The sequence below is a fragment of the Cottoperca gobio genome, unplaced genomic scaffold (assembly GCF_900634415.1).
Source record: "Cottoperca gobio unplaced genomic scaffold, fCotGob3.1 fCotGob3_290arrow_ctg1, whole genome shotgun sequence".
Lineage (NCBI taxonomy): Eukaryota > Metazoa > Chordata > Actinopteri > Perciformes > Bovichtidae > Cottoperca > Cottoperca gobio.
Window position 1 is genome coordinate 33,901 of NW_021166900.1, and position 72,089 is coordinate 105,989.

The window sequence follows — 72,089 nt, forward strand, 5'->3', positions numbered from 1 at the left end:
GCACACACACACACACACACACACACACACACACACACACACACACACACACACACACACACACACACACACACACACAATATCCCATTAGATTTAATAGCAGGTTGTATGAACGTAACTGCCTGTTGATCATTGTCACCCAAAAACACTGCAGCCTCTCTCACCGTGTGACCTCCTGTAATAAGGCGACTAGTTACCCATGATGCACCAGGGGTCGTTCAGTCTTATTTTCTTCTCCTTCAGGTAGAAAGGTCTCTGAACTCAAAGGTTTGAAGGGTTCATGTTATCAATATTCACTTATTATACATATATTAGAAAAATAAGGTTTTAAATGAAAGAGTTTCTTAGTAGATGTTAAAATTGCTTTTTTTAACACTTTAAGGACTTCAGTGGTGGAAAGTTGCATTAATGTGTGTAACTAAGTACAGTATATATATATATATATATATATATATATATATATATATATATATATATATATATATATATATATATACAGTATTGTACTTAAGTACAAATGTGAGGTACTTGTTATTTATTTCTTAATTATTTAATACTTAAATATTTAATACTTGCTATAGTATTTCTATTTTATGCTAATTTATACTTCTACATTTCAGAGGAAAATATTGTATTTTTTACTTTTTTTATTGTAAAGTTTTAGTTACTTTGCAGATTCAGATTATAAAAACTAAATATAACCAATAAAACCAACTTGATACCTGAAATTCACAAGCTGCGCCACATTTACCAGCTGCAACATTAAAGTGATGAACACATTAATGCATCAATAATTAGAATCCAATAATATGATTCTGAAATATCGAGTAATTCTACTTTTGGTACTTTAAGTATATTTTGATGCTGATACTTTTGAATGTAAGTGAAAAGTAATTTATTAGTTGTTATCAAACAAATAGAAGGAAATAGTGCGTTTGTTGGGGACTACTTTCTGCTGCGGATTTGGTGCTCTGGTGAGTGTTTGAGTCAGCAGGACGGTGTGTGTGTGTGGTTGAGTCAAAATAAACTACTGTGTGTGTGTGTGTGTGTGTGTGTGTGTGTGTGTGTGTGTGTGTGTGTGTGTGTGTGTGTGTGTGTGTGTGTGGCTCAGAGGAAGAAGAAGAAACGTATGTTATCGTATCACCAGATTATTATTTGAACCAACATTGACGAGGACATTTTGGGGATCTCCACCGGCTGAGAGATCCTGTGATGTAACTAACAGCAGCTGTTGAACGCACCTCGAGGTGAGATGGCTTTTGATTCACAATATATCAGACATGTTTATTAATGTTTTAAATTCTCTGCTGGGATTCTTCTCAAGACTTGAAACCAAAACGTTCAACAGTTCTAGAGATGTTGGATCCTCCAGCAGAAGTTCTTCACTAACTAACTTATTTTCTCTTTGCCAACAAACCGGTCTTGATTTGGACGTTTTGGAGCGACGAGGTTTCCCCTGGTGTGAAGCCGTCTCCAGGCAGCGGGACAGACAGATGGACCCCGGCAGCTTCATCCAATCACGTCCGATAATGACCTGGGGATCGAGAGATGAGAGGGGGGGGGGGGGGGGAATCAAAGAGCAGGTTTTTCATTTCGTGCTGAGAGCCCGCCGACTCATTTCTCTTTCAGACGAGAGAATTAAGTCCAACGGCCTCTTCAGGAAATCATCTCTCCTTTATTAATAATCTCCAGCGCCACGTGGCTTCTCAGCACGCCGAGGTGACGAAAGGTCGAGGCCTGGCTTCATGATCCACGGCGGCGTCGAGAGGAGGGGGGGGGGGTCGGCTGATTTTCATTAAGATGGACTCTGGAGCACTTGTCTTATTAGCGGGTCATTAGGCTCTCGGAGGCCGACAGATTGGCTGAACAGGAAGCAGGGGAGCGGGCAGAAGGTAATTGCGCTCGGAGTGACCACACAGGTGCCTGCTGGCCACGCGCTCCTTGATTGGTTAATTAGCGTGTTGTCAATCAGCCCCCTCCAGCAGCTCCCTCTCACAGCAGCTGAAAGGTGAGAGAGTGAAACTTCTTCTCTTCCAGCTCGTTACGGCTGCAATTAAAACAACGAGGAGGAACACACACACACACCACTGCACACACAAGCACTCATCTACTTATTCATTTACTAACTTACTGTTGTGTCTGCATACTTTATATTTATGTGTCCAGCTGACCCGGAGGTCGGTTCATTGGCTCTGAGAACTCTCAGAAGAGGAGTGAGGTCGAATAGTTAGGAACCTTCCTCTCTATAAAGACAGAGTGAACTGACCTGGAAGTGTCTAAGTGGCGGCCATGATGAGAGCTGGGGGAATCCTCTGAATGCTAAGAAAAGGAGCTTCCATGCTTCCTTCCTGATCTCCTAGGGAACACTGGACCATCCTGTATGAAAGGAAAGGAGATGAGACCCTCCCTCTTGCAGCTGCGACATTTAAAAGCACCATTCAGTCGTCAATCACATCTTCCATCGCCGTTTAACTTTACACTGTGGATCAATTAAAAACATCCTTCTTGTGTCGCGTGATCATCGCCTGTTGCACCTACAGAGCCGCAGACGTGCTGTAGACGCTCAGCGACTGGACTTCATCGCTCTCTTGTGCAGAAGAAGAAGACAGAGTGGTGGCGGACTTGGATGCTCAGCCGTATTTATTCGAGCTAAAGTATTCGGCCGCAGAGATGCTGACTGCGCTGGAGCAGAAGAACTTCCTGGGCTGAATGCAGCTTCACTGAGATTCACCATCAGCACTGATTGGACTGCCACATACAATGTGGTGAATACGAATATTAATTACTTAAACTTATCTGTATTTCGATCCTTTTTCTTCTTTTGTTATTAATTCATTATTAATACACGACATTAAAATCAACAGGGATGAGGGTTAATGTATTCGTTACACTTCCTGTATACGTCACCTCTGTGAGTCCAGCGTTAGAGAACACGATGCTGTTCCTGCTCTCACGCCTGAAACCTTTTTGTTTCCTCAAAACGATTAACGGGAGCTGAACGAGGCCCGAGGACGCGCTTCTCTTCTCTCTAACCCTAACCCTCTTCTTCTAAAGACGGAATCTGTGTAATTACTTCATGAGCGCTCCTGCTAACAGCATCAAAACTTCAAAGGTGTGAATCCGCTGCTTTGTCTTCAGCGAGTCAAGAGGACGTTCTCACAGACAGACAGAGAGACAGACAGAGAGACAGACAGACAGAGAGACAGACAGACAGACAGACAGACAGAGAGAGACAGACAGACAGACAGAGAGACAGAGAGAGACAGACAGACAGACAGAGAGACAGACAGACAGACAGACAGACAGACAGAGAGACAGAGAGAGACAGACAGACAGACAGACAGACAGAGAGACAGACAGAGAGACAGACAGAGAGAGACAGACAGACAGACAGACAGAGAGACAGACAGACAGAGAGAGACAGACAGACAGACAGACAGACAGACAGACAGAGAGAGACAGACAGACAGACAGACAGACAGACAGACAGAGAGACAGACAGACAGAGAGAGACAGACAGACAGACAGACAGACAGACAGAGAGAGACAGACAGAGACAGAGAGACAGAGAGAGAGAGAGACAGACAGACAGACAGACCGTGTCACGCGTGTGCGAGGACTTGTTCATCGCTGCTTGCATCTTTAATTGTATTTGAGTCTCTTCAGAATATATTTGTTGTCAGTATTATATTAGTGGCTAAACGTCAGTTGTTTAAGTGACGTGTAGTTCTTCTGATTCGTCTGTAGTGAGTCTGTAGTGAGTCTGTAGTGAGTAATGATCAGTCTGATACAACAGTCCTGCTTCATGAAGGTCATAAAGGGTTAAAGCTGTCCACCTCGGAGGACGTACTTTGTTCTGTATTACTTTATACAGAGAGGCGTTTCTGCTCTTCAGCCTCCTTCATTGGTATAAATAGGGTGGACAAAATAATAGAAACGCCTCTTTTGCACGCGATTAAACCGAGCTAGAGCGATCCGAACTGATCCGAACTGATCCGAACTCTCCAGCTGGATTGTGAGCTTCACGTTGTTGTTGCAGAAGACAGACTCTGTTCCGGAGGTGTTTGCTGCATAAATGGTGTGTGCAAAAGGGAAATGTGTTTATTTATGAGCTGGACACTGTTAATTACCGCTGCATGCTGGGATAATTATCTGCAACTTCAAAGACATTTTAACCCCCAGAGCCCCAGAGAGTGCGCGCGTGCGGCTGAGCCGGACCATAAACTCAGCGCGCCCGAAATATCTGCAGCTAATTAGAAGAACATGTTGAGTCATCAGCCAAATATTCACAAGATTAAAAGTGCAGGAAGCAGCTTTAAACGTTCCTCAGAGGCACAAATACAATCGTTATATATGTTTCATATTAATGACCTGATGTGTCACTAAAGATATTATATATCATACACACATACACAACACGCACACACGCATGAGTGTAATTCATTTGCCAGAAAAAGAGACAAAATGCACAATAAACAAAGTTTAAGATTCATTTGACTGACTTTTCTTTATAGATTTAGCGATATCATTATCAATTATTTTCACCAAGATGATCGTGTAGTGAACAGCTGATATCGTGACAACTTTCCTACTTCAGCAAAGCGTAAAAACTGTTTTGCGATTTGGATTTTTAGGGTTTCCTCTCAAGTTTCTCATATAGTGTTCTGCAGCCGGCTCCTGGTCTGTGGCCACAACACTCCAGACTCAGTGTCATGTTGGAAAACAGCTGATTCGGTCAAATTAGGTTCTTTTGTAGAGATCTGCACATTTAAAGAACTTGGAGCATGTCCTCGAGTTTAAAGTGTTGTGACTCTGCAGGGTTTTCATTGCTGCATCACCAGCTGTTTCACAGACGGAACAACAGCGACACCTCGTGGTCAGCTGGAGAACACACGTTCAGCGTTAATGTGGGGATTAGTTTTTGCAAGTAGTTTATTTATAGTTTATTTATAGTTTATTTATTGCTGTATCTTCTTCTGGAGCTCCTTGTTGTTGTTGTTGTTGGGTTTCCTTTCTTTTTCCAGCACTTCTTTTACCATTTATACGACAAAATTAATGTAAAACCTTAATTAAAAAAAAGACCATGATAATAATATTAAATTAAAACTAGAATATTACAAAATCTATAAATTAAAATATTTAAAAAAGGATACTAAAAAAAATGTTTTTAAAAATAACAAATTAAATGAGTTAACGAAGATAATAGACACATTTATAAAAATGATAATGAAAACAGGACACGTAGAATCAGTGATTCAATAACATATTTTAATTTTTCAGTGTTTTAGTATAAAAATCCCACCGGCCTACTCTCGGCTGGTTTCCGCTCCCGTTGGCTATAACTGTGGTTTTTCCCAGAGAATCAGCTAAAGTACCAAATCTATTTACACACAACATCCACATCCAGAGGGGCCAAACAACACAGGAAGTCTACCCATCGCTACCCTGCCAAAATAAAACATCAAACACTATCACCTCACCTCTCAGATTTAATGCTATTAATCCCAAAAGAAAACAGAAGAAGAGGAGGGGCCTCTACATGTGGCGCCTTGTGTGCCCGTAGTATTTTCTTACAATACTCTCTCTATAAAGTAATGCATATACATTTTCTGTTTTACAATAAATTAGTACAGGCACGTTCTCTTCGCTCCTACAGCCGACTGTAGTTCAGTTCAGGTGGAGAAGATGGTTCTGTGATGTACAGAAGACTTGAACTCATCACAGCACACAAACAAAAAGGCTGAAAACCTGAAAATCAACTTAACTGTAAAAAAAGAAAAGGAAAAGGAAACACCTTAGTGCGAAACTTGTGGGCAGCAGATTTTTTTGGTTTCGGTGTGAATGATGCACTTTAGGCATTTTAAACTTTGAGAGCATCTATATAGATTTTATATAAATATGTACAAACGAAAAAGAAAAAAAGTAGTCCAGTAAAAACATTCAGGTAAAAAAAAAGAAAAAGATGCAAACACACAAAACAATTAATGCCAAAGACGAGAAAACTTGAAGCTTGAGAACTCAATAACTTACAAAAACCGTAAAAAAGGAGCCGAGAAAGAAGAAGTTCATTACAGTATGCATGTTTGTTTTTCTCTGTGTAGAGATAGCACCAGCAGAAACACCGTCAGCGGATCATCGCCTCCGACTGTATAAATATCTGAACACCAAATGTACCAAAACAAACTGAGGGAGTGAATAAATTAGTGTCAGGCCTTGAACAGGGTATTTACAGGAGCTGCTGCAGTCACACACACACTGATGGACATGTTCATGGCAGTGAGATTGTTGCAGCAGTCTTGCAGCACATTTAAGGAGGTCAGAGGTCAAATCTGACACATTCAACAGGCGTACACCCGTGATTCGGTCCTCACAGCCCAGGTTTGACTCTTTTTCAACTTGTTGCACCCGCTAACCGAGTCGTTTCCTTGCATAGCTCTTTGACAAAACAAGATGGACGTCACAAGCTACAGTTTTCCGGACAGGGGGAGGGGGATAGATGTGCGGGGAGACATGAAAAGATTTGGTTCCAGTTTGCAGGAAATGGTAAACAAGTGTGTGTTTGTGCGTATGAGACAGAAACTGAGCGTCTCTGCTGTGAACGTGTTCAAAACTAAAAGCTGAAAGAGGAGAGATGGGTGATGGGAGGAGTTCAGGGGTGGGGGTGGGGCAGGGGGGGGGGGTTCAGTCCGTGATGGCGAGGCCGGTGCTCAGCTCCAGCTCGCCGCTGACACGGTTCAGGTGGTTCATAGCTCGGTCGAAAGCGAGCCGCACAGCTTTTCGGATACCGGAGGAGCGAGCCTCCCTCAGCTTGAGTGTGTCGAGCGCCTGGTTGACCCCGAAGGGAGCCATCTTGGATCTAGGAAGCCATTGCCTGCCGAGAGCGAAGACAAGACGTCAGTGACATCACAGTTTATGTTCCCGTCGCTGCGTTCAGGTCACACCACGCCTCACTGAGCAGACGATGTGCGTCTCACACGCTTTATATTTTAACCTCCTGCAGCGTCTCATTTATTTCATTTGTTTTGAACCTTTTTATATAAAAGTGTGGAACATACATTAAGACGTCTGAGCTTTGCACAAAGTACTAATGTCAGTTCACATGTTCCCGTGAAAGATATCTTTAAATGTAACATTACCAGGCGTAAAGTCTCCCCAGCTGACTGAACCCCCCCGATCTGTGACATGAAGACAAACTGATGATCGTCTTCGGTCGCTCGTATAAACTACTCAAATAAATTCTTTGTTAATGAAAATGTGTCACAAATGCAGCTGCCAGACTTTTAATAAAGACTTTTATTTTGGCGAGTTCCTCACCAGCTGCGCTTGCTGTCGAAGAAGTGGACGAGGAAGAGTTTCTCTGCGGACCTGAACTGCATCCGCTCTCCGGCTCTGAGGACGACCTGCGGCGGCGGGGGAAGCTCCGCCCCGTTGTGCCGACACCCCGTCCTCCGCGCTCTGGGGTCCGTGATCTGTGACGGCCAAGAAACAAAAAACAACAGAGCGGGGTGGAGACTGAGTGAAGCAACAGTAACAGGGTGGAGTACTTCCTGGCAGCCGCACAGAAGAAGCCCGCACTCAGAGACACAAGCATGCACGGCCGAGCCGGGCCGGAGACGCTCTGAGCGAAGCGGCCGGCTCCACACACAACAAGCAGTCCATGATCTGCCAGCTGGAAGCTCCAGCGTGGCCGTGAGCACAAATCACGAGCTACAGCACGCACAATGGCAGGGGGGGCTGATGGGTAATGAGACACAGAGGGGACAAGCACTCACTCACCAGGGCGGGGTAGGACGGGTATCCACTACATTTAGCCCAAACTAGTTTAAGAGGCTCCAGAACAAATGGAGAAGCAGGGGGGGGCTTCCACACTTCTACAGGAACAACGATAAGCAAGTTATGAAGTATTCAATGCAACAGACACAGAGCACCGTGTGAACACAGCCAAACACAAACACACATTTTTTAAAGAGTACCTTTAAAAAATGGTTTAAAAAGCATTGACTTGGAGAGAACGATGTGATCGGAGCGGAACACAGAGACAAACATCATCGCACACACGCTTTTATTTTGAAATACCAAAGGCAGGTGTGTGTCCCTCCGTAACAGTTATTAAGAACTTAAACATGAGATGTTTTGTGGAAGAGCCCAGATATTAATCAAAGCTTATTGTAGCAGCTTGTTGATGCAACAGGTGGTGAGATCTTCTCACATCGCAGCACACGTCAGAGCCAACGTTCAGCTTCATTCACTTCCCTCCACACTGCAGATGTTCTGCTGCTATATTATTTAGTATCTTAATACTCCTCCAGATGTTTAGTCTGAGAGCAGCTGCACAGCAGTCAGAGCTCGGCGGGAACAATATGAAGCTTTACACGCACAACCGAAGATAATCGGCACATCGGCTAAAAGACGGTTGGATGTCGGTTGAGCGGCCGCGATGCGAGCGTGTCATTCACACACAACGGGCTTCCTCTCACGTTCCATCTCGTCTGTCACAGGTTTCCTGTTTCTAGACTCTTTGCTCATTCACCACTTCCTGTACGGCTGAAACCTGCAGCCTTCAGTCTCTGCTGACTTCCTGCAGGACCTCAGTTTGACAACCGGCGAGGAGCCGCAGAGTCGCTGACTTATATTGTTAAATGACTTTTGCTGCTCTGCTGTTGGAGCCACACGGATGGACCGGTGACGATAAATGGAACCAATATATTCTGCACACGCAGCGTCCTGCTCCTGCAGAGGACACGGACAGACGTCGCTCTGCTCACCTGAAGAGATGTTGGCAGCTTTGGTGAACTCTCCGTTCTCGATGCAGGTCATCAGAGTGCTTTTGTCGTCCACGGTGCTCCGGCGAGCTGCCGGCGAGCGGCCTTTACCGCTTTTAGGCACAATGACGGTGCTGAAAGAGAGGAAGGTGTTCAGAAACATCTCGTGTCGTCGTTAACCGCTCGACGGGTTCGGCCGGTCCTTTTCAACTCACCTCGTGCTGCATAGAACGCTTCCGCTGGAGGAGATGCTCGACTCGGAGGCACAGCGGCGGCGAGGCTCCAGTAGACGGGGAGACACTGAGATTTCCTCTTCCTCCACCACAAAACCGTTTGCTATTCCTGCAGAAGAAGAGAAACACAGGAACCGTCAGCGTGGTGGAGAGTTATGATTCTTTCACGTCATGTTTTGTTGCTGAGTACCTGTGCCGAGGCGTTTTATCGGCGACTCCTCGTCCTCCTCCTCGCCATCGGCGCTGCTGCTGCGTCTCCTCTTCTTCGGCAGGAGGAGCGTCTCCAGTCGAGGGATAACCACTGACAAGAAAGTTTTGGCGCCCAGGGGGGACGGCGGCACAGCGGACGCCTCTTGTGTCTTGTGTGGTTTCTGGGGGCTGGTGCTCTTGGACTTGCGGAAGAGGACGTTGTTGCGTCGGTTGCAGGCGCCAGAGGCTTCGGTGTGGATGTCGCCGTTGGGGAGCAGCGGGTCTGGGACGTGCCCGTTGGGTGTGTCCGCGGGCACTGAGGTAGACGTGTCTGTGTCGCCATCGAGCTCCACGGGAGGATGGTGCATGCTGGGTATGACGCCCTTCAAAGGGGCCGGCTCCGAGTCGCTGGGCGAGGTGTCGAGCTGCGATAGTGACGTTAGCAGCTCGAACGTTGGCGGAGGTAGAGGTTTCACCTCCTTCGGCGTGCAGGGCTCTGCCGGGGGTTCAGGTAGTGGTTTCTCCTCTGACTCGACGGGGGCTGGGTCGGGCTCAGGGGCCGCTAGCCGCGGCTTTCGGAGGGACTTCTTCAGGCTCATCTCGCCGCGGACCTCCATGATGGTCTTTTTGAGCAGTTTGAGCCTCTTGCTGCGGGACGGGCTGTGCTTCATGGCCGTGCTCAGGTCCAACTTCTCCAGCAGCTCCTTCAGCTGATCCTCCAGAGGCGTCAGCTGGCGGTAGGCGGGGCTCAGCAGCCGGTCCACTGAGAGGGACAGATGGTCACATTACATTACATCACGACATGATCATCGGGCTGCAGCTCGGGATTATTTTCATTATCTATTAATCTGCACATTGTTTTCTAGATTAATGGATGGGGGGGGGTTTGGTCGATAATAAAATGATAGAAAGTCCAAAATACATTTAAAGAGTAACTTGATTATCGACATGATGGATTTGCAGTTTCTGAATGAACTCACCGTCCTCCCAGGAGAAGGGGGATGGCGTCTCCTGTTTCGGGGCTTCGGGCAGATGCAACCCGCTGGGGAAGTCGAAGCCGATCCTCTCTGCCTCTCTGCGGGCCCTGCGGAGGATGGCTCCTCCGTGGTCCTGCATCCGCTGAGCGGCCTTGTAGAAAAACGTGTCCTTGGCGTTGTACTTCATGCAGTTGAAGATGATGAGGTTGAAGTCGGCCTCAAAGTCCTCAAGGCTCCTGTAGTCGTGAGCGTCGATGCGTTTCCTCATGGTGGAGAAGTCCATGGGGTCCTTGACGTGGTCCAGGTAGTCCTGAACCTGCAGGGGAGAGAGAGGACACGTTGGAGGCTACGAAACATGTACAAGGATCTACTTTTATTACAGACATCGTTTCTCCCAGGTGACGAGTCAAGCGTTCGTCAACACTTCCTTTGGTTGTTTCACAATAAAAGTCTTGCCTCAACAGTAGCTTCCTCTTTATCTGTTAATCTGTTGGGCTCCAGACGGAGAGCGCAGACCTACACCAGGGCCACGGTGCATTCACATGCTCCTCGGAGGGTCCCGCTTCCCGAGGGGGGAAACTGCTCTTCCAACTGTGGACGCGTTAATGAGCATTAAGTCGTAACGTGGAGACAATACGCTGAGTTGTTGTTGTGGGGAACTCATTTTTCTGATTATTCCGACACCACATGAATGCAGCACAAAAGCACTATCTTGCAATGTTCACGAAAGCGAAACATAATTTGTGATTAAGTCCCACAATGCAACGGGTTCTTCCGTGGCCCGTGCTACACCAAAATGAAAATCAGGTGAGTCGTTTTCCCGTAATCCTGCTGACAGAAGGACAAACAAACCAAAAACACAACGTGCTGAGGATGAGGAGAAGTTACACACAGGCTCTCACCACATGCACGTAGAGGAACATGTGGAAACGTGAAGCTCACTCGGGGTTTTGTAGTCGAGGCATCAGCTGTGTTTTACGGTCAAATTAACGTTAACAATTTGTTGCACATTTGCTGAACACTTTGGGACATTCAGGGACTTTCCAACACTTGGATGTTGAACACATCATTCACAGGAGCATGACCTGCAGTGACCCTGGCTGCTGACGTTAAGCAGCACAGTGGGATTGTTGCACAGACTGAGAAAAGGGTGCAGACCTCCTTGATGTTGACGGGCTGAGCGAAGATACTGTACTGGTCCTTCTCCTGCAGCTGACTGAGCACGGCTCTCAGCAGGATGTTGAAGGGGGTCAGCTGGACCTCCAGCGCCGACTGCTGCAGCTTCATCTGACGGAACAATGCAACATTGTGTGAACACGTTTGTGAACACGCACAAGGTGACATTCGGTCTGAATATAACTCTAAAATACAACTCGTGAGTGAAATCTGGGAGGTTTTTGGTGAAAATGACAAACTATGGAACATGATGATGAATAAATAACATTATTGTTGATTCAAACTAAGAAGTTGGAACAACGAGCCACCTGGCTGGGTGACAGGAAACATGTTGTCATTATTTATACATAATTGGATTTCAAATTAATCTTTGAGCTCGAGAAACAAATGTGCCTGTACCTCCTCTCTCTTCAGCTTCTCTCTCTTCCTGATGAGCTCCAGCAGCAGGCGAGCTCGCTCCAGGTCGTGCCGGAGGCGGTGCCACTCCTTCAGCTGCTCCTTCAGCGCCTGGTTCGTCTCCATGCGGTCCTGCAGAAGACACACACACACACACACTTCAATTCTGCACGAAGAACGACAGATTAAAAGATAATGCTCCGCTGTGAGCGTCAGCAGCACTCACCATCTTCTTGACTTTGGGCGGCTGAGGGTTGGCCTGCAGCCGGCGGATCAACGGCACGTTGTTTCTCGACTGCCTCTTCTGCACCCAGTAGCTCAACACTCGCTCAACGAACACACGCTTCCTCTGAACAGCCACCTGGTTAAGGATGGTGTCGAAACTGACCCACGGGGAAGCAGAAGAAATATTAAATCAATAAATAGAAAAGAAACTAAACTGATCTAACCAGCTTTATACGTGTGGTCGTTACATCAGTGTCAGGATCGTACACACACACATAACTTGGTGAGAACAAAGTAATTACAAAAGTAAGACCCAAGTTGTAATAAATAAATAACAAACTCAATTCACCTTAAATTACACGTTTTCTTACCTGCTGATATTTATTGTCCAAATGTGTGGACCAGATCAGAAACAGTGGACAATCTCACAAAACTGCATAAATTACAAAAATAACTGAATAAAACTGAGTGGAGCTGTGAAGAGAACACAGCCTCCCTGTACTGCAGGAACACTGGATCGGGACACGGGGGAAACTGTTCCCAGGTTTGTGTTATATTCTGTGGATATTAAGATGAATTGCTCGTCTGGTATATTTGATCCATTCTTGACACAATTATCTCAAGTATGATTGGACTCCTGAAAGCAGACACTGTGCAGGAGCTCAGTACCTTTAGAACAACACAGACTTGAGTATTTATGTGAGAGATGCATTCTGGGAGTCCTGTTCGTCTGCCTACCTTGAAGCAGTGATACTGGGCCCAGAGTTGGTGGGGGTCTCAGGCTCCGGTTCTGGTTCGGGCTCCCCTCGTTTACTCTTCTTCTTCTGCCAGCCCTTGGCCCGGGACTTCCCCCTCTTGTCCGCCCTTTTGTGGCAGGCTCCATTCGGATGCAGCTGCTCGTAGATGTTGAGCGGCCGGCGGTCGCAGCCTTCAGGCGTGTGGCTGCAGCAGTAGGCGGTCTTTTTCACAGAGAAGGTGGAGGCACCGGACGACATCACTTCTTTCACGGGCTCCATCTTCATGTAGAGGCCGGCCTTCTGGGCGCAGCTGACATGGAAGGCGGTGTAACAGTTGATTTTGTCGCACTGAATGCACGCTCCTGTACCTTTCTCTTTACACAGGTAGCAGGTGAGCTTCCAGCGCGCTGGTGGGATATTACGAACACCGTCGATGGGCTCGATGAAAACAGTGTTAGAGAAGCCAACTTCAGGCACCCACAGGGCACACGCTACATGGCCCCAGCGGTCATCGTCAGTCTTCTTCATGGCTCCGCCTCGGTTGGGGCAGAAGACGCACTCAGTGGGCCGCAACGGACGCTGCAAGCAGTGACGGCACAACCACTGGCCCTCAGGGATGTACGGCACGCCGTAGCACTCCTGGTGCACAGCGATGTTGCAGGAGTCGCAGAAGAGGATGACGTTACTGTCTGCTCCATCTCCATCCATGCAGATGCAGCAGACAGCGTCCTCGTCCACCAGAGACTGCAGGTCGCTCTGACCCTGTGTAGCCGAGTGCGACTCCTTCTCAAAGCGGTCCATGAGGAACTCAAACAGGTTGTGCGACACCTGGCTGATGCCCTCGCTCTTCCTCTTCTCATTGAAGAGCTCCAACCAGGCGTAGTCCTCCTCATCCATGTCGTACTCTACCTCCTCGTCCAGCTCCTCTGCCGTCCTTTCCGTGTATTTGTAATACGACACCGGCCTCTTCGGCACCACTGGCAGGTTGTATTCAACAGTTCTAACCTTTGGCTCCAACAGGCCGCCGGTACTGCCTTGAGTGCCGGTGCAGCCGTGTGAGGCCATGAGCGCAGCGTTCTTCTTCTGCTGGTTGTTTTTGAGGCGCACAGAGCGCACCAGGACCTGCTGGGGCTTCTCGTTGTTCTCCTTGTTGCTGTTGCACTCCATGATCTCCTGCGCCGTGGGGTCGTCATCAGAGATGACGTCCATCTTGTCGTAGATGCTGAGCCGGTGAACGCGGCCGTCCACCTCCAGCTCCACAATCCGCTGAGCCTGTGCATACGTCAGCGTCTCCCGGTTGGGCGAAGGCTTGATGGGAGACGAATCCCTCTTCAGCACCGCAGGTCGATGATGTCGACTTTTCTTCTTCATTGTGAAGCCTTAACGACCCTGAAATACAAACAAATGTGTTTATGACTCACTTGTTTGATGTTGTGACAGCAACAGAACCTGCAGTAATCATTAACAGCCTTAACCTTCAATGAGGCATTGCATCAACTATGGTGGTCAGTTTGTGTTTACATAAGGATGTCATCACCTCTTCCAGCCTTAAATCATAAGTCATTTTACTGTTTTATACTTATTCTGCAGGCTTATTAGAATTCTAACTATCAATGTATTACTCCTGCAGTGTGTCTGCCCCATCAACCTTTATCAACATAAATTGGTAATGCTGATTACGCAAATGACCCGACTACAAAACGGCTTCTTGTTGTTTGACCAGGTTTGATATCTGTACAACTTTGCCACAAATACATGCGAGAAGGAAGTGTGGGGACTGGATAATCACCGCCCACAGCATCTTGCGTCCACTCAACTGCACCAAAAGCCATTTAAGGTGGAGCGACTGGCAGGAAGGGAGAAGAGCCGAGATGGGAACTAAGCTAACCCAGCTAGGACCCAAGGCTTTTCCACTACCCAGCCTGCTCCTGGATGATGTCTGGTCTTAGAGACTCAATGTCGGAGACGGCTGTGCCCATATCTTTACAGAGACCGGGCAGAGAGCAGGACTCCGGTGACAAGAGCAGGCGGACTCTGCGTTTACATGCACGATGCTTAAACTTCTAATTTGATGGACAATGTTTTTCTGTCATTGTTTTGTTGCTGCTGTTTACATTCCTCCTGATCAAAACAAGAAAGGCTCGACTGTTTCTGTTCAGTCACGTTTTTCTTGAGGAGCATAACTGACCTCCAGCTGCGTGTTGGTGTGTAACCCTGTGTGGCAGAATGACAATAGATGATCTTTGAATCCTTGACTGATACTCGAGTTTCTGTACTGATACCAAGAGTATTTACAATACTTCAGTTTGGGTAACAAACATTTTTGAATAATTTTCCTCGTGTGACAAAATATGTCTAAACTGCTAAATGTACAAAAACAAAAACTGATGTACGTTTTGTAGCTCACCGTAGGGTATTAAGTACATTTGAGTGTCGGAAGTATAAAATGTTTGCATTGTTAATCGATTATCGCCGCATCACATATTGTGCTAATAGCTTTACATATAGACGTGGCGGTGGTTGTTGTCCAGCTCTGTGTTTATGTTTGTGCATCTGTTTAGCTGTATTTGTGTATCCTCCTGCACATTTGTTCTCCACAATGTGTATAAGCAAATTGAGAGCTATTTAAATTGAGTCAAATTCAACGTTTGTGTCAACATTAGCACTGCAACTTACTATTATTTTCTTGACCACTTGGAGGAAACTGTCCATCACAGTTTCCCAGAGAACAAGCTGACATGTTGAAATGTCTTTGTCTGACAGACACTACAACACCTCACAATAATGGTCTGTGAACTCTTAGAGAACGAGGAAAACCAGCAACAACTGGTCCTGACAAAGAATGGAACTAAGTACATTTAATCCAGTACCATACTGAAACATAATCACCCTAAAGTGTTATGCTACTTCCTACTTCACTACATGTTTGAGGAAAATATTGTACTCTTTATTAAACTACACATATTTGATAACTTTAGTAGCTTATTATTTTGCAGATTTAGATTATTAATACAAATAAATACATTTCTAAATGATGCATTATAGACAGCTAAGTAGACTTTACCTTTACCAGCTGCAACGTTAGAAGTGCTTTTGCATGAAGGTATGTCTACGTACCTCTTCCTGTATTGTTACACGTGTTCTCTACACTGTTTGTTGAGAGCAACTGAAAACAACTTGAACTAAAAACAGTATGCAGCTGCTAACATCTCCTGAAGTCCAGCGTGAAGCTTCCCAGGAGAAGCCCCCCAGGAGAAGCCCCGTGTCTGCGCGGCTCTCATTGAAGAGCTCATGTTGAATGTACTTAAAGGGGGCGGAAACAGATTGAGACTAAGATTACATGCACCGTTTGAATGAAAGCAATGTGCCCAGAGCAACACGACTCCACACGGACTGCGGGTGGGCTCAGCTGGCCTCGCTGGAGCCGCTGAGAGCCGGTTATTGTTGGGCATCATCGGCGAACAGCAGCTGCAGCTCGTTCGGTTTCTCTCGGCTGAATGGTATGCTAGCCACCAGCTAACGTTAGCTTCTCTTTACCAAACCACAACGTTGCTCGTTTGGTATTTATCGAGTCAGCTTTAAATTGCTATACCAAACACAGGTCTGTTACAAGAACACACGACCCGGTGGTGTCCTCCCCACCAGGCAGAGGCCTCTCCGGTGGCCGTTTCAACGCATTAGGACACTCCGTCCACAAACCGGGCTAACGTTAGCCTGGTAGCAGTACACCTAACTGAAGGGGGGAGGAAATATGGCGACCAACACAACAAGAAACTGCTTCGATTGGAAAAGGAGGCTTTTCCTCAGAGCAGCGAGGCCTGGTTTCAGATTTAAACCAACCCAGACATTAGGGGGGTGATATTAAAGAGGTGAGGGCAGAGTGAAGCTGAACTTACCTCAGTATGTTCACGAATTCAGCTTATAAAAACAGCAGCAATGGCGGCGCGGCCTGCGGAGCGAAGCGGCAGTTAAATCCACATTCAGTCCGCTCATCCAACGGCGGCCGCGGCTCGCGCTGAACCGAGGTGAGATTGAGAGTGACCGACAGGTATCCAGGGCGACGGAGCCGGTTTCAAAGTGTTGTTACTGTGATCAGGGTAATTACTGATCTATAACAATGTTAGAAGCGGCAGAGCTCAGCGGCTGCCCGAGCTTCTCTTCCCCCAACAACAATGCGGTTGTGTGAGTCCTTACGTCGTGACGTCACCGCGTACACTGAACCACTACGCTGAGGGCTTTCCCAGTTTGGTCTGTGCGGCTGCTCCCAGCATGTACTCAAGTACTGAAGTACTGAAGTACACATTCAAAGTACTTGTACTCAACAAGTGTTTTCATTTGTACAACTGTATACTTATACTCCACTACATCTCCCCTTCCTGTCCAGTGAAAATCATGTATGTGTGTTGATTCTGAATGTGTGATATTTTGTTCTTAAGCTGCTCTCTGATCAGCTGTTAAAATGAGCACAGCCATAAACATCTACAGCAGTAAAATGCACATTAATAATAATCCAAAAGCATGATATATATAATGGTAAAACAGTGACGGGGAACATTTTACTGCACAATGAATACTTTTACTTTTCATACTTTTAGTACATGTTGCTGATAATACTAACATATGCTTACTTTAGCAAGGTTTTGCATGCACTGAGGACGTTTACTTGGCACAAGTACATCATTTGAATGCTTCGTCCACCACTAGCCACAAAGGCAAATGGCTGCATAATGCAAATTTCTTACAGACAAAAAAAAAAAATCGCTCTTAAAATACAATTCATGTAAACCACGATGTTGCTTCTCCTCCAAGAAAATACTTTTATTTTTAAAATATAAAATGTGTACAAGTCCTCAAGCCTGGCGGATGAAGGATCTGTCACAAAATGCTCAGACAAAAACTGTAAAAATGTTAGAAACAGTACAGCAAACCGGTCCAGAGCATGTTCGACCTAGCTTAGCACAAAGACTGCATGCAGGGAAAGGCTGGCCGTTTCCCCCGGCCTCAAGTTTGTCTGCTAACTTAGATGCACATAAATTAAACGGATTTCCATCTTCTTATAGAAAAGAGACTTTGCAATAATGCCGGACTGTTCCTTTAATGACTCGGTTTCTTTTCCCATCAGGTGTCAGACGGATCAGGTGGACTCGGCCGGTGGAGCCGTCTCATCGTGACTGGTGTTGGGACGGTTGGACAGGGCGTCTTCTCTGGACAGCAGGTTGTTTCTGCGGAGGTGGCAGGCCTGCTGGTAGGGGGGGGCGGATGGGCGGCTGGGCGGGAGGCGTGTACTCGTACCGTTTGCCAGCGTCCAGCTGAAGAAACGACAGGAGTGAGATCGAGTTTGTGTAAAGAAAAGAAATGCGACACAAACTATAAACAATTCCCTGTAAAACCCTTAATTAGAAAAGACCGTAATTAACTAATTAAGTCGATTTTATATTTATAATTAAATTACACAAATATTTGGCGAAGAAATTAATTATCTTTAATGGATTATTTGCAAAGTTTAAGTGTTTTTAGGTGTAAAAATCCCTCAAAAATAATCAAAATCGCATGAAAACTACTTCTGAATGTTCCCCTGAAGGGAAGATCTCCGGTTCTAACTAACGCTGGCTTTCATGTTATTTGTTACATTTTTTAAAAAAGGGTTAAAAAAACTTGTTATTAAGGGATAATTATATTAATTACAATAAATAAAGCAGCTATTAAAATAATAATAACTTGTGTTCAGTTTGACTGGTTAACCCCGCGTCTCCTCACCTGCAGAGGGTAGGTCCTGTCTGAGTCGAAGGCGCTGAGGTCACCGCACGCCAGGAAGGGAACGATGACGCGGTTCGGACCCTCTAACTGGTTAAAGTCCACATCTGACGGACAGACGGCAGAACAGAATGAGGAGCGGGACATGCAGGGGAACTGAACGGAGCAGAGACACATTCGTCCTCTTAGAGACGAGCCACAAACAGCTGTTTCTACGCACCTGCCCCCCCCCCTGACAAACAGAGAATTGTTCATTTATTCTAAATATATGTGGTGCTCAGATGGTGTCGTGTGTGTGGGGATTTACTGACGTACACTAATGAGATTAACTAAACGTTATTATCAGTATTATTCACAGCCAGCAGGATGTACATACAGAAACCGAGCATGTAGCATCTCGTAGAGCCCGCATGGACTCATCCTTTGTTTTATAAACAGTGTTTTACCAACAGTCGACTATTCAGAGTTAAGCAGAGCCAGCTCGACAAACAAGGTGCGTCGTCAGGATACTGCTTCTGTCTTCCAGCGCCGAGTGCAGTCACACGTTCTCCTGGTGCAGATCAGAGATCAAGAGACGCACACACGGGAACACGGGCTCGTAGTTACCGTAGGAATGATCCAGCAGAGGGTTGGACATGTTGGGGACGTAACCTTCAGGAGGAGAGTAGTTCTGGCACACAACGAAGGCCTCTACACACACACACACACACACACACACACACACAGACACACAGACACAGACACACACACACACACACACACACAGACACACACACACACAGACACACACACACACACACACACACACACACACACAGACACACACACACACAGACACACAGACACACAGACACACACACACACACACAGACACAGACAAACACACACACACACACACACACACACACTTTAATCGTTTGTCAGGATTATTTAGCAAAGTATTCTGTGCACAAAAGTCTCAGGTGTAAATACAATAACTTCATGAGCTGGGGGCGTGTCATCAGTCATTAGTGAGGGGGGAGGGGGGGATTACCGATACTGGAGTTCCTGCTGCTGCGAGGCTTGGAGCAGGTCACACCACTGAAGAAGATCTTCAGCTGAGAGTACAGCAGAGTCACATCTTTACCTCTGAAGATCTGAGACACACAGGACGATGAGCGGACATCATCCCATTGTTTCAGTTTTGCACCATCAAAACGTCCTAACCTGCACTTCCAACCTATTTTCATTTGTCAAAATCGACGTCCTGACATTTATCCCGAGCTCCATCTGAGAGTTAGCTCGCTGCAGGTTAGGAAAGGTGTGACACGATGTCCACGGCCCAGAATGTAACTCTGCATCGAACGACTTACACAGAATGGAACGCGTTAGTGAGCTTTGCAGGTGCTGGCAGGTGGACCAGGCTAGCTGCTTCCCCCCGTGTCCAGTCTCTGTGCTAAGCTAAGCTAACAGGCTGCATCTTTAACTCACCTTGGCCACAAACGTCCCTCCAGGTTTCAGGACGTGAGTTGTGATGTTCAGAGCCTGAGAGACAAACAGGTGTCAGTGTGACATCACAGACCGACAGGTGAACAAACACACCTCTGTACTCACGGCCAATAGGAGCTGAGCCTGGATGTACTCGTCCACGTCATGGAGCCCGGTTACTGTGGAAACAGAGTAGTAAATAACTCTAAAAAGGGAGATGGGGGGGCAGACAGGAAGAGAGCGGCGTCTCACCGTCTGGAGCTCCGTCACACACCACCAGGTCGGCCGGCTGACCCTCAAAGTGACGGATGATCTCCTGAGCCGTCGACACCTGAGAGGAAGATGACACAGGTCGTGTGACGCACCACCGCTCTTCTTCTTGTGTTTTACAAACTGTGACAGATTTAAGTCATTAAAAGTTATTCATCGTGGGCTCACCTTGGTGATGTCTCCCTGGATCTGAGTGACTCCTGGCAGAGGAGCCATGGCCTGCAGGTCCACCGCCACAATCTTCACCTCCTCACCCTGCTCACCCCCCTCCTCCTGCCCTCTGAGCAGAAAAACAAAAAAATTAAACAGTTATTATTAAAAAATCCATTTAATATCTCTTCAGGTGTTTATAAAAAATAATATAGTCAAACCTGAGTTTCCGACTGAGCACCTGACTCCAGCTGCCCGGAGCTGCACACAGATCAACTGCTCTGTTCACACCTGAGAGAAAAAAACATAATCAAATATTTTTTGACAAATCAGACATTTAACAAAAGACAGAAGCAGAATAAAGTCAGGGATACTGTACCAAACGAGCCCAAACCAGACACTGAACAGGCTCAGTTATGCATTGTTCAGGGGGTTGTAAAGTATGTGGGACCTGTTGGGTCTCAGTTGTCCTGCGTCTCTCACCTGTGAACAAGTTGAACTCGTGGTCGAGCTGCAGCAGCTTGAATGCGCTCCTCGCTCTCCAGCCCTCCTCTTTGGCCAGACGGTAGTAAATATCCCGCTTGTCTTTGGAGGAGCGACCCATCCTGACCTTTGACCCCTTTGATGAACACACACAGAACCAGTGAAGTCAACATTTGAACTGGTTTCTCTTGTTTCAATGAAAATCACTGCAATGAAATCATGACACATGATTAAATGCGCTGCTGGATTATTTATTTGTGTATATTTTATACCATGATTTTATTGCAATGGATGTAAGCTATGATCTCTTGTTTTTGGTCGATGCAAATAGCGTCACCTGGGTTCACTATCAGTCCTCCTCACATTGTGAACAAACTAAGAAAGGTGTTGACATTTGGTTTATTCTATGTTAGCCGAATTGAGAAGCGCTTCTTAGCGAGTCTAAAAATGTATTTGATCATCATTTACCAAACACTCTTATCGTGCTGAAGACCGGTTAACCGCGTCTAATTAACTTTTTTAACGGAGTTTGGCTTAGAGCACACAAGAAACTGCATATTTCATGGCTGGATTAGTTTATTGTGTAACGTTAGGTCAGTCTATGTTTTTGGATTACATATATACACGTTTATAATAAATAATACATGTAAAACAATAACACTATATCTAATCTAAACATACTTTATGAACCATTAACAACTGTTTTACCTACTGTTCACGTGTTGTTCCGGTGTTGACAATGGAAGGACCCCTGCTGATAGCGCTCCCACAAGCGCCTGTTCAAAATAAAGTTGAACCTGCGGAATCCACCATCTCTGCTAGAACATTGAATATCGGTATCTATCTTTTTAGATCGTATTTATATTTTAATGATGTCTTGTTTTAAATTACTGGACAGAAAGTCATTTTATTTCCTGTCTCGTGTTTCCTGGTTCCTGTATTCTCAGCATTGGCCACAGGGTGTCGCTGCAGTTACATGAAACGGCTTTGTAAAAAACAAACTGAAGGAATTTCACAGAAAATATAATTATTAATTATTAATTAATGGGTCCAAGTAAAGGGACGTTGTTATTGTTCTGTATTAAGAAGAAACACATATAAAAAAATGTAAAAGTAATATAAATACTGCATATAGAAAAATAAGTTCATATAGGAAATGGAATTGTATTTTAAGCAACAAAAGTCCAAAATGATTTGCTGGTAACATTATTACTAGTTAGGATTAGGGTTAGTTATATATTATATATATTATATATTCTACTCAAACCCTGGATTATCTGGGAACATCCCCTCATATATAACATATAATGTTTAATATAATACAGCTCCCTCTAATAGGAAGCAAACCGGTTACATTTTACAGCATGTGAGTTAATGAAGTGTTGGTTGGTGGTAAGTTGTATGTGTTTCCCTGTACCTCTACACCTGTAGGCACTGTATGGAACTACAAATGTAGTTATAATAATACCATGAAAACTGATATTACAACAAGTTACAGCATCAAACGCTCTGAATGACTCAGGTGTCTCTGCTCTGGAAAGGTGAATAACCTTTTTTATGGGTTTATTGACACAAAGATAAGAGACAAAGACCAGCCGAGACTTTTAACCAACACAACTCAATATAAATCTCACACCCAAAACAAAGGATTACCAGGGTGCAGGTTGCACTTCATGATCTGCCACCTGGTCTTCAGTCATTTTGCAAGGAATATATATATATATATATATATATACATACATACATACATACACATATATATATATACACATATATATATATATATAGATATATATAATATATATAATATATATATATATTTTATATATAGATATATATATATATACCACACATATATATATATATGTATAGTATATACATAATACATATATATCTATACATACATCTATACAGACACATATAGATATATAACACTATCGAAGAATATATGTGTGTGTATATATATATATATTATATATATATATTTATGTGTGTGTGTATACATATATATATATATGTATAACACCCCATATATATATATATATATATTGGTGTGTATGTATAAATATATATATAGGTGTATGTGTTAATACGTAGCTATAGATATACAAGCACACATACATCTATATATCATATAGGTGTGTATGTAGATATATATATCTCTCTCTATCCTCCAGACACACATATATATATATATAATATATGTATGTGTGTTATGTATATATATATATGTGTGTATGTAATGTATATTATAATATTTGTATGTATATATATAATATAAGACAAGACCCACATACATATATATATATACAGACACACCATCTCTATATATATAATATGTGTGTATGTATATTAATATATATATATCTATATCTCATCTCCACATACACACATATATATATATAGATATATGTATGTGGTTGGTATCATAATTGTGTATGTAAGGGGGGGGGGGGGGGGGGTGGGGGGGGGGGGGGGGGGGGGGGGGTGTTATATATATTGTGTGTATGTATATTAATCTATATACATACCCCCATACATATATATATAACCTACCCACCGATATATTATATCATCTGTATGTGTTTATGTATATTATGTATGTGTGTATTTATGTATATATCTATCCATTGTGTATGTACTTCTATATCTATCTGTGTTATGTCTGTATTATATATATGTGTGTCTGTCTATCTCTACTCTATCCCTACACACCTACATCTATATATCATATGTTTGTCTGTATATATAATATATATTTTATTCTATATACATACACCATCTATCTAATATATGTATGTGTATGTATATATATAGATGTTTGTATGTATGTATATATATATAATATGTGGTATATATATATTATATACACACCCAATGATATATACATACCACATATATACTTATATATATGTGTGTATATATATATATAATAGAATATGTATATATATAACTACTACATATATATATAGTACATACCCACTTATTTTATATATATTATGGATGTAGATATATATATATATATATATATAATATATGTGTATATATAATATATATCATACACACATAATAATATACCATACACACATATCTATAAATATATGTGTGTATATATATATATGGATATATATTATATATCAATATATATATACCTACACACATATTATATCATACATACACACATAGATTATAAATCATACACATATATATATATATCTCTATATATATATATCTATCTATATATTATATATATATACTATATTATATCTATTATACTATTATCTCTCTCTCTCCATCCTATATCTCTCTGCTTATTCAATCTATCCTGATCTCTCATCTCTATATCTCTCTATATCTCTTCCTCTACTCTCTCTGTCTGCTCTCTCTCTCTCTCTCTCTCTCTCTCTCTACTCTCTCTCTCTCTTTCTTCATCTCTACTCTATTACATATACATATATATACATAAATATATATATATATACACACATATATATACACACACACACACACACAAACACTGGAGCTTCTCTGAGCAACACAACAGCATTACAACTGTGTGAGTTTGATCATCCTTTGTATGTATAAACTCGGCTCCTTCTTGCAAGAATATAGATTAAAACTCTTATTTGATCTGGATCCTGACTTCGTTGTGTTATTAAGGATATTTTTCCAACATTATGGAGAACAGCTGGGAGCAGAGTTTACTTCTTCCTGCTCCTCTTCCAGCATGTAATGTGTATTAACGTTGTCTAGTTAAATTGTTTCTATGTATTTGTTGATTAAGGTTTAATGTTCATTCTATTTATTTCGTTTTTATTCTATTGTCTTAATACATTTTATGTAGAAATAAAAAAATAGAAAATAAGCTTCATCTTATTGTCTAATTATTTTTAAATTAGATTAATAGAGAAAAGTAATTTTTCACACAAAAATGAATTCTCTGGTTCTACATTATGAGGATTTGCTGCTTTGCCCGTTTTGTGCAGAAATGCTCCGACATTCATCAGATGGACACAAACACAACTGAGATGAACATGTTGCTCTGCGTCTGTTTGCTAACGCATGAATGTTGACTTGTTTACCTCAAAGTACTCTTGGCCCACAGTCTTCCCGGTGTCTCTGGTGATTTTCGGTGTCATGTAGTCGAGGGCCAGGGAGGCGATGCCGTGGGAGGCCAGCAGCGATGCACGGTACTCCACCAACTTCCCTCCACCCCCCCAAAGGTCCAGGAGGCCGGGGAAAGGTCCCGGTCCTTCAGACGAGTCAAGACAACAGAAACAGTTCAGTTTACTAATAATATAAATCACAAGGACAATGATACGATATATAATGATATCACTAAGTCTGCCACGATATGATTACATTCATGGTGGATATCATATTCCCATTTAACACAATCAGTTACATTAATATCAACTTACAAAAAGCAACTTAAATACGTCCAAAGTCACAAGTGAAAACAGTCCTGTTGTGTAAGCGCTGTTTGAAGTAGGACAGAATGGTGAAACATCGGGATTTTAAAAATAAAAGCGTGTCTTATCAATGTTTTCACTTTTCATCGATGATATTGGATCGTTGATCATTGAATCAATACATGGATGTTACGTTCACCTTCAGTTTCTGATCGCTGGCATTAAATTTGATGGAAACATTTTGGAGTGTTTCCTGCCTTCACTCTTGACTTGTTTATCAGTCACAACTAACTAATGCTGGTTAATGGTCGTCCATGTCACATGACTGCACCCCCTGAGCTCCCACCCAGCTGTCAACTCCCTCCAGACTCTGCTCTGGTCCTACCTGAGGGCAGGAAGAGGGTCGCAGTGAGTCCGCCCTCTGTAATCGGGATCCTACGGACGCCGGGCGCCATGTACCAGCGCTCCACCACCACAACGGCCAGCGCCACCTGATCCAGGAAGCCCTCAGTCTGGTGACCCTGGTACACCGAGATTGTGAACTCCATGGGGGTCTGGACGTTCATCTTCCTCAGCCTGAGGGATGAGGGGAAGAGTCTGATACTGATCCTGTATTGACTGGTATCATCTGAACAGCCCGACTCTTGTTCGCCTACCTGAGCGAAGGTTTGCTGCCTGGAACTGGTCTGAGGCTCCACAGGAGACCCATCTGTTCAACCCCAGAATATGTTCCACCCCCAGACTGGGATCCTCTACAACTGTAAAGTAAAAGGTTGTTCATTTCTTTCCAAACAAATTCCACACTTTTATAAAAAAATGTGGTTTGCTGCTAATCCCAAACTTAACGATGCCAGCAAACATTTCTATATTAATTTTCGAGATCTTACCGTTCACGGTCCCGCTGGCGTTGGCAGTGTAGTGGGCGAAGGCCTCCCAGCTGTGTCCATCTTCACACTGGTGGAGGGCGTGCACGGTCAGCTGGAAACCAGGGAAGACATTCTGGACCCAAAACAGTGAACTTCTCATCCACGAGTCCTCTGCACGGCCGGACCGACAGGTTCACACAACACTGTTTCCTGTCCATCCTGCACTGAGCAGACAGGTGAAATATTAAGGACAAAAAAATTACAATATTTCCCTGTGAAATGTAGTGGAGTAGAAGTGTAAAGAAGAAAAACTAAATGGAAATACTCACGTCAAGTACAAGAACCTAAAGGAGTTGAGTACATTTACTTAGTTACATTACACCACAGCAGATCATGAGTTTACATACAATGCATATGATCAGTATATAAAGTATGATGCATTGTTATAGATTACAGTACCCAAACATGTATGTACTTTACTTTACTTAAATGTTTTTAATTTCATGCCACTTGGTATTAGTAATTTCACTTCAGTAAGATTTAAAATGCAGAACTTTTACTTGGAGCAGAGTATGTTGATTAGAGTACTTCTCATAGTAGTAAAAATGTGTAAGATAGTAACTAAAGTTTTCAGCCAAATGTAATAAAAATACAATATTTCGTTGTAGTGGAGTGGAAGTGTAAACAGTATAAAACACAGTGCGTTATTAGTACTTTACTTTAGTAAGATTTTGATGCAGAACTTATATGTGTGGTATTATATTTGAGTACTTCTTCGCACACTGATAATCTGCAAAGTAACTACTAACTATATGCTTTTTGACTATATTTATGTACACTACAAACTCTTCGTCATACTCCGTACTGGCTTTACAATTTTGGACATTTCTGCACAATAATACCACTTTAAAACTCCACATCTCATATTGCTAAAGAAACCTAACCTAGACAGTAATACACTGACCATCTATAGGCCAATATCTAACCTTCCATTCATCAGCAAAATACTAGAAAGAATAGTCTCGGTCCAAATAAACTTCTTTCTTAAAGAAAAACAACATCCTGGAGGCTTCAGAGCATGCCACAGCACCGAAATTGCTCTGACTAAAAATAATTAGTGACCTCAGACCAAACTCTGACACAAACAAGGTCTAAATTCTTATCCTGCTAGACCTGAGCGCAGCATTGGACACGATCGACCATGACATCCTAATTAATCGTCTAGAAAAACTGGCTGGTCTTTCTGTCTGTGTATTAAACTTCTTCAGAACATATATCAAAGGGAGAAAGTATTTTGTCAGGCTTGGAGATCATGTGTCAGAGAAGCATGATGCCCACTTTGGAGTTCCACAAGGGCGCTGCCTCGGTCCATTACTGCTCTCCCTATACATGCTACCACTGGGGGACATCATTAGAGAACACAATGTGTGCTTCCATAGCCACGCGGATGACACGCAACTGTACATCTCTGCTGAACCAAATGATACTACAGCTATTAACTCCATCACCACCTGTCTGTCAGCAATAAATAAATGGATGAGCAATAATTTCTTAAAATTAAATGAGAACAAAACTGAAGTCCTACTAGTAGGTCCTATAACAAAAAGAGAGATGATGCTGAATAACATGGGGAAACTTACTCCTTTGATTAAACCTGAAGTCACAAGTCTTGGTGTTATCATAGACTCAGATCTAAGCTTTAAATCCCACATAAACAAGGTGACAAAAACTAATCCATGCTTTCATCTCAAGCCGACTCGATTACTGTAACGCACTCTTTACCGGCCTCCCAAAAAAAACAACGGAGAGACTTCAGCTCATCCAAAACGCTGCAGCGAGGCTGCTGACTAGAACCAAGAGGAGAGACCACATCAGTCCAGTGTTAGCCGCTCTACACTGGCTTCCACTAACTTTTAGACTTTAAGGTCCTTCTTGTATACAAAGCCCTAAACGGAACCGCACCAAGTTACACTGCCAACTCTCTCATCAACTATGTGCCCCCAAGAACATTACGATCATCCACTACTGGTTTATTAAATGTTCCCAGAAACATCCAAAAGAAAATTGGGGATGCAGCCTTTTGCAATTATGCACCAAAACTATGGAACACTTTACCTGCAGACATTAGTGAGCAAGCTCGCTCATAATGCAATTAAAATAAACTCTTTAGTTCTCATTTCAAGGGTTTATCATGAAGGAACATTCTTATATTAAAACACAATTTGAAATGAATTACTCTAAATTGAAAAAATTATTCAGTACTTTTAATTGTTGAATTGAATCTTTCATGTAATACACTTCAGCTAAATATATCTGGTCATTTCACACTGGGAGCTTGAGATTAGGGCAAAATGGAACTGAAAAGAGGTCGGACGGCAGCAAGAAAGAGAGAGAGGGAGAAAAGAGGAGAAGAAGAGAGGAGGCGAGAGAGAGAAAAAGAGAGAGGAGGAGAGAGAGGAAGAGAGAGAGAGAGAGAAGAGAGAGGAGGAGGAGAAGAGAAGAGAGAGAGAGAGGAGAGAGAGAGAGAGAGAGAGAGAGAGAGAGAGGAGGAAGAGAGAGAGGAGAGAGAGAGGAGGAGAGGAGAGAGAGAGAGAGAGAGAGGAGAAGAGAAGAGAGAGAGAGAGAAGAGAGAGAGAGAGAGAGAAGAGAGAGAGAGGAGAGAGAGAGAGAGAGAGAGAGAGAGAAGAGAGAGAGAGAGAGAGAGAGAGAGAGAGAGAGAGAGAGAAGAGAGAAGAGAGAGGAGAGAGAGGAGAGAGAGAGAAGAGAGAGAGAGAGAGAAGGAGGAGAGGGAGAGGAGAGAGAGAGAGAGAAGGAAGAGAAGAGAGAGAGAGGAGAGAGAAGGGAAGAGAGGAGAGAGAAGAGGAGAGAGAGGAGAGGGATAGAGAGAGAGAAAGAGAGATATATAATGAAGAGAGATAAGAGAGATATAGAGAGAGATGAGAGATATATATTATAATATATAGTATAGATATATAATATATGATATATATATATATATATTATATATAAAATATATAATATAATATATATATATAATATAGATAATATATTGAGGGGAAATACTTTACTTAACAATCTCAAAGCGTCCACTCCAACAAACCTTCTGTAAAAACAAAAGGAAGCGGCACTGCTTCCATATAAACACAAGTTAAAGATTTATTAAATACCAATACAGAGCGAGCACTCACCGTCCGACAAGGGAGCCAAAGAAAAGAACATCTCGTACAGAGACACACGATACGCAGGGAGCAAGCTGACTCTTGGCCCAGTTAAGATCATATGATTATAAATATGAAGCAAAAGGCCTTAAAACTTAAAATCAATGATTAAAATCTTTATCTCTGCTGTAATATAGTCATAACTGTTAACCAGGGCCGCAGGTTTGATTGGCTGGAGGATGAAGAGGTTTTGATTTATTTTTAAACACTGAAGAGCCACTGTTGTCCAGCTTAATTTTAATAGGTTATATACTATATATATATATATACTATATATATATATATATATATATATATATATATATATATATTATATATATATATATATATATATATATATATATATATATATATATATATGTTTAATAGGTTATATACTATATATACCTATATGTTTAATAGGTTATATACTATATATACCTATAGGTTAATTACTCATTTGTCTCAGAGAGCTCTAATAAAGAAAAACTCCACAAACTAAACTAAACTTTTTACAAGACAAAGCAACACATGAAGGGTTTCCTCCAGGACAGATGTGTGTATGCTTTGCTCAAGATTTAAATAAGACAAAGATGGTTGATTTTAAAGGGATAGTTTGGATCTTTTAAAGTGAAGTAGTAAGAGGTACTTATCCACAGTCAGTGTATTACAGAAGCAGAGTACGAGCAGGAAGTAAAGCAATGTGCTGCTGTGTGCGGGGGCAGCAGCCTGACGCGTTTCAGCCACCTGGAAAAATGACTGTTTTTGTCAAAGGAGTCTGGTGGCTTCGAAGAGAGGGCAGATCACGGCTTCAGTTCCACGTCAGAAAGGTGAAGCGGTGAAAATATATATAGTATAGAGCACACTTTAAATCCCTTTAAAACGTGTCACCTGACACAGAGTTAAAGATCACACCCAAGATTACATCACACTGTAAAACACACGGTGAGAGCTGGTTTATGGAACTGTGTTCCCAGGTAACAACATTTCAGCTGTGAGTGACTACAGCGGTCACAAGGTTTATTCTTACACTGAATATCAGATAAAAGGATGTAGATCTCAAGAAATACAGAAAGATGTACAAAGCTTTATCCTCTGCAATATCCAGGGCAATCCTTGTGTATATACATGTTAATACAAAGCGTGAAGAGCTAATCCGATTCTATATCAACAATGAATGAATGTATTTCTGAAACATTTTCCTGCTACAGGCGGCCTACAGAGTCCTGGAGCAGCACCCTCAGATCCTGGGCAGCAGGATCGCCATGTTGGGTCTTTCCTTAGGCTCCATTGTCACCTTCAGATTGGCGGTTTACTCCCAAGTTGTGAAGGTAAGACCACCTAAGTTACTTTCATCATCTTGACGCAGCTTAAAGGGTTACTTCGGGATTTTCTCGACCCGATTTCCCATGTTTTTGTGTGTAACTGGCCATCAGTGACATAAGTGTCGGACAACACTATTGAAACGTTTTCGAAAGTTTTACTTTCGCTTGATTCGGTCTGTTCGTTATTATGTCTATCCAAGTCTCGCACACGGGGAAGTCTGGCTCTATTAGGGCACGGTACATCCTGGAATTAGCACTTGTATGCACTGAATCCTGAACCCTCCCAGCCCTGTCTGTTGGTGCGAGAAGCTTGGTGACAGTAACTGTCTTTAGGTTTGTGCTGCAGCTGCTGGTGGCTGTGGATAGTTTTGAGGGTCAGGCAGCCATCTTGGTCCCTAACCGTGTCTGCTGGAGTCCGGTCAAAAGGTGTGTGTGTGTGTGTGTGTGTGTGGTGTGTGTGTGTGTGGGTGTGTGGTGTGTGTGTGTGTGTGTGTGTGTGTGTGTGTGTGTGTTGTGTGTGTGTGTGTGTGTGTGTGTGTGTGTGTGTGTGTGTGTGTGTGTGTGTGTGTGTGTGTGTGTGTGTGTGTGTGGTGTGTGTGTGTTGTGTGTGTGTGTGTGTGTGTGTGTGTGTGTGTGCAGCTCAGGTGTGCAGTGTGTATTAGTGGGAGTCATGTGCAGCCGATTGACAGACCCATGGAACAGATGATGAGTTACTTTGAAGAGTAAGTGGATCTCCCTTCAGTTACTTTAAGATTGTTGTTTCTTCAACAAAAATGCTTTTTGTGAAGCATTTTTCAGCATTTTTTTTTTTGTCTTTTAAATCAGAAACCATGCGAAGAGTCGCTTTGACGAGAATAACTATTTGATCTGCCGGGACCTGCTGCTGCCCATCCCCACCGACCCCTCGCTCAAAGTGGACGTGAGTACCAACAGACAAAGATTCTTCTGCCGTTTCCTTTTCGGGTTTTTGTTTGCCTTTATATGAGAGGACACAACTACAAGACTCCCATCATTTCTTCTGAACTATAGTTTCATGTAGCTTCTCTGAGGAATTTATTTGTAGATTTTTAAGACTAAACAGTAATGTGGGTCCTTTTTGGATAAACTAATAATAAATAGCAAGTAATACGTAAGTGGAAACATTGTGATGTTAAAAACAAAGCAGCCCCGACTTCTCTCTGCTTCTCATATTTAAACCTTTATTTATTTAATTTGTAAGTCACAGAACACTTTTGTCTTTGTGTTTTAAACGCATTTATAAGACGTTTCACTGAACAACAGATCAGACTAATCTCTCATTTTCTGCTGATATCTGCAAAACAAGTGAAGTGTTTGTGGATAGGTTTGCTTCTCCAGCCCTGAGAAGTATCCAACAGGTGATGCATAGTTAAATATTCGAAGCTGCAGCCGGTGATAAAAGCTGAAACACTGCTGCTGTTGGTCTCTGAGCAGGTGGGGCGACTCCAGTGTCCTCTGCTGCTGGTGGTGGGGGAGGACGATCAGAACTGGCCCGCGTACGAGTCTGCAGCGGACGTGAGTTTACTGACATGACGACTTCCTGTGTGAATAACGAGCTTCGGCCTGAAGGCTTGAAGTCGCAGGAAGACATTTGAGAGGACACTGAATAGTTACTGGGGACATATGGAATTACAAAATGGCCGAGACTAAATAAAAAGAGAAGACTCATGTGAATAAATATTGTAAATGAACCACTTATACCACAATTCATCGGCTTATTAAATTCACACTCTATTGTTTCTTGTCATTTTCCCAGAATAAAAGTTTTAATTTTGCAGTTCACAGCAAATGTAGACAGTAAAAATGATCTTGTGACAGTATATTGACACCCCAGCAGCATCACTACAGTTCCCATGTCTATATCTGTCGAATATGTCACACACAAAAAAGTAAAGTTTTATTTTTAACTCGACACTTCCTGTTTCCACAAAAAAATGAAAGCCTTGTGTTTTTATATGGACAGAATCCCTTCTGTTGTTACGCTTTTATTCTGAAATATTTGCAGGTTAGTGCTGCAGTGACTTGCACGGTACCGTCTTTTAATGATGGATTATTATTCTTATTATTTACAAATGAGCAAATGCAGTGTAAGAAATACATATTTACAAATCATATCCAATGCAAACGAGAGACGAACACATGAAACCATGTAATAAATATGAGATCAGGTGTTTTACTTCCTGTTTTCCAGATAAAGGATATGATGGAGCGGGCGGGAAACAGCCACCTGCTGACTGTCCTGACCTACAAGAACGCCGGTCACCTGATCGAACCTGCGTTCTCGCCGTTCAGCCGATCCAGCGCCTTCAAATCTATCACCGCCGTATCTCAGAAGAGTAGGTTCGCCTTCAGACCGGGAAGCTGTACCTGAAAGATGGAAGCTGCCAAAAAATCAGGACTTGAGTTTTGAGGTTTGATGGATTTAGTTTCGCCTGTTTGTCTTTGCAGTGGTGGTTCTGTGGGGCGGAGAGATGGTGACACATTCTCGTGCTCAGGAAGACTCCTGGAGGAAGACGCTGGTCTTTCTGAAGGAGAATCTGTACGGCGGCGAATAACCTGGTGCAGCTTCATTCTCCCACCAAGGCAACAACTCATGATTGTAGAGTCGCTCCGTGGGAAGAGCCACTTCTGCTGCTTCTGGATCAGGAAGTAAAATGTATCTCCATGAATCAATGATGAATAATCTCGCTTTGATGGGCATGAACTACTCCTGGTTGAATCAGAACAAAAGATAATCAGTAATAAGTCCAATGTAATAATATTAAAGAGTATTTATATAGGTGATTTGAGGGGGGGGCTCCGTGTCTGTGTGTTGATGAATCTGTGGTGCTGAAGTAAGACGTGAAATAAAGTCTTGTCTAAATGAGTTTTCAAAGCGTTTTTATCGTAGTCTCGAAGAAGAATTAGTGTATTTATAATGATTCACCCCATGTCCACGGCACAACCTGGCTCTGTCCAGCTGTGATGGTGGGTGTGGTCAGAAGGTAGATCCTACAACATTCAGGTGTGGCGTTGACTGAATCCTTTTCTTATGCACGCCAAACCTGAACGAATGAAGGAATTAAACTTGTTTTGCCCCTCGGGGAATTTTGACAGCACAAAACAACATGAACAACCGTACATGACAGCACATGTATAACAAACACAAAAGCATCATAAGAAAACATGACCCATGTGACCAGAGCTGGTTAAGCAGCTGAATACTGCAGGACAAAGGATCCTGGACATCCTATACCTGCTGCTGGAGGTGCACGTGCTTACTCAGGCCTGAGAGGGTGCAGTGGATCTGCTATGGTGTACTGGTCTGTCAAGTGAGTACTACTGCACAATGCCCCCCCCCCACCCCAACACTGAATACAGTGTATACAATATCCTCTAAACCAGGGGTCGGGAACCTTTTTGTCTGCGAGAGCCATAAAAGCCTAATATTGTTTTTAATGTATTTCCCTGAGAGCCATATATTTAATACATTTGAACGCAACTTTAATGCGTGCATTTAAATACAACACGTCTCCGAGTACTAACAGTGGTGTCAGTGTTGCATTGAACAGGTGCTCTTATTAAATAAACTAAACTCTCACGTTATTTATCTCATGTATGTGCACGTGTCAGTGTTTACTGCACGGGGGTCAAACTCAAACTGATTTCACCTCTTATGTCTGTTGTTGTTGTTGTTGTTGTTGTTGTTGTCCTGCATTTTAGCGCCTTGAGATTGCTTTTAGCTTTGAAAGGCGCTTTACAAATACAATTTATTATTATTATTTGTATTATTATTATTATTATTATATCCGGCCCGCAGGAACATATCATGTCTGTCATAACTGGCCCGCTGGTTTTGGTAATTAAATCAATGCATGGCACAACCACGGGGGGGGGGGGGGGGACACATTTGAGGAAGAATCTAAATGTGTGAATGAAATGAAAGTTTTTGTAAAGCAAAGAGAAACACAGCACAGATCTCTGGGACCATGTGAGCCGGACTGTGTAGGGACACAACGAAGCATCTCACAGTTAGACCTGCAGCTTCAGTGTGATCACAGACACGTGTGATCACAGACACGTGTGATCACAGACACGTGTCTCTGTGTCGTGCTTTTGGGTTCAGTTCTGTGGTTCCAGCGAACCTTACAATATATGGCTCGCGAGCCATATGTTCCCGACCCCTGCTCTAAATGAAAGTTTTATAAAACAATATCAGCTTAGTTCTTTCCACATAAGTTAAACCTTCTAAGTTCCTTTAAACACTTCAGACGTTGAGCTTTTGAAAACCTGTCTTTGGTGTCAGTTTGCTATGAATAATAGAGCCCAGGTGTTTATACACCTGTACACTTCCAGTAGTTCTGTTCATATTTACAGGGGACCAAGGAGTTTCTTCTAAAAGCAACGATACTTTCTTTACTTTTATTTGTGATTGTAATCCCAAGTTATCTGAACACCAGATGTAGAAATGGTTAATAGTTAAACAGTTAATCTATAACTGGTTGTATCAGTCGTCCTGATGGCCTTCTGTACACAATGAAGAAGAAAGCTGTGAGGTCTACCTCAGTGCACAGTAAGAGTTTAAAATTAAGCAATTTAAGGAATAAATAAGTATTTTAAGGGATTAGTTATTTTTTTAATGTTTGTTTTAAAATATGTATGACACCCTCCATCCTTCAAGTCGATTTGGAAAACGAGAAGTCCAACCAAAACAAACCTTTATTGAACAATAAATTCCCTTCCCAGCGGAGGAAGGAAAGCAGTGAACACGCAGAGTTGGTTTTTGTAATCCAGAATCCAGCAGCCACTCAAATCGATGACAGTTGTTGTTATTGGCTGGTGAGTGAAGCACACCGTGCAGCCTGCTGCATATTTAATGTGAGGTTAATGAATACAGTCCGGGTCCCTTTGTGCTCAGTTCAGACCTGACCTGAGGACTGAGGACTGAGGACCCGACGAACATCTACAGGTACTCATGATGCCTTTGTGTTTTTCGTGTTGTTAAACATGTCATTGTGTGTTCTATTGCCCCATGTACCGAGACTTAAGGAATCATCTGTTTGACACAATTCATCTTAAGAACCCTGATTTGTTTTAGGCTTTCTTTAGGTAATATGTTGAACTATTTTAATATAAAGATTTGTGTCTGAACAAAAAGCACTTCAAACATAAGACTTTTGTGATGGAAATGTAATGTTTAGACTGTGTGTGTGTCGATGTTAGTTAATGTTGGTCATACAAACACAGCTCATACCTTTGGAGAGGTTTTGGTGCCAACAGTCTTCAGTTTAACACAAAGCATGAACTTTACGCTACAGAATAGTGAACAGCACAGTGGATATGAATTAAAACACTTCTGCACTGATTTACCTCCAGGCTGTGTTCCGTTCACATCCTGGTAAATAGATGCAGAACATCTCGAGGCGCGAGGCAACACGCTTCATACAGCTGTTATATCATAAACAGCTCAGCAGCAATGGAGGTGCAAGTTTAAATAATTAGACTTTTAAGGGTGAGGAAACTAAATTCGGCCACTTGTGTCCACATAGAGCAGAACCTGCGCGCGCTTCAATGGTGTTTTGCGGCTTCACTTGGATGGACATTTCTTTAAAACAGTGCTCGAGTGGACGGGGTCTATTGTTCGATAAAAACCCGTTTTCAAAAATACCTGTGTACGTGTTTATTACAATACTGGTGATTCAATGAAATATGTAAATGTGAGATAAGCAACATCCTGGAACAGTGTCTGGTGATGAATCACTTTGATGGGGAGGACTGAAGGCAGACCATCAACCTAAATGTTACTGAGAACTCTCCGGTTCAGGCAAGGTCGCAAAATAATGATTAGACATTTCTATAAAACAAGTAATGTGTTCAAGATGAAATTAATGCATACAAACTTCAACGTTATCTTTCATCTAGAGGATCTTTGGTTATCTATAACCTCCTACACGTCTTCTGAAGTACCCGTATGTGAGGTGAGGGTTGTTCCCTCTACACTACAACAGTCCAATCCCACACACAGTTTGTGTTTGTGCTCAGTGCAGGATGGACAGGAAACAGTGTTGCGTGAACCTGTCGGTCCGGCCGTGCAGAGGACTCGTGGATGAGAAGTTCACTGTTTTGGTCCAGAACGTCTTCCCTGGTTTCCAGCTGACCGTGCACGCCCTCCACCAGTGTGAAGATGGACACAGCTGGGAGGCCTTCGCCCACTACACTGCCAACGCCAGCGGGACCGTGAACGGTGCATGGCTTCAATATGTACACCGCGAAAGAATTGACTTAATTGATTGAGAAGTGATTAAACAAACTTCTTAACAGTTTGCAGGATACGTTTGTAGATATTCAAAAAAGCTATTTTATAATATCCCTAGTTTTGTTAAATTTGCTTATTTTGTTTGTTTGAATAATTTACAGGTTTCATTGTTTGAAATATAAAAAATATAAATAATATAGTAAAACTTTCTAAATAAGGAAAAATATCATTTCAAAATGTGGTAATTTTGTTAATTGCTAAGTCTTTAGCAGTAGTGTCTTCTCTTTTATATTGAACCCAAATCACCAAATTTATTGACAAAAAAACCTGGAAATTTGGAAAAAAGATGTTTAGCAACCATGATTAAGCAAGCAAATTATAACTAGACATTTAAGTTAACAATTAGAAATATAAAATAGTTGTTAATACCTTTTTACTTTACAGTTGTAGAGGATCCCAGTCTGGGTGGAACATATTCTGGGGTTGAACAGATGGGTCTCCTGTGGAGCCTCAGACCAGTTCCAGGCAGCAAACCTTCGCTCAGGTAGGCGAACAAGAGTCGGGCTGTTCAGATGATACCAGTCAATACAGGATCAGTATCAGAGTCGACTCTTTCCCATCGGTACCATGCCATTTTCCCAACGGCCCATTGTTCAGAAACTCCAACAGTCCAACATTTGTTCCTTTGGACTGGAGGCCCATTTGTCCGACAAACGGCAATTATTCCGAAAGACCAAACAAACCAACCCCACCAAGGAAAGCAATGAGTACAAGACAATTAAAATGGTAAAATGGAGTGTGTATTGTTGGAACAAAGGGCCTTTGGAGCAATGGGTGTTTGTTTTTGGGATAACGGACTGTCCGACAAACGGGCTTCCGGTCCAATGGGACATTTTTTGGACTGTTGGGTCTCTGAATAACGGGCAGTCCCCTTCCCCTCATCCCTCAGCCTGAGGAGGATAAACCTCCAGACCCCCATGGAGGTCACAATCTCAGTGTACCAGGGTCACCAGACTGAGGGCTTCCTGGATCAGGTGGCGCTGGCCGTTGTGGTGGCGGAGCGCTGGTACATGGCGCCCGGCGTCCGTAGGATCCCGATTACAGAGGGCGGACTCACTGCGACCCTCTTCCTGCCCTCAGGTAGGACCAGAGCAGAGTCTGGAGGGAGTTGACAGCTGGGTGGAGCTCAGGGGGGGCAGTCATGTGACATGAACGACCATTAAAGTGTCAATCTCCTAAGATTTCAGTCCTGGTTGATTTGGCGACACCTATATTCTGTAACAGGAAGTGCAGGTTTTTTATGACTGGTCCCAGAATACTGGGGGGCAGCAAAACGTCAATTTTTGATGAATGATGATGGTCAGTGTCAAGCTCACTGACAAACACATATCTTTTGACTACTTCAAAATAAAAGTCTACTCGTGTTTCGCCAGTTAAATGCTTTTAATGTGAAGCTGCAGCATTAGGAAATGTTCGGTTTGCAATAGCAGTAACTTAACTCACCACAGACTTCTAGTTCTTAATACTACAAATATATAAATATTGCAATAATTCCATCAGTCATAGGCTCAATCACCATTTTGTTACCTAATTTGACGATATAGTGACTTAACAGATATATAAAAAAGATTATTTCTGGATTTATATTGTTGGAATAGTGAAAAACAAGAATTACTCAAAAATAACCGCAGAGAATATCAGAAATAAACAATATCATCGTCCTGTACACTGAACTGTTTCTGTTGTCTTGACTCGTCTGAAGGACCGGGACCTTTCCCCGGCCTCCTGGACCTTTGGGGGGGTGGAGGGAAGTTGGTGGAGCACCGTGCAGCGCTGCTGGCCTCCCACGGCATCGCCTCCCTGGCCCTCGACTACCTGACACCTGAAATCACCAGAGACACCGGGAAGACTGTGGGCCAAGAGTACTTTGAGGTAAACCCAAGTCCAGTTCACTTCTCTTAGTTTTGCTCTCTTTCGCTGCTAAATGTTCCACTTTCTTTACCAGCTAGTTTCCAACCTTATTAAAATCTTTTGGCATGTATTAATAAATCTCCTGGCTGAGTAGCTGTCAACCGTTAGCACACAGAGAGCAGATGTGATTAGATTGAACCTTTGATTGAGGAAGGAAACAATTAGATTGATAAGATGTTTACAAGGCAGAATCCTGTTCTTGGAGTTGTGTGTATGTTGGTGTTTGGCCCGTTAATAATAGTAATAAAGAACTGGTTCAGAGGACATGTGTCTGAGCAGTAAAACAAAAATGAGGTCACTCACCAAAAGCAACCCGGTTTGTTTTCTGACACATGTTCCTGCTGCAGACGGCCTATCAAGTCCTGGAGCAGCATCCTCAGATCGTCGACAGCAGGATCGCCATTTTGGGTCTTTCCATCGGCACCAGCGTCACCTTCAAACTGGCGGTTTACTCCCAAGTTATAAAGGTAAATAATATATGACTGAAACGTTGCATCTGAGCGTAAAGAAACTCAGTTAGAAGTTAGAAGTGGGTCTAAATCTACAGTGTGTGTGTGTGTGTGTGTGTGTGTGTGTGTGTGTGTGTGTGTGTGTGTGTGTGTGTGTGTGTGTGTGTGTGTGTGTGTGTGTGTGTGTCTGTCTGTCTCAGGCCAGGTGTGTGGTGTGTGTAAGCGGGATGCATATGCAGCCGGTGGAGGGTTTTTTGCCAGAGCTCTTGGTTTACTATAACAAGTAAGTTGTTCTGTTGTCAATCATATTAATAGCTAATATTACACAAACTTCTTGCAGTTATTGTTTTCACTATTTGGGTTTGCTGTACAGTTTATCAGTTCTGCACTGTAATTGCTATGCATTGAATATAATATGAAATAGTCATAAAATATGCCACTTTAAAGTTAGGGGTCTGACGATCCTCGAGCAAACATTGACTTTGGTGTCGATTTTAGAAGATCTGAAAGAATCCGCCACACTGAGGAGAACGAGGAGATCTTGCGTGATATGATGCTGCCCATCACCACCGACCCTGCGTTCAAAGTGGACGTAAGTACCATCGATGATCGATTGTTGTTCATTAATTGCACACACTCTGCCCCATTGTGCCTAAATATTGAATACTTCCTTTAGGTCTTTAACAACATCCTAAAATTATATATATATATATATATATAGATATATATATATATATATACTGTATATATATATATATATATATATATATATTAATAATAATATATAATAATATATAATTAATTATATATATAATATATATAATTAATATATATTAATATATATATTATATATATATATATATATATATATATATATATATATATATATATTAATAATATATATTAATATATATATATATTATATATATATAATATTAATAATATAATTAATATAATTATATTATATTAATTAATATATATTAATATATATATTAATATATATATATATTATATATATATATATATATATATATATATATATATTAATTAATATAAATAATATATATTAATTAATATATATAATATATATATATATAAAAACGAGATTTGAGGTAAAACAATTCAGGTCCTTTTGTCTCTGAGCAGGTGGGACGACTGCAGTGTCCTCTGCTGGTGATTGTAGGTGAAGACGATCAGAACATGCCCACACAGGAGGCTGCAGTGGACGTGAGTTTACTGACCACATCCTGTGTGAATAAACACAGAGGGTAGAAAGTGAGATGACAGAAGTTAAGATGAAACTTAAATAATCACTGAGTGAAAACAGTGTCATTGCTGAAACCTTTTACAAATCATGAGAAGTATAAGACATGTCAGAAACTGAAAAACATGTCAAATACCGTGTCATACTGCAAACAAATAGAAAACCCAAAGATTTTAACGAGTTTTGTTTTGACCTTTTTCCCAGATCAAGGAGATGATGGAGCGGGCGGGGAACAGCCACCTGCTCACCGTCCTGTCGTACCCGAACGCCGGTCACCTGATCGAGCCTCCGTTCACGCCGCACACCCGAACCAGCCTGTTCAGATCGGTTACCACAAATCTCATCGGTAAGTTCACATCTATGTAAACGGTAGAATGACTCCTGGATCACATCAACGATATTAATCTATTCAGCGTCAAGTGCAAGACAGCTGAAGAAGAAGAATAAAAGACCTACAAGGATGACTTTGTTTTGCATAACGCTTCAGTCACGTAGAGCACAGACGTCCACACACTGATCCCTCTGCTGCTGCCACCTGGACTCCAAAACAAAGTCATCTTGTATCATATGTTTGGGTTTCAGGGCCCTTTCACACGTACCTCATTTGGTCCGGACTTTTTGACTCCCCCCCCGGGGCCCACGAGCTGGACCACAGTCTGGATCAACCTGAACCATGGTTCTGTTGGTCGCAGTAGCACACGGGGAGGAGACCAGATGTTTAACTGACGTTTGGTCCACGACTTTATAAAGTACCAGTCGGGGAAAACTCCCAAAACCTTCAACACTTGTCAATCATCTTCCGAGCAGGAGGCGTTATCCGCGCGTACGTTCGTCGACACCGGCTGTTTTAGGTCCTGAAAACGGAGCTTTTGTAAAACTCCGGTCAGAAACCTCAGCTCACGCAGGTGATGACGTCGGGACCTATAGGTGTGATTTGTTGAGTGTGTTACCAAAACTAACTGGATCAAATGTCTCGGTGTGAAAAGGCACCGAGGGAAAATACCTGAATGATGAGGACTAACTTGTACTTTGTTAACGTTCACTCCTGATGAGCTGCGTTTCAGTGCGGAGTATCTGGGGCCGCACAGTGACGAGTTCAGTGAGCCTTCCTGACTCTGCCTGTTGCCTGTTTTGATTGCAGTAACATGTCTGTGGGGCGGAGAGATGGCGGCACATTCTCGCGCTCAGGAAGACGCCTGGAGGAAGACGCTGGCCTTCCTGAGGAAGAACCTGCACAGCAGCAGAAGCCCTGCTGCCAACTTATCCTGTAACCTGTAACACCAAGTCTGTCGTACTGCCAGAACATTTCCATACGGCATGATGATCATTAGTTCTAATGCTGCTGCTGATGGTTTAACCTTTATGACCTGTTAGTTACAGATTCTGGTGGTTCTGCACGTTTTAATCTGTTATAATCACATAATAATGTCAAATGTATGCATCCCTGCTGTTCAGTTTTCAGTGCTGTTTCACTGACCCTCAGCGTCTGAGAGCGATGCACCCTTTAGTGTGTGCATGAGACCACCGGGCTTTCAACTAACTCCAATGTAACCCCATCCACATCCGGACGCTCAGAGCAACTGCCACAGTATTAAGGGCGAGAAAGTCCGCCATGTCATCCCCTTCACTCTCCATGATATTTGAACCTAACTAAGTAGTTTTGCCGCCTGAACCTAAACTGCAATGGTTCTGGGTTGAAAAGAGACTCGAGGACACGTCTGTCCCGGGACATGTCTCTCTCAAAAAACAGGTTTTCATACACAGGTTGGCCAAAAAGAGCAAACAAGTCCTGACCTTGAGTAGTAAAAACAACTAGAACACTTCCACGGGTCCATTACTGGAGAGCAATGAGCACAAAGACAATCTGGATCAGGGGAATCAAGGGGTTTGTATAAACGGGGTGGACTAGTGGCAACATCAGGGGCAGGTGAGCTGGAGGGCATGAAACTAACTTTCCGTTCATGATTGAACTCATCTTTGCAGGTCAACAATCCTGATACCCAAGAATTATTTACCAGAGATGTATTGTAGTAGATATCGATTAATATGTGACAAAAAAACAACCTTTACTTCTTCACCCTGTGAAAGGAAGCAGCAGTGACATCTGATTGATCTGTCCATCTTCCATGTGTCTTTATTAATGAACAGATCCTGTGGAATATACCAAGTATTAAGAATGTAATGAACAAAGCCAGTCACAATAAGTATATCAGTGAAAATGGAATGTGTTGTTCTTGGCTTGACAACATTGAACTGAAATAAACTTAAATCTATGAAGTGAAATTGTTTGTTTTACTCAAAAGACTACAAAGACTTATCAATCTGAAGGTTCAAACATGGCCCATTCACAATATTATTTGATGTGTGTGTGTGTGTGTGTGTGTGTGTGTGTGTGTGTGTGTGTGTGTGTGTGTGTGTGTGTGTGTGTGTGTGTGCAGTTGCTGTGTTTATCCGCTGGGGGGCGTCCTGCCTCCATCTCTGCTGCTTCACCTCTCAGCTTCACCTCTCAGCATCTTGTCTCTCTGACAGGCTGCATGATGAAGCTCATTAACTTCATCTGTTACTGCACGAGCCACGCACACACGCGAGCTTCCTCCTCTTACGCACTTTCCTCTCCATCTGGACGTGGATCACGCTGTCCCCCCCTCCCCCCCCCACACCACACACACACACACACACACACACACACATACACTCTCTCTCCCCTGCTCAGACCTGTGACCGGGGAACTTGACGAGACCCTCAGTCTGGGCTGGTGTGATGAGCCCGAGAGCCTCTCGTGTTTCCTGTGACGCAGGACAACCGCACCGCACCGCACCGCACCGCCCCGCGCACTTTGGAGAGCTGCGAGAAGCGGAAAAAAAAAGAGAAGCGCGTCCGTGACTTCGGTCTCCTGTAACTGCTCGTGTGGAGATGTCTTCACTGTGGTGACACACTGATCTGAGAGCGACCAGTGCTGCCTGTGTGAGGAGAGGAACCCGGGCTCCTGAGCGGAGCGGCGGGGGAGACGAACCGACACCTGCAGGTGATCCGGAGCGTCAGAAACCTGCTGTTCAGAGGAATTTACCGCGTCTCTGTCAATATCAGGATCAGGATCAGGAACAGCTGTAACTGCGGGAGCACAAAAAATAAAAAGTGGATTTGGATTTAATTACATTTTCTTAATTTTTCGGTTGATGGATACTGATGCGGAGCCGGATCGAGTCCCTGCGGAGGAATTTAGAGGGAAATATTTGTGTGATGTGACAAACAGCTGGAGACAGAAAACATTTGTCTGACCTGTGACACAGAGAGGAAACACCTGCTCCTGCTGCGGAGAGAAAAAGGTACCTGAACACATCACAACATCTACAATTGACAATCAGTTAATGTTCAATTAAAGCAGATTATTAAAACAGAATGTATGTGTTATTCTTGGTTTCTTGAGATGGGACCATGTTGGAGAGCTCTCACTGTGACATCCTCCAGATTATTGTCACGTGAACCCACCAGTGAAATCAATAAATCAATTATTATATCGATCAGAAGCGTTTCAATCAATAATGAGGCACTCATCCTGCTGGATGTGGTTTCGGCTGCTTTCAGCTCAGAGTCATTGTTTCTGATATCAACTGATTCTGCTGGAATGCAAGTTGAGCTCGTGCTGATTCGCCCGTGCACGTGTATTTTCACAGGGTGTGTTTGAGGAACTAAACCAAACGTCTGTGTTCGTGCGCACTTATGAGGATGGATCTGTGACTGTGTGCGCGCAGGTGTGTTTTTTTCTTTGCTCGCGTGTGCGCGTGTGTAGATGCGGTAAGTGCGCGCCAGGCATAGATCTGTGTTCGCCTGAGGATGAGTGAGTGTGTGTTATAGAAATTAAAATAAAGATATAAGAGAGAGATATAAATGTGAATAAAAAAGTATAATAAGAAGATCAGATAGAAAGAAACTCACAATGTAACCGTCACATTAAATACACGACATGGCCAAAAGTATGTGGACACCAGCCGTATGTAGAAGTCGAACATGTCCTTCAAACACAGGTTTGTTGACATTTGCTTTGGCTCCAGTTAGATACAGAGGTCAGGGAGAAGGATGGGTCAACAAAACATCAGACCTTAAAACGACAGCTGTGTGTTTCCAACCAACAGTCAACACCAAGGTTGTTCCATATCCTTGTAAAGCTTGTTTATTAAATTAAGATGCATTGAGGTGACGACCAAGACCAATGTTTATTATCTGAACCATGATGATGAAGCTCCCCTAACTTTAAACCAAACCACAATCTTTCCCTAACCCTAAGCAAACCTCAAACATCATCACAAACAGTGTCACATTATAAAACTGATGTCTTTTGGAGGGCCGTTAAAAATGATAAGGTCCCGATGATCGGGGCGTCATATCAGAAATCGTTTTTTGATGTGCATGAACATTTTGTCGTTTAATTTCGAGGACTTGTTGGCCACTCGAGATGACGCTGATCCAGTGTTGGGTTCATGTCAAGAACTAGTGATGGGCGGGTGATAACGAAGCTCCAAAGCTCATTTAATTCTTGTGATGCGTACAGTTTCGTGCCGCAACAGGGGTCGACCTTTGTTGCATGTCACACTCCCCTCTCTCCCTCCATTTCCAGGTCTGCCCCTAAGTAATTCCCACGCTGGTGGGATAAGTAGAGAATAATTGAACAACCATGCTAACGGCTCTGTGAGACTGTACTTAGGCACAGTAAGGCTTTGAGCTAAATGCTAACATCAGCATGCTAACATGCCTAACATTGGCTAATTAGCAATAAGCCCAAACTACAGCTGAGGGTGATGGGAATGTTATTGGTCGTACAGGTATTTTGTCATAAACCAATTGGAAAAATTGAAAATCTGACCTGATGGTGGCGCTACAGGAAAAGTCAGAGGTTGACCAAAGTCAGGAGGATTCATCCTCTGGGAACTTTGAACGTCTGAACCAAATTTGGTGCCAATACATGAAGAAGATGTCGAGATATTTCACAGGTTAAGGGAAATCTTTGACCTGCTGATGGCACTAAATGAAAAGTAAGGGAATCACCAAAGTCAGTCGGATTCATCCTCTGGGGATCATGCATGTCTGCACCAAATGTAACGGCAATCTATTGAATAGTTGTTGAGTTTGGACCAAAGTGGTCGGCTGAAATAGCTAACATGGCAAAAAACATGGTGATGTACACAAACATTATTAAGTGTTGGAACATTTCCACGTGATATCAAGTAATAAGGTAATAAAATTCCCATTTTAATATGTTAATCTCCATTAACATGAAGTTGTAGCGCCACAGTGAGCACTGGGCCTAAACTAAATCTGCACAATAAAACAAATATTTTACATATATCTTGTTTACTATGCATTTATTGCTTATTTTACTGCAGACTTTTTTTAACAAGATTATGTATTTAATAAATAACATATTTATCTAAAAAAAACAACTAAATAAACCAATATTTAAATCCGTATTTACACGTGTCTCCTGTGATCAACATTTGGGGTCGAAAACAATGAGCTGTATTCCAGGTGGTGGACCCCCCTCCTGATTATAGACAGTTGGTCTCTTCCACTTCCTGTTTCTAGAGTATAAGAGCCAATTTCAACTAATCATGTGGATGAAGGACTCAAACATGGAGCCAGGAAACACCAACAGGTAAAACACCTGGTAGTTCCACCACACACTTTGGTTTAACATTCGTTTGTGAGCAGATGAAACACACAAGATACAACATGTGACTTAGTAAGAATACGTTCATAGAAATAAACCAACGTTTTGGTAGAAACGCCAAACATCTTAAAGGGGACATATGCTCATTTTCAGATTATTGTATTTTGGAACATGTTTATATGCGTTAATGTTCAAAATACACATTATTTTTCTTATTCGGGTTGTCTGAATATACCTGCATTCACCGTCTGTCTGAAACGCTCTGTTTTAGCGCCCTAGCCGCACGCTCGCAGATGCCCAGTCTGCTCTGATTGACTTGCAAGAAAAATTGCAACGGTAGTTTTCAAGCCGTTGGAAGAGATACTCAAATGGGGGCTTTATATTCTTATGAGCATACATGTGACAGCCAAATCTGACCGAAGTACCCCACAAGACCTTCATTTAATTTCACAGTTTGTGGGTTGGCATGCACTTCAGATTCCCAAATGAAAAAGCTGTCAGATTTAGTTTTTCATGCTATGTCCCCTTTAAGGCATGTAAGAGAAAATTACCTTTACAGTCAACATGGTTGTTCTGATATTATGTAAAACACTGAGACTGCAGCCATGCGGTGCACCTGAGCTCACACTGATCTGCTTTATTGATCATGTATTGATCGTTTCCTCTTCTGTCTGAATCTCCAACAGGTTTCAGGAAGAATGTGAAACTGGAGCTGCTGCGACCCTGAAGCTCCGTCTCCTCCTCTGCAGACCGCTATGTCCGACACAGGAACCTGTACCACAGGCAAACCCCGGGGTCAGTGTTGGTAGGTGGGACTGCCTGCGTGGTTGACCCTGCCCTGGGTGACGGGGGACTCCATGGTCTGGCTCATCCTCGCCACACAGCCCGCACCACCACCGCAGCCACCTTCTTGTTGATTGTGCGTTCATATCATCGCTCCCTTTCCGTGCGGCTCGACTCACCGGAAAATGGCGAAGGATTCGAAGCCCCCGAGCGTCACCGGCCACTGCGTCCTCTCTCTGCTGATGCTTAATTGCTGCTGGCTGCTAGGCTCCGCCACCCAGAAGCCCGTCGCGTTGGCGGACTCCCAGCAGCCCCTGCAGGAGTATGCCCACTCCATCCGGCTGGATGGGGACATCATCCTTGGTGGACTGTTCCCTGTGCACTCTCGTGGCGAGAGGGGCGTCCCCTGCGGCGAGCTGAAGAAGGAGAAGGGCATCCACCGGCTGGAGGCCATGCTGTTCGCCATCGACCTCATCAACAAGGACCCAGAGCTGCTGCCCAACGTGACGCTCGGGGCGCGCATCCTGGACACGTGTTCACGTGACACCTACGCCCTGGAGCAGTCGCTCACCTTCGTCCAGGCACTCATTGAGAGGGACGGCTCCGACGTCCGCTGCGCTAACGGAGACCTGCCCATCTTCGCCAAGCCGGACAAAGTGGTAGGCGTCATCGGGGCGTCGGCCAGCTCCGTGTCCATCATGGTGGCCAACATCCTGCGACTGTTCAAGGTAAGAGAACGCTGTCTGGTGACGTTTGAATTGGTGAGCTTGCTGCTGTTCTGCGGTTTGTTGAGACTGAATATCTGCGAGACTAACGGTGAAACAAATGCAAAACTACTTTGTGGTACTTTATGTCTCTTTGTATCTGCTCTTGTTGGGCCGGATGAGTCTAACGCCCGGGACACGCAGCCTGCGACTCTTCTGGAGATTCAAGGTGTCTCCTATTTAAAGAACAAACCTTTTGAAAAAAGGGTCACACAGGAAGTTGTTTTTGAAATTGTTGAGGTAGTGGTGGCATGTTGTGGATTCCTCCGGTATCAGGAGCAGGGTTCATGTGAAATCAGCAACGCTCCTCACTCTGGGATTGTAATTCGCTCAAAAACTCCACTTTCTAATTTTATCACGTCTTCCTTTTTAAGACGAGTCCGTTATCTTTACTGCAGCAGATGTGTTGAGAAGAAACTGCAGCTTTAACTTAAGACAGGTGTGAGCGAACCGCTGGTTGTTTTCACAGTCTGAGTAAATCTTGTGTTGAGTGGATTCAAAGATCCTTGAGCCAGTTTTTCGACGCAAACTGCCAGTCTCTGGTCATTCATAGAAAACACCTTTTTCTCGGTCACTTGTACCTCGGAAAAGGTGTTTGAGTTTTATTACCTTGTTCTGTCGAGTTTAATATGTTTTTTCTTATCGTGACTTCACTTGAATGTTTGAGCTTCACTGTGCAGAGTTTGGAAAAGCTTCTCTGTGCTCACATTCAGTCTAACGCCTGGATTTAGAAGCCGAGCATTGGTCCAGTATGAAATGTACAAAAGTGTGATGAGGAACTTTCAGGTCACATATACTGAGAATGGACCTTAAAGTGAAGTATTAGACTTCTTGTGTCCAGCAGTTAAACTTGATTTATAGATATTTTTTTACAGGTCTGGAGTGCATCTTTAAACAAGTGTTTCTATCATCTACACTCTCACCTGTTTTCATTATTGATCAAATGTTCATTGTTCATAATCACATTCTGCATCTGTGAGGGGAAAAACTATATTTCTATCTTTATTATGTGATGAGAAAAAAATAATTATTCATCTGAACTGACAGTTCTGATTGGTTCCAGAAACGTGTAAAACATGTTTGTCGGCAGCAGAGCTCTTTAAACCGTCAGCGACTCTTTGAACTCAACGAAACAATTGGAATCAGCAAAGTGATTTGACAGAGCTGAACTCCACGTGCATTTAATTAGTCTTCCTACCACAATACCTGCCCCAACAAGACAGAATATCATTTGCACTTGGCCTGAATTTGGTCGAGGGTAGAGTCTCCATTAGCAGACTGGAGCTGCAATGATCGGTTGATCGTTAAAGTACATTTTCAAGCGAAAATAGCAAAAGAAACGTTTTCAGCCTCTGAAATATGGAGATTTCCTGCAAAACAAGTCATTTAGAGACGTCACCTTGGACCTTGACATACTGGGACGGACATTATTCACTATTTTCTGACATTTTATAGACCAAACGATAAATCAGCAAATAATCCATAATGAAAATAATGGTTAGTTTGATCCCTACAGCAGATTTGTGAAGACAGGTTGTTTTCCTGTTTTGTGATCTGCTCCTGTTTTTAATTTAAATTTGATGCAAACTCAATTTTGTCTTGAGAAATTCAGGATAATGACATTACCACATCACTAATTCAATCAGGACAATAACAGTCGTCTCTCAGCTGCTGTTTATTAAACCGTTCTTGAAGAGACTCATTCGTCTTTTGCTCCAACATTGTGGTGTCCAGGACGTTTTCTTCCTCTGTGGTTTTAGTCCTTTGTGGGTTTGACTTGAGGGAGAATTGACTGGCGGCCCTAAAATTAAACAAAGTCTCTCGACGGTGGAGGAAACCGTCTCCAGCTCTTCATCAGCTTCATCCTCCCTCTGAGCTGGATGCAGCACAGACGTTTTCACACGGATGTTTCTCGTTGACATAAAAAGAAAAGTTGATCCCAGCTGTTGCCTCATCTTTTTTTTGGCGCACACAAACTGTGTCTGGAGGCGGCGTGTTGCCGTGCACGGCAGAAAACAAATTCCACTGCATTAAATTAGTGATGAGCTGTGTGATTCATGTGTATGTGTTAGAGCCTGGCCCGCTTAATGAGGACAGAAAAGGCCCAACAACATCACTTATCTAAAATTAGCTGGAGATGCCTCTGGGAGGGAGGAGGAGGAGGAGGGGGGGAGGAAGAGGAGGGAGGAGGAGATGTGGGGTTAGCCACATTTTGCTGATGCAGATGTTTCCTCACCAGCGCTGTCACAACCTTCAGCTGCAGCCGTGACTCTGACAGATAACTGGGACTGACGGCAGGAGTTGGTTTACATGTTCTCAGTTAATATAATACAAACAGTGAACTCCTCCAGCTCACCAGTTTAATCAAATTGTATAATATTCTAGATGCTACATTTGCAAACTGTAGTGGGACAAGTATTCAGATAAAGATTTAGATCGTTTGAAGTGGGGTTGTGTGAGGGACAGGAGCATGGACGATGAGCAATCCACTGCTGTGGACGGGGGCAGCAGCAAAACGTATTTTATCAACCAAAAAAAAAGGCCCACCTAAAAAAACTATCAATATAAGTTTAAGTGTATGATGTATTTAGAATATTTTCACAGCTTTACCTTCCAGTCAGACAGTTCTTTCCAACAGAACTGATTCCATTATCCCCGGTCTCTTCAAAGCCACCAGACTTACCACGCAGAACACGGGAGTTGCTGGTCTACAGCTGCATTAATCGGTTAGTTAGTTTGTGTTATTGTGTAACTTTGGTGGATCTGAGCTCATTCAAGTCGCACAATAACACAAACTAACTAACCGATTAATGCAGCTGTAGACCAGCAACTGCCATGTTCTGTGTGGTAAAATTTTTGTCAATGGAGTCTGGTGAATTTGTAGCATACATGAATATAACAGATTCAGTTCCTCGTCAGAGAGGACAAAGCGGTTTAAATATTCTACATCTAGCGTACAATTAAACTGATATTGATATTTTTTCAGTGTTTGTGGTGAGAAGTGTTCTTCGTTGCACCTGTAACCACACCCAGCAGTCCTGGAGTACATCTGCAACGAGGGGACAAGTCAATCATTAGAGGTCAGCAAGGACAAGATTTTCAGGGATTATTAAAATACGCTATATTGAAATATAAACATTTCATTACAAGTAAAAGTTCTGCATTGAAAATGCCACCCTAAAGTAATTATTATTAGGAAAAATACTCCAGAAAAATGCTTTATTTATTTATGTATATATACATATATATATTATATTTTATATATATATATATATATATATATATATACATATATATATGTGTGTATATAGATATATATATGTATGTACGCTCTAGGAATAGATAAATCATCAGTGTCTTGATTCAGAGTTTTGCTTTTGATAAAACTCTGTCTCTGAAGGTTTCTGAGGTGAGATCCTCCATCTGAAACTGCGATATTCACCCGGTGCATTTGCATAATATTTGCACACCGTGTGAGCCTGGCCTCGCTCTCCAGGAGGTTGTCACGCTGCGCCCGTCGCTCGGGCTGCTGCGTTATATTTCCATCTCTACGTGGGAGATACAGAAACCGCAGCGTCTCTGTTTATGAGCTTGCTGCAGACTCGGCCAAAAAACACGAACATAAAAAGAGATGAGAAAAATAACAGAGGGAGGAATGAAAACAGAGGGAACCTGCTTCCTCTATCGTTCCACGTAAACTGTCAGAGCTGGGGGGGGGGGGGCGAGAACTCCCTCAAACCATAGAAGAAGAAATGTATCGCAGTCAGTTTCATCTGTTATTGTGAGTCGTGGAAGTATTCAGATCCTTTACTGAAGTAAAAGTAGTAACCCCACACAGAAAATACTGCAAGTAAAAGTCCTGCATCCAAAACTTTACTTTAGTAAACTGTACTTAAAGTGTAAAAAGTAAAAGTATTGATAGTGCAGTGAAATATTCCTGCTACATTAATGTGTGTGTTACATGTTCCTGCTACATTAATGTGTGTTACATGTTCCTGCTACATTAATGTGTGTGTTACATGTTCCTGTTACATTAATGTGTGTTACATGTTCCTGTTACATTAATGTGTGTGTTACATGTTCCTGTTACATTAACGTGTGTGTTACATGTTCCTGCTACATTAATGTGTGTTACATGTTCCTGCTACATTAATGTGTGTGTTACATGTTCCTGTTACATTAACGTGTGTGTTACATGTTCCTGTTACATTAATGTGTGTGTTACATGTTCCTGCTACATTAATGTGTGTGTTACATGTTCCTGCTACATTAATGTGTGTTACATGTTCCTGCTACATTAATGTGTGTGTTACATGTTCCTGTTACATTAACGTGTGTGTTACATGTTCCTGTTACATTAATGTGTGTGTTACATGTTCCTGCTACATTAATGTGTGTGTTACATGTTCCTGCTACATTAATGTGTGTTACATGTTCCTGCTACATTAATGTGTGTGTTACATGTTCCTGTTACATTAACGTGTGTGTTACATGTTCCTGTTACATTAATGTGTGTGTTACATGTTCCTGTTACATTAACGTGTGTGTTACATGTTCCTGTTACATTAATGTGTGTGTTACATGTTCCTGTTACATTAACGTGTGTGTTACATGTTCCTGCTACATTAATGTGTGTTACATGTTCCTGCTACATTAATGTGTGTGTTACATGTTCCTGTCACATAAATGTGTGTGTTACATGTTCCTGCTACATTAATGCGTGTGTGACATGTTCCTGTTACATTAATGTGTGTGTTACATGTTCCTGTTACATTAATGTGTGTGTTACATTAATGTGTGTCCTACATGTTCATGTTACATTAATGTGTGTCCTACATGTTCCTGCTGCATTAATGTGTGTGTTACATGTTCCTGTTGCATTAATGTGTGTGTTACATGTTTCTGTTGCATTAATGTGTGTGTTACATGTTCCTGTTACATTAATGTGTGTGTTACATGTTCCTGTTGCATTAATGTGTGTGTTACATGTTTCTGTTGCATTAATGTGTGTGTTACATGTTCCTGTTACATTAATGTGTGTGTTACATTAATGTGTGTGTTACATGTTCATGTTACATTTATGTGTGTCTTACATGTGCCTGCTACATTAATGTGTGTGTTACATGTTTCTGTTGCATTAATGTGTGTGTTACATGTTCCTGTTGCATTAATGTGTGTGTTACATGTTCCTGTTACATTAATGTGTGTGTTACATGTTTCTGTTACATTAATGTGTGTGTTACATGTTCCTGTTACATTACTGTGTGTGTTACATGTTCCTGTTACATTAATGTGTGTGTTACATGTTCCTGTTACATTAATGTGTGTGTTACATTAATGTGTGTGTTGCATGTTCCTGTCACATTAATGTGTGTTACATGTTCCTGTCACATTAATGTGTGTCCTACATGTTCCTGTTACATTAATGTGTGTGTTACATGTTCCTGTTACATTAATGTGTGTGTTACATGTTCCTGTTACATTAATGTGTGTGTTACATGTTCCTGCTGCATTAATGTGTGTTACATGTTCCTGTTGCATTAATGTGTGTGTTACATGTTCCTGTTACATTCATGTGTGTGTTATATGTTCCTGTTGCATTAATGTGTGTGTTACATGTTCCTGTTACATTAATGTGTGTGTTACATGTTCCTGTCACATTAATGTGTGTTACATGTTCCTGCTGCATCAATGTGTGTTACATGTTCCTGTTACATTAATGTGTGTGTTACATGTTCCCACACATTAATGTGTGTGTTACATGTTCCTGCTGCATCAATGTGTGTTACATGTTCCTGTTACATTAATGTGTGTGTTACATGTTCCTGTTACATTAATGTGTGTGTTACATGTTCCTGTTACATTAATGCGTGTGTTACATGTTCATGTTACATTAATGTGTGTGTTATATGTTCCTGTTACATTAATGTGTGTTACATGTTCCTGTTACATTAATGTGTGTGTTACATGTTCCTGTTACATTAATGTGTGTGTTACATGTTCATGTTACATTAATGCGTGTGTTACATGTTCATGTTACATTAATGTGTGTCCTACATGTTCATGTTACATTAATGTGTGTGTTACATGTTCCTGTTACATTAATGTGTGTCCTACATGTTCCTGTTACATTAATGTGTGTGTTACATGTTCCTGTTCCGTTAATGTGTGTGTTACATGTTCCTGTTACATTAATGTGTGTTACATGTTCCTGTTACATTAATGTGTGTGTTACATGTTCCTGTTACATTAATGTGTGTGTTACATGTTCCTGTTACATTAATGCGTGTGTTACATGTTCATGTTACATTAATGTGTGTGTTATATGTTCCTGTTACATTAATGTGTGTTACATGTTCCTGTTACATTAATGTGTGTGTTACATGTTCCTGTTACATTAATGTGTGTGTTACATGTTCATGTTACATTAATGCGTGTGTTACATGTTCATGTTACATTAATGTGTGTCCTACATGTTCATGTTACATTAATGTGTGTGTTACATGTTCCTGTTGCATTAATGTGTGTCCTACATGTTCCTGTTACATTAATGTGTGTGTTACATGTTCCTGTTCCGTTAATGTGTGTGTTACATGTTCCTGTTACATTAATGTGTGTTACATGTTCCTGTTACATTCATGTGTGTTACATTAATGTGTGTGTTGAAAACTTAACACGGAGAAACTCCAGTAAAGTATCTGGATCTAAATTCGTTATAATCCACTGCTGGTTTAAAAAGTAACAGTCGGCGTTTAGCTCACTGAAACTCACAATCGGATGAAACTCGGCTGCTGAGCGATAAATCAGGGAATTAATTGTTTTTGTTTGTTTTTCGTTTGTTAAATCACATTAAAATATAATATATCTGATTCTTTTAACTAATATTATTCTTTGCTTTATTGTTTTTTGTTCATTTAATTCATTTTCTTTCATAATGGCCGTGGTGCTTGGCAACTGTCATGCTAATAAAGCCTATTTAATAGATATCTGCACGCTTGAAAGACTTTCCAGCAAGAGAACGACGTATGAAGTAGAAACTTTGATGTGAAGCATTTGTTACCTCCTGCGGCTCCTGATCATCCCAGTCACTGACTCTCTGTCTTCCTTCTCTGATTCTCTCTGATTTGCTTCTCTGTGCTTTGTGTTTGTGACAGAATGAGGTGATGAAGACCAGCAGAAAACATTATTTCTGTGCTTGATGATACAAAATGTTCCCAGGTTGAGATAGAGGTTCTTCTGTGTGAGTGAAATGTTTTACCTCGTTTTCATACAGTTGATCTTCGCACAGTCTGAAGACGTGTGAATGTCGAGGCTGGTTTTCACTCTCTGAAGTGTTGCTTCCTAAAGTCACACCTCTCTGTGCGAACACAGGCAGCAGATGGTTCATATGAGGGAATCAACACATCATCTGTGGACAAAACAAAGGAGCTAAAAACCGTGAGGGGACCATGAATAAATATATTTATAAATACATTAATTAATACATTAATTAATACATTAATTCATACATTAATTTATACATTAATTTATACATGCATGAATACAAATATTTGTAAATATATGAATAATATTTGTATTCATATATTTATAAATATTATTTTATAAATATTGTTTTATAAATATCTTTTTTTATAAATATTGTTTTTATAAATATTAATAAATATTTCTAGATTTTTATATAAATATTTTTATATAAATATATATTTATAAATACGTTTTTATAAATACATATTTATAAATATTTTTATACAAATCTATATATATAAAATTACTTTATTTCCCTTTTAGATTCCAGTTTCTTTATCTCACACGAGTCTTAAATTACAGAATGATTTGACTCTTTTAATTTGTCTCTAATGGCTCCAGCCCTGACTCACCTTCTCACCTTCCTCACCTTCTCACCTTCTCACCTGACTCACCTTCCTCACCTTCTCACCTTCTCACCTTCCCACCTGACTCACCTGCTCACCTTCTCACCTGACTCACCTGACTCACCTTCTCACCTTCTCACCTGACTCACCTGACTCACCTGACTCACCTTCCTCACCTGACTCACCTGACTCACCTTCTCACCTGACTCACCTTCTCACCTGACTCACCTTCTCACCTGACTCACCTGGCTCACCTTCTCACCTGACTCACCTTCTCACCTTCTCACCTGACTCACCTGACTCACCTTCTCACCTTCTCACCTGACTCACCTTCTCACCTGACTCACCTGGCTCACCTTCTCACCTGACTCACCTGACTCACCTTCTCACCTTCTCACCTGACTCACCTTCTCACCTGACTCACCTGGCTCACCTTCTCACCTGACTCACCTTCTCACATGACTCACCTTCTCACCTTCTCACCTGACTCACCTTCTCACCTGACTCACCTGACTCACCTTCTCACCTGACTCACCTGACTCACCTGACTCACCTTCTCACCTGACTTACCTGCTCACCTGGCTCACTTTCTCACCTGACTCACCTGACTCACCTTCTCACCTGACTCACCTGACTCACCTTCTCACCTGACTCGTCTTAAATCTGAGCAGAAACTGGAAACACATCTTTCTTGACCTAATCCAGATGTTAACCTAATCTCACCTGTGAGCCGGTGGCAGGTGGTTTCACTGCATGTCCCACAGCCAATCACAGGTGAGCAGAGCTGTGTGTCTCATTAAACGACGGCGTGACCTGAACATCTCGGTCTGTGTCGCGGCATCACGTCCAATCATCAGCCTCGTATCATATTGATGGCCTAAATAATTGTGAGGGTGAACCCGCTGCACCTTCGCTCTGCATTACCTGATCGCTCTGTTGTTGGCTAACAAATGTAATTTCTCTCCGAGAGGAAGAGAAAATGGAGGAGACGGCGGGTAATGGGATTAATGGAGGGGAATTTGCTCATTGCAGCTGCAATTCATTAGTGCGACTGATAATAATAATAATAATAATAATGACCTTGTTCAGCTGTCTGAAGCGTCGTCCGTCCATTGTTCTTTTTTGTCACGGTTAATAAAGCTTTTTTGTGCTTTATGCTCATTCTGATGGTGTGTGTGTGTGTGTGTGTGTGTGTGTATGTATGTGTGTACACTGTAGTTTTTTATTGTACACAAATTTGAAAATGAAAATCTCAGTAACACTTTAATAAGGCTGCAAGAACAGGATGTAATCAGAGTCTAAAACACGTCAAATAAAATATAATATATAAAATAAATGCTAAAAAGGAAAATATTTCCAGATAGAGTTCTTTTAAATCCTCATCATTTCAGGAAAAATGCTTCCTGATGTGGACTTGACTAGAATTATTAAAGCAGTATTTCTGTCATAACAACTTTCAAATTGACAGACTTAATGTTGGTCTTTCACTAACACGAGTGTAAACAAACACCGGCTGTGTGTATGATGCTGACCTCTGACCTCTGTAACCTGCCTGTCCCAGGACTCTGCTTACTGATTGGCCGTCCTGAATGATGCCTCTCACCGTTGACTTTAAATGACTTGAGATTTGATTTGGATCAATTTCAAATAAGAAACTTCACTCAGGCCTGTTGACGATTTGTTGATGGCGTGACGGCTGCAGATCCTCAGCTGAGCGCTGGTGAAGGTCAAAGGTCAAAGGTCAGCTGGTTTCATTACCAGCTGAGGAAAATAGGAATTAATTTAATGTCTTAGTACACATGCAAGACTTTATTACATCTTTTATTCAGGCCGGATGTTGACGCTCGACAGGAAATGTTTGTCTGACGGAACAGAAATGAGATTTTATTTATTAAAGGAAGATATGAAGCCGGATCCAAGTCCTACAAGCGTCAGCAAATTCTGATGATTTTATAGACCAAACTATTTAATTCATTAATATTTAGTCGCAGCCCTCGTCTTCGTGTGTAGGAGGATGTGATCGGGTGTCTTGTCGACACTCTGGGTGTTTCCCCTCCTGCTCATTACGCCTCCTCACATCCTCGCCGCTCGTCCTCCGGCCCGCGACCCGGAAATCGATGGAGGTCCGCCGTCAGTCAGGATGCTTCCAATCGCTTGAATACGTCCCGCAGGACGAGCAGCAGGTGGAGCCTACGAGCGAAGCTTTTCAATCGGAATCTGTTGATTGATTTTTGTGCTGCAGAAAAGAAAACGTCTTTGTTTGCAGAAATCACATCATAATCATTTAAATATGATTCAGTGAGAATAATGAAGTTGAAATGATCTTTCCCTCTAATATCCAAAGTCACGTCGTAATATCAGTCCAAATACAAGAATTGTAAATATTGTAATACTTTAGATGAACTGGATTTGCATCTTATTGTTCTTGCTGTTAGACTTTTATATTTTCACTCGTCCCACTTTGTATTTCCCCCGAGATGTATGAAGTATTTGATGTGGAAAGAAACGATGAGTCATGTTTATTCATAAGCAACATGTTGAATCTGAATGAGTTCTTTCAACCTTTTCTTCATTTCGAGACAAAACAACTCTTATTATCGATTAATATAAATATACAGCAGTGCTGTCAAAATGATGATTATTAATAACTATGATAATAACTTTAATATCATGAACGTATATACTTTTGGATTTGCACCTTTTTATAGTTTTGTTTGCACATTTTCACTCGTCCCACTTTGTGATGCAGCGGCTGCACACTCGTCTCCCTTTTGGATAAATAAAGTTTTATTGGATCTTTAAAAAGACTTCCTGTGCATGCGGTGTTGTTTTCATGGCACCCTCTCGTGTGGTCTGCTCTTTACATATATATAATACATATATTGTATTACTAACGATCTGCATCTCGTCTCCTCTCCACTGCAGCACCGGTCGCAGCTTGTTTTGGTTTCCCACAGTTCTCGGCGCTGCGGTGAATCTAAGCGTCACTAACGGGCTTCCCGGCTCCTGATTGGACAATGAGTGGACGGGGGAGCCCGACAGGCGTCTGCTTACATAACGAGAATAGCTGTGACCCAACCCCCCCCCTCCCCCCCCTCCTCTGGGCTCCTCAGACTGTTCATTTGGATTTGGTTTCGGACATGCTCAAGGAGGAGAAGCCCTCCACTGTGGAAGAGATTTTGACCTTTGACCTGCTTCAGCCTAATGAGAAGTTCAAACACTTTACTGCTCAGAGGTGATTCAACCCTGAGTGACCTTTGACCTGTGGCATCGTGTGATGCACGAGTCTTGTCCCAGTTGTAAAAATGTACGAGTTGACTGAATTTGGGCCTGGTTTGTTATAATGTGGAAGTTTTTTCTATATTTTATATTCTTTCTTGCCTAATAACGACTGTTTTGAACCAACCTGGCAACACTGAAGTAGCGAGAAGGCTCCTCGACGTGTTGGTTGACCACCAGCGGCGAGCCCACCGTCTTCTAGCCGGTGTGGCAACGATGGCTAATGAACATCCGGACTTCAGGAATGTATGTAGTAACATTCTACATATCCGTGAAATGAAAGTAAAAGGTTATATCACTGAGAAATGCTTTCAAAATACAAATATGTGCATTTAGGGCCTCGTGCACCTGCTGTTAAAGTCACTTAAAGTCTTAAACAACTTGAACATTATGAAAGACGTTCGTGTCCACCTGGAGAACGTAACTCCAGTATCTCTTGTAGCTCTGCTTTTGGTCTCCACCACCTCCTGAGGGGAACATCCGTCTCTTCAGCTGCTAAATGCTGCAACATGTTCACGGGTACGCTAGCTTTTTACAGCTTTCTCTCTAAAAACGACGGTTTCCACAATCTTAATGTGAAATAAGTTTGATTCAAACGACAAAATGACTTAGATTGACTAAAACCATATTGACTGAAATGTTCAATATGATGTGAAAAAATTAAGAAGAAAACAATTCTGACTCTTCGTCGACTAAATGGACAAAAACTATGAAGTTTAAAGAAGTTACAAACATTTGACAAACTAAAAAGATTCACGCAGGACGTGTGCTTCGTCTCACACAGCAAACAAACTAATGGAGTCCCACCAACCAATCAGAATCCAGATCTCTAAATCTTTAAATGACACATTGTGTCCTGGACGTCTACAACATGTTTTTCTTTAACCAAATTGAACCCAGTTTTAATCGTTTTAATTCTATTGACTTCTTCCACCTTTCCTCGTCTTCCTCGTTTCTGAGGAGAATCTCGATGAGCTCCTCTTCCTCCTCCTGTGGGAGTTGAACATGCTTTGTCTCGTGTCCTTGTGAATGTCAAACTGCAGCTCATTCATATTCATCACCACCGACCGATCCGTCTCCCAACACACCTGCCCTAGCATTTTAGCCACACTAGCGTGATTGCTAATCAATGGTCTGTCGGTCCAACACTTTGGTTCCAGAAATATCTCAAGAATTGTTCAACGGGTATGTGTGAAATCTTCTGCAGACATTCCTGCCCCCCCCCTGTATTACTATTGGCTCTGACATTCTTGTTCCCCTCAGTATTAATAGTAATACATTGTTGAATCCTCTTCTTCACATTTAGCGCCATCATCAGGTCAAAGTTGTATTTATTGTTCCAATATTTAGGCTGAACTAAGACGATGAACACGGTAAACATTGTACCTGAGCGTCCTCCTTTAACATCTCCATTATGAGCTCGTCAGAAGGTCCTGTTTTGTCTGGCCAGTTGAGTTGTTCTGGGGTTGTTGATGTTTGTCTCCAGATCTTTACTTCTAAAACAGCAACAGGAACTTTGAGTCACTGAATATTTGAATGTGACTCATTACCTGAAGAATCTGTGTGGAGACGTTTTCTGAAATGAATATAAATATATAAATATAAAAATTGAGAACAAATAATGAATCTGAATGTGAAGACAGAATCACGTTGTGGTCACTTGTAACAGTTCATGTGGGCTGCCTTGCTCGGAGGCTCCCGGGCAGCAGCTTTGCGTGTTTGTCGTCCTCTCTGCTCCCTGATATCCCAGGTCAGCCCGAGGCTCCGCGCTCGTCCTCTCTCACATGTGGTGAAGTGCGCCTGTGATGGCGTGTTGAGTCACAGGCATGAAGCGACGCTGACGAGCGCGGACGCTAACCTGACATTAGGTTACGTTTTGCCTGAGTGAGTCGGTCGGAGGAGGAGCTGTCGTCTCGGGAAGCTCGCTCATAAGTGGAGGAGCCATCTTCTTCTTCTGTCTCTGCACACACTTCATGCTTCATTTGTGTTTCCTTAAACCTCCCACACGCGTCTCCTCCTTTCTGCTGCTCAGCCGTCACGTCTCTGGGTGTCAGCGGCTTTTTATTCTGCACACACTGCTGCCATTTTTATTATCTGCTGAGGGAGGACAGCAAGGAGAGGAGAGAGGAAAGGAAACAGGGAGAGCAGAGAGGAAACTAGATGAGGAAAGAGGAAACTAGATGAGGAAAGAGGAAAGGAAACAACAAGAAGAGGAGAGGAAAGAAAATGAGAAGAGGAGAGATGAAATTAAACAAAAAGAGGAGAGAGGAAAGGAAACAAAAAGAGGAGAGAGGAAATGAAACAAGGAGAGAGGAAATGAAACAAGGAGAGAGGAAATGAAACAAGAAGAGAGGAAATGAAACAAGGAGAGAGGAAATGAAACAAGGAGAGAGGAAATGAAACAAGGAGAGAGGAAATGAACCTTTTCTGTGTCTGATTCCTTTATTTATTCAAAGTGCTTCGGGGGGAAATAACAGACAAAGTGATCAAACAACAGACGAAACCTTTCACAGCATTTTTCTGAACAGCCAAACAAATCACGGCTCGGCCCGCGGAGCCTCCGGCTCGCAGCTAAATGGTTTTCTTCCTGTGCGGAGAAGGCTATTACCTGGACGAGTCCTTCAGTTCGGTTTAATCACCGTGTCCCCCCCCCCCCCCTTTTACTCCAGACTGTTTCTCACACGTCCAACTCCTTTATCTGTTTCTTTTAAATAACTTCATCAAAGTACAATTAGCAGGAGATCGACCGCGGTCTGAAGTTCACGTTTTTATTCTGGACTTTGCGTTGCAGAGGTGAACAGAGATTTCACAAATGTTCAGGATTTTATTTAATCCTTTTCAAGGTTATTCTGGAAATTCAGTGCCAATTTAAGAGGTTTATTCCAGAATGTTTCCTGATTTATTTCTGACTTTTGAAATTTATTCTCGTTCTGACTTTTCAACTTCTTACTTGAATTTTGGAGGTTTTTTTGCTAAATTTTCAGGTTTTTTGTCTTACGTTTCAGGGCTGTTCCAGACTTCTAAGTGTTCAGAATAGACGGTGCTTTTGATCCATAATATAACTTTCTTTTTTATTTATCCAGTGCGTCTCAGAATCACTGGATAAATCCTGTGAGACTCTGATGAGATTAAGTATAAATCTGTGAGCATGAAGGAATAAAGTCGGTTATCTGACAGCTTCCTTCACTTCAAGGGCTCCGGAGGAAGATAAACACACACACACACACACACACACACACACACACACACACACACACACACACACACACACACACACACACACACACACACACATACTGTGATGATCTGTGACTTTAATAAAGACATGCTGACAACACAAACTGATCTACATCCACAAACACACATTGATCCATCCAGACTGTTTATTCTCCAGCTGTAACTCTTTAGTTCGGGACTAAAGTCTGTTTTTTCGTGATTTTATTCTCCTTTTACGAGAAAAACCTCTGAACTACAAATCCAGTCTCAATGTGCGGTTTGTGTCTCACATACAATTTAAATTCACTCGTCCTATCTTTACAGAAACTCCACGTTTTTGTTTTGCACTCTTAAATTCTGAAACCGTACACAGTAAATATTAATAAGACGACACTTTAATTTAGGAGAATGTGTTTAAGTTTGATAAGAAGCAATAAGTGCAGAATTAATACAGATTGAACATAATGTATTCTGGTCGTAATAGATACAGAACCGAGTAAAAGTTTGTTTCTAACAACAAACTGTTCCTGGCAAATCATTTCCTTCAGTTTTCTTTCCTTATTTCTAGATCTATTAAATCATAATGACTTCACTCTGTGGATGTATTTGGTGCAGTCACACTTCTGTGTCTGGACCCGGATGTTTCCAGCTGCAGCTGCAGATGATCGCAGGACGCCGGGTCAAAAATGAAAACGTGTTGCGTCGTTCCCCCCCTCGGGACGATGAAGCCACAGCATGTCGTCGCTAACGTTGTTCTTCCAGATTATCGTCAACCGGCTCTTCAGATCGTCTCTCTGCGGCAGCCGAGCAGCGGCGTGACATTTTGGGGTTAAACTGTGGGAGGGCGGCGCTTCCCGCTTTGCCGTGGGGATGTGATGCTCGCTGGCAGGCGTCCGCCGACACTGAGCCGTCGTCCAGCCGTCACGTCGAGTTCGGCTCGTAAAGTGACCCGCTGGTGGACGGAGACCCTACGCTGTCTTCACGAGTTACATGTTTACATGAGTCTGCAAAAACATTTAGTCCAGCCCTTTAATCTGTAGATAGTTACACAGGGGGGGGTTTATTCAGATATCTGGGATTTTTCAGGATTATTTTAAAAATTTGTGATTTTTAAGATTTATTCTGGATCCTTTTCATCGAGTTTTTATATTTGATTCATAATGTTTGAGGATCATCAATACATTCTCAGGGATGTTTCTGCTTTTTCCAGATTGTTTTATTCTGGATTTTCTTTTCTTTATCCCACAAGTGTTTTCATAACTCCCAGGTTTACTATTTCAATTAAGTGATTTCACTACTTTTTGTCTCAGATTTTCCAAGGCTTTCCTGGATTATTCTTTAACTTTCCTTGCCATTACTTTCTTTGCAGGGATTTATTTTTGGACATTTCATCCTGAAAAGTCTGGAGTTGTTTCCAGAATTTCTCAGAATTATTTCAGATTTATTCCGAAACTTTCAGGATTATTTGGGAAATTCGGGACTATAACCAATTTTTATTCCACATTTTCACGATTACTTCTGATTTTTATTCTGGACTATTATTTTACCATGATATCTGGAAATAACTAAGAAATATCCAACAAATAAAACCTGCAGCAACTAGTTACAAACTAAATAAAATGCCTCCATCCATCTATCGTCTACCACTTATCCGGGGTCGGGTCGCGGGGGCAGCAGCTCCAGTAAGGAACCCCAATCTTCCCTTCTTCGGGCCACATCCTCCAGCTCCGACTGGGGGATCCTGAGGCGTTCCCAGCAGTGAGGAGATATAATCTCTCCACCGAGTCCTGGGTCTTCCCCGGGGTCTCCTCCCAGCTGGACGTGCCTGGAACACCTCCCTAGGGAGGCGCCCAGGTGGCATCCTTACTAGATGAACCACCTCAACTGGCTCCTTTCGTAAAGCAGCAGCAGCTCTACTCCGAGTCTCTCCTGATGGCTGAGCTTCTCACCCGATCTCTAAGGGAGACCCGTCTGAGAAAACCCATTTCGGCCCTTACTTGGGGTAAGGGCTCATTCCCTACCCGGAGTAGGCAATCCACCGGTTTCCTGCTGAGAGCCATGGCCTCAGACTTTGAGGTGCTGATCCTCATCCCAACCGCTTCACACGAAGAGTTGGTCCGTTGTTCCACGAACAAGACGGAATCCGCATTGTTCCTCTTCAATCAAATGTTCGACGATCGGCCGAACCTCCTTTCCAGCACCTTGGAGTAGACTTTACTGGGGAGGCTGAGAAGTGTGATACCCCTGTAGTTGGCACACACTCTCTGGTCCCCCTTTTTGAATAGGGGAACCACCACACTAGTCTGCCACCCCCTAGGCACTGTACCAGACTTCCACGCAATGTTGACGAGGCGTGCCAACCAAGACAACCCCTCAACACCCAAAGCCTTCAGCATTTCTGGACGGATCTCATCAACCCCTGCGGCTTTGCCACTGTGGAGTTGTTTGACTACCTCAGTGACTTCCATCAGGGAAATTGACGATGATCCCCCATCAGCTTCCAGCTCTGCCTCTACCATAGAGGGCGTGTTAGTCGGATTCAGGAGTTCCTCAAAGTGCTCCTTCCACCGCCCGATAACCTTCTCAGTCAAAGTCAGCAGGGTCCCACCCTTGCTGTACACAGCTTGGATGGCTCCTCGCTTGCCCCTCCAGAGGTGCCAGATGGTTTTCCAGAAGCACCTTGGTGCCGACCTAAAGTCCTTCTCCATAGCTTCTCCGAACTTCTCCCACACCCGCTGCTTTGCCTCTGCCGCCCTTCTAGTCCTTCGGTACCCTGCAGCTGTTTCCGGAGTCCTTCCGGATAAAATAACCCGGAAGGACTCCTTCTTCAGTCGGACAGCTTCCCTGACCACCGGGGTCCACCACGGTGTTCGAGGGTTACCACCCCTTGAGGCACCTAAGACCTTGAGACCACAGCTCCTCACTGCAGCTTCAGCAATAGAGGATTTGAACATCGCCCACTCAGGTTCAATGCCCCCAACCTCCACAGGGATGTCTGAAAAGCTCCGCCAGAGGTGTGAGTTGAAGATCCCCAGGACAGGGGCTTCCTCCAGACGTTCCCAGTTCACCCACACTACCCGTTTGGGTTTACCAGGTCTGTCCAGAGTCTTCGCCCACCCCTTGATCCAACTCCAACCAGATGGTGATCAGTTGACAGCTCCACCCCTCTCTTCACCCGAGTGTCCAAAACATGCGGCCTCAGATCAGATGATACGATTACAATCATCAAATGCAAAATGCCACCAATGGTATTAAAATAAGGAGCGAATAAAACAGACTGGAACTGGAACTATGAGTCGATGGAGGATTCATTTTAGAAGTTGTTGCAGAACAATGTTTAGTTTGAAGTCATTTTACACGTAAATAAACCAGAAACTCTCCATGTTCCAGCTTCTTGTGAGGATTCGTTGCTTTTCTTTCTTTTTATGATCGAAAACTGAACATTGTTTATTTTTGGACATTTATTTGTAAAGGAAGACAAACATTTTGAAGATGTTCATTTCTTGTACTATTTTCTGATTCAAATACTCCTGATTAATCCAGAAAATAATGATCTGATTGATAGTAGTAATGAAACAGGTTTGTATTTAGTGGGATGACGACACAGTTTCCAGTCGGTCACCTCTTCTGTTCAACAACTACTGAAATGTTAAATCATTTTTATATTCTAACTAAAACGGATGAAATCCAGTGATTGTGAAGGCTCCAGAAATGTCCCCATTTTACAAAAGCTTCTGTTATCTGTTATCTTATCTGTTATCTTCTGTTATTTATAATATTTCCTTCTTTATATTCTTCAGAGTATCTGATATTAAAATGCTGATTATAATTTCACCTGAAGGCCGTGTCTTTGATTTGACATTTGACAGCGACTTGAGTTGACTCTGAATTGGATGTTGAGATTTAGATTTTAGACGCATCTCAGTGACGAGGACTCGCTGGTGATCCCGGGTCAAATCTGCTCTCTGTCCCATCATGCTCTGCAGCGCTCCCTCAGCGCTGATGCTCATTGGTCCTGACAGCTCCCTGCTGCTGATTGGTCCACTAACCCCTCTCAAACCCCCCTCCATCCTTGGGCCGATGCTCCCGCCTGACTGCAGATCAGCTGTTAACCTGCTGCCTGTCATCACACTGTCACTGTCACACACACACACACACACACACACACACACACACACACACACACACACACACACACACACACACACACACACACACCAGCAGTTCACATTCAGTCCATGTTGTTTACAGAATCACAATCTCAGGAGGTAGTTCAACGTTCGGTACATGGTTAGCCTAGCTTGGTATAAAGACTGGAAACACTGGGAAACAGGCAGCCGGTCCAAAGCGCTTCTAACAGCGAATTAAGTGCAGAATGATAACAAACTATAAATGTATCCTCAGTTCTTGCTTGGTTTTTAAGTTAAGTTTTAGGTTGTGGAACTACGGTTCCCACAATGCATTGGGGGATGTAAACAGGAAGTATAATGTTCATTAAATTACACTGTGGGCTACAACTTGTTTAGTCTATTTGTTTAAATCTTGGCACCATTAAATCATGCAGAATGAGCTTTTAGCAGTTCTTATACTAGTGTACACAGGAACGTACAGACAACTGTCACTGGATCACTTTGATGCTGAAGAAAAGTTAAAAATGTGACGATTCTCAGGCAAGTTCTGCACTTCAGATGCATCTTGTTTTTCTACGATTTCTAAGCAGATTTCTTGACGTTTATTCGTGATAGACACTGGAGACAATGATGACATCTGGACGTTTGAGTCACATAGAATATAAAAATGTGTGTGTGTGTGTGTGTGTGTGTGTGTGTGTGTGTGTGTGTGTGTGTTCAGATTTTAGTTATGACTGAGAAGTGCTGAGATTGTTGATGATCTGTGCTGCAGTTACCTGCTGTTTCATGATAATGAACTCCATTTACGTTAATTTGTTTTTGGCTATGAAACAACTTGAGTTGTGGTTCAGGAAGTGAACCTTTTGTGTAGCAGATTTGATCTGCAAAGCTTGGGAGAGAAGGCATAATATTTAGTTTAATACCATAAAATAACCTGTGAGTTTGAAATTAAATCAAATGTTTGTCCGCTGCAAATATATCTTGGTTTTCCTGTGAACCCATGAGGGTTGGGGCTCCATCAATCAGAGCAGACCTGAGCTGTTTGTAGTGAACACATGATGATTTTAGCAGCCAGCGATAATCAAGATGATTTAAATCGTTGTTTTGATACTAAATATGAACATAAAAGAAATGTAATCCATAATCTCGAGATGTATAAATATGAGTAACTCTCTCAGCTTCTGCATGATGTTATAATTTAATAATTTGGTATATTTTAGCGACGCAGAAAGAACCTTTTTATCTGAAGCTCTGATCGGTCACATCAGTGTGTTGCTGAAGGGAGCTTCACCTGCACACGCTGTCACTTCCTGCCTCCCAACGTGTGAGTCACACTAACAGTCTGCAGAGATCAAGCAGCTTTTCGTGGCCTTTTCCCTGAAACTGATCTCTGACCTGCGCTCCACCGTCGCTCATTTAAAACGCATCATTAAGAGATGAAGCCGAGACGAGGCCGAGACGCCACCGCTTTCCTTCAACGCGCTAAATTAAGAGCCAAATATAGAGAGAGCAGAGCCGTGGCATTTCAGTGGCATTTCAGTTTGTTCTCCGGGATACAAACACTTTTATACCTTCAGCAAATCCTACAGACTGACTCAGATCAGGTTTATTCATCAGAGACATTAACGTTTCATTCCTGTGACATATGAGCCGGAGGCAGACGCTGCAGAAAAGAGTCCACTCACGGAACAGGAAGGAACACACAGTGCATGTATTTAGCAAAAACAAGACATTTGTTCATTTTAAAGGTGTGTGTGTGTGTGTGTGTGTGTGTGTGTGTGTTAAAGTTTAAATGTACTTCAGTTGGCATTTACACATTCTCTGCTTTTAGATACGTGAGATGCAAAAAATAATCAGAAATGACATTTATTTACACACACATTAATGCAACAGGAACATGTAACACACAGATTAATGTAACAGGAACATGTAACACACAGATTAATGTAACAGGAACATGTAACACACAGATTAATGTAACAGGAACATGTAACACACACGTTAATGTAACAGGAACATGTAACACACACATTAATGTAACAGGAACATGTAACACACACGTTAATGTAACAGGAACATGTAACACACACATTAATGTAACAGGAACATGTAACACACACGTTAATGTAACAGGAACATGTAACACACAGATTAATGTAACAGGAACATGTAACACACACATTAATGTAACAGGAACATGTAACACACAGATTAATGTAACAGGAACATGTAACACACACGTTAATGTAACAGGAACATGTAACACACACATTAATGCAACAGGAACATGTAACACACACATTAATGTAACAGGAACATGTAACACACACATTAATGTAACAGGAACATGTAACACACACATTAATGTAACAGGAACATGTAACACACACATTAATGTGACAGGAACATGTAACACACACATTAATGTAACAGGAACATGTAACACACACATTAATGTAACAGGAACATGTAACACACACATTAATGTAACAGGAACATGTAACACACACATTAATGTAACAGGAACATGTAACACACACGTTAATGTAACAGGAACATGTAACACACGCATTAATGTAACAGGAACATGTAACACACACATTAATGTAACAGGAACATGTAACACACACATTAATGTAACAGGAACATGTAACACACACATTAATGTAACAGGAACATGTAACACACACATTAATGTAACAGGAACATGTAACACACACATTAATGTAACAGGAACATGTAACACACACATTAATGTAACAGGAACATGTAACACACACATTAATGCAACAGGAACATGTAACACACACATTAATGCGACAGGAACATGTAACACACACATTAATGTGACAGGAACATGTAACACACACATTAATGTAACAGGAACATGTAACACACACATTAATGTAACAGGAACATGTAACACACACATTAATGTAACAGGAACATGTAACACACACGTTAATGTAACAGGAACATGTAACACACACATTAATGCAACAGGAACATGTAACACACACATTAATGTAACAGGAACATGTAACACACACATTAATGCGACAGGAACATGTAACACACACATTAATGTGACAGGAACATGTAACACACACATTAATGTGACAGGAACATGTAACACACACATTAATGTAACAGGAACATGTAACACACACATTAATGTAACAGGAACATGTAACACACACATTAATGTAACAGGAACATGTAACACACACATTAATGTAACAGGAACATGTAACACACACATTAATGTAGCAGGAACATGTAACACACACATTAATGTAACAGGAACATGTAACACACACATTAATGTAACAGGAACATTTGACAGCACAATGAAAACTTTCACTTTTAATACTTTAAGTACATTTTAAGTAAGGTTTTGAAAGCAAGACTTTTACTTGCAGTTGAGTATTTTCAGGGTTTGGTTTTAGTCCTTTTTACTTCTTACACTTCTGTGAAACTGTTTGTAGCAACTATATCTTCTCTGCTGTAGAAGAAGCAGCTACTACACACGCCTCTGAATCAAACCACATCTTCGGATGATGAATTTCATAAAGACTTCAAAGGCCAAACGAACTCTTGTGTAGATCAGCGATCCCACCGCACCGGGAACATCACTGACTGCGGCGTCACTGTTGCTGTTTGGACATTAAACTCCTCCCTGATAATTAGAAAGCCGTTGAGCGTGCCAGAAAATATCATCAGAACAGAAATGTGTCCCATAAATCCTGTTAAAGTGCTCTCTGTTAGATCAGATGGTGTCGGACTTGTTTAACAGCTCCTCAGTGTGTCATAATGGTTTTTTATCCAAGAGGAAATGTACAAAAAAACCTGAGTACAAACTGAAACAAGGTTTCCTGACACTAACACTTAACATTTCCTTGTTTCTCTCTAAAAGGTGCTAATTTCCTCTTCTTCCCGCGTCTGTAAAGCCTTCACAACCTGCACAAATCCAGCGCTCACCTACACACATAATAAGCTCTCGTCTCACGGTCGCCCCCAACAAACCCAACAATTAAATCTGTCTGCTGTTGGAGCCTTTTGTTGTTGAAAGAATGGTCAGTAATGAGGCGCATCGAGCCGAGCTCTCAGAGGAACGCTGTGTTTGTACCTGAAGATAGATTAACATCCTAAACTTGCCTCAGCAGGAGGAGGACGCTGTGACGGCAGAGTGATGATGGTGCAAAGGATTTCACCATCGTTTAATCTGCAGATCATATCGAAAATAATTAATTTGGCTTGTAAAATAGTGAGAAGCTCATTATAGTTTCCCACGGCTCAAGTTAATGTATTAAAGTTGCTTGTGTGAATATTATATCCTGATGATACTGATATTGATGTTTGGAGTTCAGGTCTTTTACCTAAACAGACTTGAAATGGATCTCTTGTATTTGTTGTTTTTAATGTTTTTAAGTACATTTACCCGAGTACTATTTTGAAGTACTTGCATTTTATTGTAGTATTTCCATTGTATGTTACTTTATACTTCATCTCAGATGGAAATATTGCACTTTGTACTGCACTACTTTTATCTGACAGATTTGCAGATTCTTGCAGATTAACGTTAGATACCTGCAGGAGATACTTCATAGTGAATGAAGTTAAACATGCAAAGCTGCTGTAATCTTCCTCATCACGAGTCCAGACTTTGTTAAGTGGCATCCAGTGGCTCCAGATGATCATTAGAGCAGAGGAATGATCCGACCCGATGGAGGTTTCCATCAGCAGGATGGACAGATAGAAGAGGAAGACGAGAGAATCAGCAGGCAGCTGCTTCACATGCTCATAAATTAAAATTGTCAGGTGAAGCTAACGCCGGAGCTAATGAGCAGCAGCCATGGAGATAAATGTTGTAAACACTCCCGGCTGGTGTCGAGGTGAACGGGTAGAAAAACATCTCATTTAGGATCAGAACAGGATGTGATGAAGAAGTGAAAGTGTTTCCATAAAGTTTTTCCCTCAGCGCTGAGAGCTCTAATACTACACTGTAAGTTAAAGTATTCAAAGCAGAACAAGTTAAAGTATTCAAAGCAGAACAATGTCCCCTGTGACTCTTACACTAATATATATTTATGTATTGAAGCAGGATTTCACTGTTGTGCTGATTATTTTATACATTAATTGATTTTTTGGTTTGTGAAAATAGTGACATGCGTTCACAATTACAAAGTGATACCTACACTGTTTGTTTTCAAACCTAAGCATTATTACTAACACCAAAGATGCTCTATAAGTAAAGATGGTGCGTTACAAGCGGCGCCGAAGGTATGAAGCCGTCTACACGTCTCCTACGAGGGCGTATTTATATTTTATTTTGCCAACATTAGATATTTACACAGCTAACAGACATTGTTGAGCATTATGAACATTAATTAGCTCGGGCGTTTGCGAACGTTGCTTGATGTTAGCATAAAATTCTTGACTCACGTTAGCTGTGCAGCGACATCTCACGAGAGTACTCTGTCGCGACAGACAAATCAGATAAATTGGTTGCAAACAAAGTTAATTCCCTATATAACGTGCTAACATTATACCCGCTAAACATCAACATCTTAGCATGCTAACATTATACCTGCTAAACATTAACATCTTAGCATGCTAACATTATACCTGCTAAACATCTTAGCATGCTAACATTATACCTGCTAAACATTAACATCTTAGCATGCTAACATTATACCTGCTAAACATCAACATCTTAGCATGCTAACATTATACCTGCTAAACATCAACATCTTAGCATGCTAACATTATACCTGCTAAACATCTTAGCATGCTAACATTATACCTGCTAAACATTAACATCT

General features: G+C 42.2%; 5 protein-coding genes and 1 pseudogene across 5 annotated transcripts in view; 3 read left to right on the forward strand and 3 right to left on the reverse strand.

The window, feature by feature from the left end:
• Positions 1-6,707: 6,707 nt before the first annotated feature.
• LOC115005264 (bromodomain-containing protein 1-like) lies at positions 6,708-16,915 on the reverse strand. Its single transcript, XM_029427060.1, has 11 exons — positions 16,592-16,915; positions 12,697-14,084; positions 11,960-12,116; positions 11,737-11,865; positions 11,320-11,448; positions 10,165-10,477; positions 9,186-9,947; positions 8,978-9,104; positions 8,766-8,896; positions 7,315-7,469; positions 6,708-6,871 (listed from the first exon to the last, which is right to left on the reverse strand). Exons 2-11 carry the CDS (start codon positions 14,064-14,066, stop codon positions 6,857-6,859), a joined length of 3,288 nt encoding a protein of 1,095 aa, XP_029282920.1. The 5' UTR covers positions 14,067-14,084; positions 16,592-16,915; the 3' UTR covers positions 6,708-6,856.
• A 334-nt stretch (positions 16,916-17,249) lies between these two features.
• ftsj1 (FtsJ RNA 2'-O-methyltransferase 1) lies at positions 17,250-21,623 on the reverse strand. The gene is given in 12 exon segments (XM_029427061.1): positions 17,250-17,952; positions 17,954-18,004; positions 18,453-18,556; positions 19,056-19,139; positions 19,483-19,585; positions 19,920-19,973; positions 20,043-20,095; positions 20,169-20,247; positions 20,355-20,466; positions 20,558-20,627; positions 20,820-20,955; positions 21,532-21,623. Coding segments are annotated over 11 exon segments (954 nt in total). The 5' UTR covers positions 20,941-20,955; positions 21,532-21,623; the 3' UTR covers positions 17,250-17,829.
• A 3,246-nt stretch (positions 21,624-24,869) lies between these two features.
• LOC115005266 (acyl-coenzyme A thioesterase 2, mitochondrial-like) lies at positions 24,870-26,926 on the reverse strand (annotated as a pseudogene).
• Positions 26,927-30,049: 3,123 nt separating this feature from the next.
• LOC115005267 (acyl-coenzyme A thioesterase 4-like) lies at positions 30,050-33,504 on the forward strand. Its single transcript, XM_029427062.1, has 7 exons — positions 30,050-30,124; positions 30,506-30,625; positions 31,259-31,341; positions 31,445-31,538; positions 32,072-32,152; positions 32,829-32,973; positions 33,086-33,504. The coding sequence occupies exons 1-7, from the start codon at positions 30,050-30,052 to the stop codon at positions 33,190-33,192; spliced, it is 705 nt and encodes a 234-aa protein (XP_029282922.1). The 3' UTR covers positions 33,193-33,504.
• A 2,042-nt stretch (positions 33,505-35,546) lies between these two features.
• LOC115005276 (acyl-coenzyme A thioesterase 4-like) lies at positions 35,547-42,778 on the forward strand. The gene is made up of 11 exons (XM_029427073.1): positions 35,547-35,585; positions 36,659-36,860; positions 37,317-37,416; positions 37,822-38,012; positions 38,635-38,804; positions 39,191-39,310; positions 39,493-39,575; positions 39,791-39,884; positions 40,439-40,519; positions 40,761-40,902; positions 41,698-42,778. The coding sequence occupies exons 2-11, from the start codon at positions 36,665-36,667 to the stop codon at positions 41,832-41,834; spliced, it is 1,314 nt and encodes a 437-aa protein (XP_029282933.1). The 5' UTR covers positions 35,547-35,585; positions 36,659-36,664; the 3' UTR covers positions 41,835-42,778.
• Positions 42,779-46,109: 3,331 nt separating this feature from the next.
• LOC115005268 (metabotropic glutamate receptor 8-like) overlaps positions 46,110-72,089 on the forward strand; it is a 77,547-nt gene continuing 51,567 nt past the window's right edge. The window contains exons 1-2 of the mRNA XM_029427063.1: positions 46,110-46,206; positions 46,908-47,732. Of these exons, the coding sequence (XP_029282923.1) occupies positions 47,190-47,732 (543 nt within the window). The 5' untranslated portion in view covers positions 46,110-46,206; positions 46,908-47,189. The remainder of the gene's footprint in view (positions 46,207-46,907; positions 47,733-72,089) is intronic.

Coding starts and splice junctions, on each gene's coding strand:
- LOC115005264 (XM_029427060.1), bottom strand. CDS start 14,066: ATGAAGAAGAAAAGTCGACATCATCGACCTGCGGTGCTGAAGAGGGAT. Junction 10,478..11,319: donor AGCCCGTCAACATCAAGGAG/GTCTGCACCCTT, acceptor TCTCCCCTGCAG/GTTCAGGACTACCTGGACCA. Junction 9,105..9,185: donor GATAAAACGCCTCGGCACAG/GTACTCAGCAAC, acceptor CTTCTTCTGCAG/GAATAGCAAACGGTTTTGTG.
- LOC115005267 (XM_029427062.1), top strand. CDS start 30,050: ATGACTGTTTTTGTCAAAGGAGTCTGGTGGCTTCGAAGAGAGGGCAGA. Junction 31,342..31,444: donor ATGATGAGTTACTTTGAAGA/GTAAGTGGATCT, acceptor CTTTTAAATCAG/AAACCATGCGAAGAGTCGCT. Junction 32,153..32,828: donor CGTACGAGTCTGCAGCGGAC/GTGAGTTTACTG, acceptor CCTGTTTTCCAG/ATAAAGGATATGATGGAGCG.
- LOC115005276 (XM_029427073.1), top strand. CDS start 36,665: ATGGACAGGAAACAGTGTTGCGTGAACCTGTCGGTCCGGCCGTGCAGA. Junction 36,861..37,316: donor CGCCAGCGGGACCGTGAACG/GTGCATGGCTTC, acceptor TTTACTTTACAG/TTGTAGAGGATCCCAGTCTG. Junction 40,903..41,697: donor GGTTACCACAAATCTCATCG/GTAAGTTCACAT, acceptor TTTTGATTGCAG/TAACATGTCTGTGGGGCGGA.